The following is a 72,089-nucleotide window of genomic DNA, read 5'->3' as shown; positions in this document are numbered from 1 at the left end:
TCTGATCTTCATAAATCTATTTATGGCATATTGTGGTTTTCCAAGGCAAGTATAACAAACAGGCAAAAGGTCTAAATAAATTAATTTTTTTTAGCTCCCTTCACCAATATGAAACTGTTAGAAACTCTGTTTATATAAAGCACCACACAGAGCAAATAAAGAGTACTGTCACCATGTGCTTTACTGCTCAATTATATTACTGTAACAAGAAACAGGAAACTCTACTCAGAACAAAACAGCATAGAGCAGGGGTGTCAAACTCACAATATCACATGATGTGTCGTGACATATCATGTCTTTTTTTCCATTTCCGGCAATGGAGTGGGCACAGTTTCAGCATGACGCATCCGGCCTGTGGGCCAGCAGTTTGACACCCTTGGCATAGAGTATATACCATAGATCCAAATTTGTAAATATTGCCATCTATTGGCTGAATACTATTGTAGTTGTTTCATAGAATACATTCCAACAATGAATTCCAACAGAAACTGTTGAGCTATAAGAAAGAGTTCACAGAATTGTCTTTAAGAACTTGTGAGCTAGAAGAATAGGAAGAATGCTTCAGCTTTCAGAAATGGGCAAGATCCTTCCTAAATTTGTAGTCTCAATATGCTTTGTAACTCCTTTGGCAATGCAGGGTGGACATTCTGGGAGTTGCAATTCCAACACATGTTGGGGGAGGAGATGGATTAGAATTTAACCAAAGTTTGATTTTACATTGTTAAGCAAATCTTTATGTAGCAATTAAAAAAGGTAAAGCATTTTCAAATGAAGCTCAGCTTCTGGCATTGGTATCCCTGCAATTTACTTGACAGTATGACAGAATTGGTTTCTTCTTCTTCTGGGATGTTTTTAAAGTTCCCAGTTTTGCAATTTAGGGAACCTTGGGGATTTGTTCAGGCAGTCTCTGAGAATCAAATACAATTGAATGGAAGAAAAAATAGCACTAGTCTATTAAAAAATTAATTGATCCACAATTAATTATTATACCTAGCAAATATTTCCCATACACATTCTATGAATGAATAAGGGGCAAGCTGGGCCCCAGAGGAAAGTCTCATCATGAATAAAGGGAAAATGAAATTCTAATCCCTACATCAGCTGCTTTGATTGGGCCTCCTCTTCAGTATTTGTGTATGCATTGCAATCTGCTGTCACATATACTGTAGTCCTCTGTGCATCCAGTTTATGCTCAAAGACCCCAGGATTCTAGCTGCAAAGTATCTACTGTGTAGATATTTGTATATAGAATAAAACTGTATGTCGCTACCCTCCCCCCAACACTGATTGATTGTGCAAGTCAAACAACTGCATGAGGAGATCTTGGATCCATCAATCAAGTCTCTCATTGATGTCAGGTGAAAATCCCAGCCTCCCAAAGCAACAGGGAGGACAAAACAGAATATACTAGTTTGCTCAGGCTTCTGACAGTCTACAGTAAATACTTCAGAGGTTGAAAGGGTTAGGGTTGAAAGAATAACTCTTTTGACAGTTGAAATAAAAAATATATATTTCTCTGTGCACTATGGTGAATCCCACAAAATATGCATATGGATGTGTACACTTGCTGACTTTGCACAATACTCTAGTCCAGGGGTGTCAAACTGCCGGCCCACGTGCCGGATGCATCATAGCAAAACCGCGCCCACCCCATTGCCGGCAATGGCAAAAAGTCATGATACGTCACGACACGTCACGTGACATTGCGAGTTTGACACCCCCGCTCTAGACTAAGCTAAAATGGAGATGGATAGTTCAAAATGTTGAATGTTACAAGAACCAAGTTCTCACATTAAAATTTAAAAGGGATTACTTGTTTGAGCAAAGGATGGTATGCATGTAAACCTAGCTATTGTGTTTTCTTAAACCAATTTTTAGGGATAAGCATGTGGTGACAACTTTACTACTACCCTGTTTCCGGTTAGGTCTTATTTTTGGGAAAATACGATGCTAAATGCGTCTATCTGACTGATGATCTTAACTGGGGTTTATTTTGGGGGTGGGACTTATATTACAAGCATCCTGAAAAATCATGCTATGGCTTATTTTCCAATTGGGTCTTATTTTCTGGGAAACATGATATTTGCTATTAAATGCACAGGTGTTTTTAGTGGCAACTCCTTATCAATGCAGAAATCTAGTAGGGTGGGAGGAAAATAAGTACAGTATTCTTTGTCTCATCCCCCTTTTGGAACAAAGATTCTTGTATTACAAGTTTGCTGTTTGACTTTGGCTGAATCCCTGAATGGGAAATGAGGATCTGAGATACCCCAACATTTTACTGTAATCCCAATCTTCTCATTACATAGCCAAAGGTATGCCAGGCATGGGTGAGGGAGATTCTTTCCCCACCCCCAAATTTTCCTTGTGTTCTTTCCTCCCACCACCTTTTACTGCCATTTAATGCTGTGACTTTATTACAGTTCATTGACTGCAGCTGAGATCTTGGCTGTGTGGGGGCAACATAAGATGAACTGACCCAGCTTTTTAAATGAACTCAGCCAAGTGAAGATATCGGTTTTCTCTCCTGACATTTTCAACTACTTAGATGCTTAATTATCTGTTACCAGAATGTCTCCCTGAAAGCACCAGCAATTTCACCCATTAGCAATTAGCTACCGAACTTAGTGCAATTGAATAAATATATAAACACCCTTATCACTTGCATGTGATCAAAAAGAACGTTTCAAAGATATCAAGGGGTCACACTCACAAAGAATTACTATGATGCCATTTCTATACTTTCTCTATCCTGCCCATATTTTAGGTAGAAATCCAACTGGCCTACCTAATAAATTTCTGCCCTGCCCATATTTCTGCTATCAATCGAATGGTATATTTATTTATTTTCCTATTACTGTATTGTCAGCAAAATCTTTAAGCGATGTTGGGGGAGAGAAATCAGCTTATTATGAATGACTGAGTTTACAGTTTAACTTGTTTTACAATTTTCTCTTGAAAATCTAACTGGCCTTGATCTTATAAGCCCCACTGGTAAGCAATTATTCTTGTTTCTCTCTTTCCTTTTAGGATGTGCTAAAGGTCCTCCCACAGGCTTTGATCAAAAACTCACAAAGTGCTGTGGCTGAACATCTTGAAAGAACTATCTTTCAACAGCTATAGCAAAATTTGGGGAGGACAATCATACAGGGAAAACTGTACAACATTCAGAGAGAGTTTTTTCACTATTTTTTCTAGGTGTTTAAAGGAATAGCTTATAATCTTTTAGCATGTTATAAGCTTACAGAGTTCCAAGCTGACTAAATTTTTCCTGAAAATGTTCATTGCCTGTACTTTCATTACTGCACTTGTTCATTCATTCCCTTACTTAACTCTTGCAGCCAAGCATCTGTTCAAGAGCATGGGGTTCCTCTACCCAGAAAGAGGGGCTCCATTGAGATCTTTTGTTTCAGGTCTTATCAGGTGCAAGGAACCAAGAATGACACATAGAATTACTGCAGAATAGTTTCTTTACTGTTGCTCTCCCTTAGACAGAAAGCACAAATCCGCATAACTACTAGATATATCCTGTGAAAGGTTAGGAGGGTCCACACTGATTCTCTTCCTGCATACAGGTAGTCCTCAACTTATGACCACAAGTGAGCCCAGAATTTATGTTGCTAAGTGAGAAATGTGTTAAGTGAGTTTTGTCCCATTTTATGACTTTTCTTGCCTCATTTGTTAAGTGAATCACTGCAGTTGTTAAATTAGTAACATGCTTGTTAAGTAAATCTGGCTTCCCCATTGACTTGGCTTGTCAGAAGACAGTCACATGATCTTGGCACACAGCAACCGTCAGAAATATGAACTAGTTGTCAAGCATCGGAATGTAAATCACGTGACCATGGGGATGCTGCAACGGTCATAAGTGTGAACAATAGTCATAAGTTACTTTTTTCAGTGCTGTTGTAACTTCAAATGGTCACTAAACAAACTGTTGTAAGTCGAGCCTACCTGTACTAAATATTCCAAGCTGAACTGCCTCTTTACTCCTCGGGAAAGACCCCCTCGTTCCCACAATTCTGTACCACATTCCATACCAGTATTTTATAATTGGCCAATTGTTAATCTAACTTCTTTGCACAGCATTGGTTTACAAGATATCATTTTGATATTTATTTCCTAGCCCATTCTTCCAGAATATGCTTCTTGTTTCTCCCTATCTGTATGCCAGGTATCCGATAAGCTCATATTCCCTTTCCACTTTCAGATAATATTGTTTTGGGCTGACTCCTCCTATATTAAAGTTGGCTCTAATTCTTTTGCAGAGATTAACAATCCTTATTTTTATGACAAGTTATAGATTCAGGCCTGCACTTTTATATTTCATTCTCAAGAATAATAAGTTCCCAAAGGTCATGGCAGCACATTATGGATAAGATGCTTAGTAAAAACAACAACAACAACAACAACAACAACACCATGATGAATAGTTAGAACTATAAAAAATAGAAGCTACCTGCTGATGACTAATACCATCCATAAGCCGAATGCGGTGTATTTCTTTTGTGGAGATTTCTGATGGAGTTACATCACTTCTTCTATAATTCTTTTGCGGAAAAAAAGGGATTTGAGATTGTTCACAAGTGCTTCAAACAGATGGCCCTTGTAAGGATGCTGAAAGACAGTAGTCTTTGACAGATTCAGAATTCTTGGAGATGAGAGAATAGCCATATTGCTCAAAACATGGTCAGCATCTTCAAAAGGACACTGGGTAGTTCTCGACCTATAACAGTTCATTTAGTGTCTGTTCAAAGTTACAACAGCACTGAAAAAATTGGCCATTTTTCACACTTACGACAGTTGCAGCATCCCCATGATCATGTGATCAAAATTCAGAGGCTTGGCAATTGACTCATATTTGCTTTACATGACCCCGGGACATAGTTGCAATGTCCCGGGGTCATGTAATCACCTTTTGCAACCTTCTTACAAGCAAAGTCAATGGGGAAGCCAGATTCACTTAACAACTGTATTACTAACTTAACAATTGCAATGATTCACTTAATAACTAGGACAAGAAATGTCGTAAAATGGAGCAAAATTCACTTAACAAATGTTTGCTTAGCAACAAAAAATTGTGGTTCAATTATAGTCGTAAGTCAAGGAATACCTATACTTTCTTTTCTAATCATTTTCAGAAATTGCTTACTAACTGCTTTTTAACCATTAGAAACCTTTGCATCAACAAGTCTCAAATTTTAGCTAAGTAAGTTTTAAATGCAAGTTTAAGGATTTTTTATAAATTAACAAACGGCAAAAGAGTAAGTAGAATTTTAATTATGGAAAATTACAAACTAAGTGTATTAGTTTTTATCTTTTATCTTTTATACTATTTAAATATTAAATAGTAATATTTAATAAAATTACTATTCAAAAAAAAGATTTTTCTTTAAAGGAAACATCTTTTAGACAGAAGAAACTTGAAGTAAAATGAATTGCAAATTGCAGTTTTCTTGCTTACAGTTTTTCTGTAAAAAATAATAATAATAATAAGCAGCCAGGTTAAGCATGGTATTTTAAAAGCCATTTTATTGCCTTATATAGTTTGGCCCTCAAGCTATTGGATTTCCCACATCCTATATTATAATTGCATTCATTAAAATTTTATATAGATGAAGTATTTTTATCCATCCTGAATCTACTGCAGATCAATTGTATTGATAAATCAATCAACTCCATGATTATGAGTATATATAAAAGAAAATCACAAGAGCTTTTGTTTTGTTTGTTTTCATTTTTAAATTATGTCATCAATTTTAAATCAAGTGTTCTTCAGCCTAACTGTATTTTCTTGTCATGCAGCTTGTTTGTAATGTCACAAAATCTCTATAATCATTTTCTCAGAAATGGAGTTTCAGATTTTTCTGAACTGAGAAAACATTGTACTCTAGGGTACTTTTCTATAAAACCACATGCCCTTGTTCTACAATTGCTTCCTTGTTAACGAAGCAGATGCCTTTGCTATTTAGTGTCTCCCCCTCCACCACTGCCACACACAGAGAAGCAAACTTGTGACCATGATTAAGGCCAAAAGGGAAAAAAAGGGCCATCTTAATTGTTTATACTAGGAATTGTAAAAGGGAAGCCAGTTACAATCCCTCTGAGTCAAAATGCTGAAGAGTATCAGCTGGAGAGTTCAAACCAGGAAACAAGGTAGATAGTATTAAATTGTTTGTAGCACTGGCTATAATGTACTCTGAGCTACCTTAGCATACAACGTTTGCACATGTAAAGCAGGCCTATGCATGTCTGGAACCTGTATTATGCTAAATGTTGAATTATGTTTAATCCATTTGCTGCCAGACACTGGAGGCTATGTTTCTAAGCACAGTGTGTGCTGTCATATCGCCAACACATAATTTATATCTGTATAATTGCTACATGCACTTAATTACAATGCGTAAATGGAGAGGGGAGGGGGGAAAGGGAATGTTGCAACTTCACTGATGCTTACAAGTAGAGTTGCTGTTTTTTAAAGGGACAGTGGGACAAAACAAGTAGGGCCCTGAGCATTTCATTGGGAACATATTGAGGTCTTCTTATGTCATTTTAATTGCTTTGCATAGAGGTAATCTCAACTTACAACAGTTCATTTAGTGACAGTTCGAAGTTACAACAGTACTGAAAAAGTGACTTATGACTATTTTTTTACACTCATAACCATTGCAACATCCCCATGATCACGTGATCAAAATTCAGACTCTTGGGAACTGACTCACATTTATGACCATTGCAGTCATGTAATCCCCTTTTGCAACCTTCTGACAAGCAAAATCAATGGGGAAGCCAGATTCACTTAACAACTGTGTTCCTCAATTAATAACTGTGGAGATTCACTTAACTACTGTAGCAAGAAAGGTCATAAAATGGGGCAAAATTCACTTAACAAATGTCTCATTTAGCAATAAAAATTTTGGACTCAATTGTGGTCGTAAGTCGAGGACTACTTGTATTTGGTGAAAAGTTAAAAAGAAAGGTCCTAATGGCCATTACAACCACTTCTATGTATACATGGCAAAATTTTCTCCTGATGTTGCTCGTCCATCATTTCTACCCTTATTCTCTATAAATCTATCTGTTACCCTTTTCAAGCCATGTATCTTGTGGCATCAGATCTCATCAGTGAAAAAGGATTCCTTTCCTCTGTTCTGAATCTCCTACCAGTCAATGTCATTAGTTTAGCATTAGGAACAAGAGAGACAAATTCATCACTTTCTCACAGGATGTCTAACTTTATAAACTTCATAGTATTACTCATTGTTACCCTTTCTGGAACCTAAAAACCATTTTGAATACTCAGAGACACAATACCTAAAATAATTTAATTCTGGCACATGGCACTGTAAGACAATGATCTCACCAGGCTTTGGAGATGAAAATTTCCAGGGTTCCCTCTGCCACTAATTAACTTACTTTGACTAGCAGCAAGCATAATCTCCTTCTCTTTGTCATCTCTGCCCACCTTTAAGCCACTATGAATTAAATATAAATGTAATGTTTAAAAAAACTCCAAAGTTGATTGATATTGAAATTGCACACTACTTGCATTGTAAAGTGTTGTCCCATATTCACTGTTGGCTAAATTGAGCCTATATTGTTTCTCGCAGTATATGGCAATAGAAGGGTAAGGTTCTTCTGCTCTATTTTCTCAACAACTCCATATAGCTAAAGCCAATATCTGATTTGTACAGCTCAGTGAAAATTTAGGAAAATCCTAAATGATTGGAAGAATGCTTTGGACATGCAATACCTCTTTTCTATTTATTAATAGATTTTTTTACAAGCTGGAAAAAGGTGCTTTTGCTTTATGAATTTAATTAACTTTACTTGTAGATTTATCAAAGCATAAGGTTGAGGAGGGGGGGCAAGCTTAGATGGTAGCTTGAAAAAATACCCATACACTTTCATAAATAACAGAGAGATACCATGCTTGCTCTCATACAAGTTCCACAGCACATTTTCAAAATTATTTCCAAAGTATGCACAGAAAATACTTCATGACAGAGCATTACAGCCTTCTCCAGACAGCAGTTTCTTGGATACAGCAACTGACAGTATCTGGGACCATTTCTGCTTTGCCACCATTTTGACTTCCCAAGCCTTCAGAAGCAATTCAAAAGTGGTCCATTATTATTAATTTTTTTTCACTTCTGCCAACTTGAAATGTTGAGAGCCAGAAGTCGAAATCTATGCTTTCCTTCCAAGCTTTCTCAGTTGCTGCACCTAAGAAATACCCTTACCTCCACCCCACACGAAAGAGAAGAAAAGAAAAACCTCAGATACAGAGAAAAGAAAAGAAATCTAGACAATTTCACCCTGGGGTGTGTTGGGGGTGTGGTGATGTTGTGTGTACTATTGAGCTGGAGGTCAAAAACTGTCAGGTTAATATCATTATAGGATATGAATTTCAAGACTCAGGACAAGAGCTAATCGAATATCCTCTCCATGGGGGAAAAAAATATATCAGAATCACTGAAACAAGTTCCTGGTTTTAACTGTATCACTTTCCAACATTGCTACAAAGGCCACCACTGCTTTCAAATTGACTCAGAATCCAAGTTGCCCTGTGAAGCCACTTGGGAACCCTCCTAAATAATGTTCTGTTAATGGCTATTAGTCATAATGGCTGGATAATGACTCCAAACTCAATAGCAGCAGCAGCCCTCCGAATATCATTTCGGGGAAGAACATCAATGACAGAGGAATATGGAGTTTGTGTCCTATTAGTGGACTTTCCATGGGTGACTTAACTTGCTACTCTCCACTTCACCAAAACGGATTCTGGACTATGTGTACCTTATGCTTTCATAAGTGCTTATGATAATTAGTTCTATCTAGTTTCTCTCATGTTGGCCAATTTGGGGATGACATCTTTTTTTTTTCAAGTAGGAATACTACTGTAGTGAAACACATCCCTACGGTAATTAAAGAGGGAAATGTATGCATTTTCCTAGATATCAAAGTCTCAGGGAAATAAATTATTCTTATCCTTAGTATATTTATTCAAAAGCAGATTCTGTGGATTAAAATGAGCTTAATTGAAGTATCTCGAGGATTACATTATTAATTCACTTACAATAGATAAATTAAAATTTTATCCATACAGTCTTTACAAATAGAGAATTGTTAAAAGAATTAACAAAAACTGATACTGAGAACCAAAAATAACCTTCTCTATGGTACTATCAAATAGAGCAGTGGTTCTCAACCTGTGAGTCGGGACCCCATTTGGGGTCGAACGACCATTTCACGGGGGTCGCCAAACAACGCAGTCCACCATTTTTCCCCCCCTTTTCCTTAGCTGTGCTACTCCCTTTTATTCTATTGGCTTTTGAAAGCCAACAGAATAGACTCTCTTGAATAGAGTCCAATTCTATTGGCTTTCAAAAGGCTGTCCAGGCTGTCTCTGCCCTGCTGAGCCCGCCAAAAGTCCCATTCTGCAAAAGGTGCTGTACCAGTTGAGTAGTTCTTGACTTACGACCGGTTGAGTAGTCCTCGATTTATGACCGGTTGGGGGTCACAGCATTAAAGAGGTTGAGAACCACTGAAATAGAGTATATTGATGGTTCTTAAATGGGGGGGTAATTACCTCCAAGAGGATAGTTTGGGTATATCCTGGGGGTAATAGAGCAATTTGTCATTTCTTGTGTGTGAGTCAAGGATCCAGTATGGGACTGCTGCTGCCAAGATACTTGTGTAAAATAACAGAGTCTGGGTTGTGTGTGTGTGTGTGTGTGTGTAGATAATTATATTATTTGAGATCATAAAAGGAGAAATTGGGTCAAACAGTTTAAGAATATCTTTATTTGTTGAACTGTGTTGCTCTGATTTGTGAGCATGCCATCATTTTAAATGATTTTTTTTTATTTAAAATTTCTTCCCTCTACCTTCACCCCCTGGCAACATCACCCATTCAAGCTAGCAAGGGGGAAAATACATTCCAAATGAGACACTGCAGAAAATTGAGCAGGAGGAATTTTTTCAGCCAACACTCCCCAACATCCCATTTTAGCATCTGTCAAATAAAAATAATGGGAAGTATGAAAAAGTACCAGGGCAGAAATAGTCCCAGGGAGGAGAGCCAGATCCCCCATGACTGTACAACTAGCTCAGTTCTATAGAGTGGAATGAGAAATTGATTAGTTGCTTGGCAAGCAGGTCTCTTACTCTGCAGGGAAGGGGAAGTGATTGAAAGTGGCAACCATAGGGAAACTGGCCAATAAATAACAATGAGTTCAACTTCCCTCATCCTTTTCTGGACAATGCAGTGAGAAAAAGCAGGGCTGCTGCACCTAAAGATAACAATACAATTCAGAATCTTGTTACAGCAGAATAGTGCAAACATGACCCCTTTCTCCTAATAAAATAGTGGAGGTCTAGCTATTTCAAAATGTTATTAAAGAGGAATAGTGCTAAGACAACTCCTCTTCTTCCCCAAATCAAAGAGATGAGCTCTGCTCGGAACTTCTCTCCAGATCATATTGAAAGCATGGAAAGAAATCGGTTTCAAAAATAAGGAAAGGAGGAAGGTGACAGGCATGAGCAGGCATCTGCAAGGGCTGCCAATGACCAAGTGTGAACTGGGACATCAGAACAAAAAGCCCCTAACTTGCTTGCTTGCTTGCATGCAACATTTTGATACAAGTACAACTTATCACCATTTTTGTGTGTCATTGCAATTCATATTGGACATCTGAACATCTCAGGAAAAAAAGGGGGATAGAGGGAAGGGAGTGTTGACACACCCAAATCCCAGAGCAATTCTTTGATCACATCATAACAGCTCAGTCTTCAGAATAACAGATGGCAAATCTTTACAGATTTTCTATTCTTTGCAGCTGCAGAGGGATAATATCCCTTGAAGATGGAAGAGGCTACTTTAAAACTGGTAAATTTAATGGTAATCTCAGACTGCCTTTCTTCATGAGGTAAGGATAAGTAAAGACAATATCATGGAGTTAAGGCAGAAAGCAAAAGTTGTAAGAGTAATATGTGACATATTAAAGGGCAATTGGGGACAACACCTATAATAAAAAAGGCACTTTTTGATATATGCTTGATAATTCTGCTATTATTTCTTGCCAATTATGCTAACCTTCCTACTCTCTCTGCTTTCTCAGAGCATCTGTCGTTGTTTTTCAAATAAGTTATTTTCCCCTTGCATTGAAACATGTAAGGTCATGTATTAGAATTATTCACATGCACTGGAAATAAAGACTTTTTGAGGAACACAACACTGGATGGTAAAGAATACAAATGAACTGGAGCCCAATAGGGAGTAGAAGTAAGGCTGCAGCCTTATTCATACTTATGTTCACTTACACACAAGATAAAAACAGCAAAATGGCAATTGCAAATTGTATTGTCCAATAAAAAAAACCTAATCATGCTTGATTTTAACCATCTTACACTTTACATGGAGAAGCCCAAATAACCTTCTGTAATGGAGATATCATAACCACATAGAAACTCTTGGCAATGACAGGAAGGATCTTCAAGAAGGCAATCACTATGCCTAAATCCAGATAATGTGTTTTTCTCAATCTTTTGATAATAATATGGAATGAGAAACATATTACAGGCTTCATCCTGTTTCCCAAAACACTTGCAACTGGATTTGCCATAAATAAAGACAGCTATAACCAAGTAGCCTTTATATTAGATATGGAGCTACTTATGCTTAAAGCTAAGCACATTTGCCCTGAAATGAAACATAGTTTGGGGATATCATTGATCTTGGAGGAGGAAGAGAATTATTTGCATAATGTTTATCTGAGCAGATTACTGAACTAGTCTACTTTCCTTTCACTCAGCTTCTGTCCATTAATAGGATTTTCTGCAGTTTACAAAAGCCCAATACTGTAGAGGAAAAATGAAGGAAGATAAAATAAAATAATGGAGATATTGAGTGAACCAAATCTGAATATTCTGTAGTGAATATATATAATGGAAACATTCCAACTGAGCCCATGATTAAGAGGGCATTTGGACTGTTATCCACAATTCAACAACCTCCCAGGGTTTAATATTGAAATCATAAGAGTGTTTTCCAATCTAAAAAAAGGGGGGAAATAAGAGGTTAGCATAATAATTACTTAATTAGGACCCAGCATTTGATTTACCTATTGTAATATATATTTCTTCAAGATCATTTTTCCTACTCATCCTTAGCAGTTCAGCAATATTTTAAGGCAGATTATTGGATTTTGCAGGACTATATTTTACAGGCAGCATATTAAAGTCCCTCCTGTTGTTTTGAAAATGGTCGCATTTCTCGGAATCTAGCTGCAAGAACTAAGAGAAATTGCAGACAATCTCAGCAGTAATAACCCTTGCCTTGTTTATTCTTTGTAGAATGTTTCTAATCTTGGCAAATATAACATTTTATCTGATTTTTTTCCCCAAGCAAGACTGCACTATGCCAAGAGTTAATGGCTCTGGCATGACTCTTCATTTCTTTAATGCATATAAGTTTGGGCCTGCCCTAGTTTGTTTTCTAGTCCAAAACATGCTGTTCTCCTACCACACTGGGGAAAAAGTGATTTTCAGTTGTGTCTAGTCATTTGCCACTTTATTCATGTGCAGCTGCTTACTCTTACTGACAACATTCTCAACAAAGAAACAGTCCATTATAAGATTGAGTCCAAGAGGAGCCAATAGAATAGTTATTCTTCTACTACAATTGTGTATTTATTTTTCTATCTGCTTATTATATGTTCCCAACACACATTTGAATTTTCTTCTAGGTTGGCAAGATTCTATGTTAATGTAGCCTTATGATAAAGTAGAATTAGGTCATCTGGTCTTTTTTCCTGTCTGGTTACTTGAGAAGCCTGACATCAATCTGGCAAAGTCTGAAAGTAAAAAAAAAAATCTCCCCCTCCCATCTCCTTTCCTGCCAGGAAATGGGGGGGGGGAGGTTGGGTCTCTTCTGAGCTGCTTGCTATGCCCACTATCTATCTGTGGCCTATACCTTCTCTTATCTGACTTTCTAGGCAGTATTTCTCCACTCCAACTCCCAAAATCTTTTCCCATACATCATTACAGATATTAGAAGCTATAGTTTAGTAAGCTCTTAAGAAACAAACTGTTAAATCCTGCTCCTCTAAAGCTCCCTTCTCCGAGTTGCAAAAATATATATGATCACTGGATGGCCATAAAGAGCAAACACTTTCTGCTTCTCTCTTTTTACCATTCTAATAGTCTCTGGATTTTTACAGCCCAAATAGGAAAGCCTTATTCTGTTCTGCAGCTCCATACAACATAAAAGCTGTTCTTAAAATCAGGCCCTGCCACTGTTTATTGCTAGGCATAAAATAGATCAAATAAAGGTAAGGAGACAGTTAAAAAGCAATCTGGTACTGTATACTTATTACTGCCATTACTGTTCTGCCAGTGTAGCCAGGGTATTTTACATTTTAAAAGAATGGAATATTGTCTAATTTGCATGAGCAAATCTTATAGGAATAGTACAAAAGGAAAATAGAAAAGGTGAAAGAAAAGGACTATCAGCCAATTCACATACTAATTCTGTCAGGAACAAAATGACAGCTGGTCCTAGCTGAGGTACTGAAGAAATCTGTTTCCTTCTCCCTTTTCCTTTTATCTTCCATCTGGACAAAATCCCAGACACCGTCAGCTTCCATCACACTTGACAATTCAAGCTGACCTTGGCCTCAAAATAATTAGAAGTCTGATATATTTGTCATACATGCCAATATTTAAGAGAAACTCTGAGAAACCTACATGACCCATAACAGTGACTAGCTGGAGAAGACACATTTTCACTATGGTGGTGGTAATAATAATGTTATGAACTAATTGCATTAATCACTTCCAGTTGTAGCATAGACATTATAAAGTCATTATAGTTCTACAGAAATGGACAACCTGGGCTCTTTTAACCGGGCTAGAGCAAAGAGATATCACCAGACCAGGCACTCTAATAGGGAAGCATTAATTATACAGTGCATTCAGAAAATATTCAGACCATGTTTACTTCTGTCAATTTTGCTATGCAGCAGCCTGATGCTACAGTTGTTGAAATTTATTTTTTACTCATTAATCTACACTCAGTACCCCATAATGACAAAGTGAAAACAGAATTTTAGAAAAGTGAAGGGGGTCTGAATGCTTTCTGAATGCACTGTATATGCATTTGAACAAAGGGGTTGACCTACAAACTCATCAAAGAAAATGAGTAATGGAGGTTTCACATTTAGAGATAGTGCTCCATCATAACTACTTGAAAAGAATATGGGGATGAAGAGAGATATGTTTAGCTAATGAAGCAACAGTAGAAGGAAAAGAAGGACAGAGGGATGAAGCAACTTCCTAAACAAGTAGTCAGTTTTATCACACCTTGTCTCCCTTTGCTGAATCTCTGTATGATAGTCATTCATTTTAATAAATGCATAAACTACCATGCAAGATGAATAACATATATCTTGCAAAGAGCCTCAAGGTGGAAAAACGCCTCTTTAAAATACTGTAAAATATAATGATGTTGAAAGCAATTAAAAATCAGCAACAACTATAAAAGATGTAAAGAGACAATAAAACACAATTGAAAAAATCTGTGGTACCATCTACAACACCACAAATGAATAGGATAGGTTTTCCTAAATCCTACAAGATGTCAGGAAAATATATCTAAGAAATAAATTCCGAATTTCTTTCTTTGCTAATTACCTATCTAAACTCAAAGTGCACCCAGGAAAAAGTTTCCAAAGATCTCTGCAAATTGATAGGCAGATTTATGTAGAAGAAAGTGACTCTTGTAACAGACTTCCCCACCCTATGCTGAACACCTGAATAAGAAATAGCCTCAAGCTGCATGGTTATTAGACAAGTGGTAGCGTGATCCAAGGTAAACTAGTATATAGAGTTGTGCTAAGTCTCAGTCAAAGAATTCCTTCATGTCTGCTCTAATCTACAAAGTAGGACCCAATATCCAGGGGTTCAGCATGGTTGAATGATATCAAAGCAGGCACTTTGCTGGCCTTTTACCATCTTTAGGTCAAACCAGCAGTAAGATCCCATCTTGGTATCTTTGGTTTGTTTGGATTTGGTTAGCCAATGTACTTAATCAGAATAGAACTGGAAGGCCCTTGGAGGTCTTCTAGTCCAAGCCCCTGCTTAAGCTATACCATTTCAGACAAGTGACTGTCCGGTCTCTTCTTAAAAACCTCCAGTAACAAAGCACCATAACTTCTGACAGCAAGCTGTTCCACCAGTTAATTGTTCTCACTGTTAGGAAGTTTCTCCTTAATTCCAGGTTGCTTCTCTCTTTAATTAGTTTCCATCCATTGTTTCTTGCCCTGTCTTCTGGTGCTTTGGAAAATATGCTGAACCCCTCCTCTTTGTGGCAGCTTTTCAAATACAAGAATACTGCTATCATGTCCCCCCTAGTCCTTCTTTTCTCTAGACTAGCCATTCCCAAATCCTGCAACCATTCTTCATATGTTTTAGTCTCCAGGCCTTCAGTCATTCTTCTTAGTTATTCTTCTTTGCACTTTTTCCAAAGTCTCAACATCTTTTTTTTAATGTGGTAACCAAAACTGGATGCAGTATTCCAGGTATGGCCTTACTAAGACTTTATAAAGTGGTACTAATACTTCACATGATTTTGATTCTATGCTCTGATTATACAACCAAGGATTATATTAGTTTTTTTGGCTGCTGCTGTACACTGCTGGCTCATGTTTAAGTGATCATCCACTAGGACTCCAAGGTCCCTCTCATAGTTACTGTTTTTGAGCCAGGTTTCACCTAATCTATATCCGTACCTTTGGATTTTTTTCCCTGCCTAAGTGTAAAACCTTGCTTTTCTCCACATTAAATTTCATTTTGTTGGATAGGGCCCAATGTTTAAGTCAGTCAAGATTTTTTTGGATCCTGAGATTGTCTTCTGGGGTGTTGGCTATTCCTGCCCAGCTTGGTGTCATTTGCAAATTTGATGAATTCCCCTTCATTTATGAAAATATTGAAGAGTACTGGGCCTTGTGATACCCCACTGCTTACTTTCCTCCATGTAGATGTAGTACCAATAAAGACCAGTTACAGTTTGTCAGCCAGTTACAAATACATCTGGTGGTGATGCTATCTATCCCATCTATTTCAAAAATTGCAGTTCAAAGAAACTGATGTTCTCCCTCAGACCAAGAATCAGTGATAAAGTATTTTTGTAGCATAAGATTTAAAATTCCCAGCATTTTCTCCATTAACAAGTATTTGGTTATTGAATTATTTTTTTTTAACCTGAGATTTTGGATGGCTGCTTCCTATTCACAATAAACAGTGCCTGGTTGAGGTGGAAAAATAGCTTCTTCAGATAAAGAACTATCTCCCTCCTTCCTCATTCTCCGTATCATTCCAAACTGACAGATATTGCTACTACTACAAAAAGGGGTGATGCATTTGGAATCAAGAGAACAGTTCTAATAAATAGATTTATCAATATTATATTGGGCATAAAATCTATGACAGGAATCTGAAATTCCCAGGCTTCCCAAGGTAATCAAAATGTTGATTCAAAAAAAGCAGAATTACCCCTTGTGAAGTCCTGAGAAAAGGAATTTATCAGAGTCATCTGTTCCATATGCAGGCCTGAACCATGGCAACCTCCTCAGAATTGTCACCTTTGATTTATATTATGATGTATCCCATTTTCTTTTCTTTTCCTTTCTTTCTTTCTTTCTTTCTTTCTTTCTTTCTTTCTTTCTTTCTTTCTTTCTTTCTTTCTTTCTTTCTTGTTGTCTCAGCATATAAGTTAGGATGGCAGAATAACCACAGAGTTGAGTTAAGTAAAAAAAAAGTAAAAAAAAAAAAGATGCCATTTGTTAAGAGCTAAAAAGTGTAGCCATTGCTCTGGTATCCAGTGCCCATTCTGCTTTTTGACATATCTGTTTATGGAGTTATCTGCAGTAGTGCTTTGTTTATGCAAATTTATTTTGATCTAATCAGCACCATTCAATTTGCATGAGACAAGGTCAGAGTTGGTAATTTGAAATCTGAGAAAAAATACCCCCTTCATTGAAAAAATAAAATTGTATGCCTTTGAAGTAATTCAATGGAATTCCCACAGGAAAAATATTGCACTATAGCAATGTTTCGTATTTTTCATTTATCTCTTTCCATCTTTCTCTTTTTCTCTCACATATGCTTATCTCCTTCCATGTATTTTCTACAACTGAAAAAAAATCCTATAATTTTCTCTGGTCCCAGGGATTTTCTTCTTTTTTTTTTTCTTTTTTCTTTCTTTCTTTCTTACACATTTTCTAACAATCAGCAGTCAAAATATGCAGTTTCATACTATTCTTAGACCTTTAAAATAATCAAGGAGATTTAAGAGCAATAAACAAAGAAGAAAATCTTGTTAGCAGGATAGGTTGAAACCTAGAAGGTTTTATGTACATTAGATGCAGGAAGTACATAATGAAAAGCAAATATACTGTAAATCCTGGAATAATAAAAGGAAATTTGTAGCACAATCTCAGCAGTAGGTTGGAAAGCTGAGGAATGTTATTGTTACATGAAGCACGAATTATCTGTGGCCCGATCCAACATGTTTTTCCTTATATCCTTATATGATCAAATAACAAATAACCAAGCTTTCTCTCTTGTGCAAAGCAAGAGACAGTCATATCATTCAATGGCTATTTGGGCTTATAATCTACTATGCATTTACAGTGTACTTATATGTACAAAGTTTGCCAATTATGGTGAAAGCAGGACAAGATATATACATTGCTTCTCATAATAATGATGGAGAAATCCTTTTATCCAGGAGCTGTTCTGGTTAGGCTTACTTTCCTTAACTGCGGCTCTCAATTTGTCAAATCATATTGGAAGAAGAATCAAAGTTGGGTAGGAGGCTAAATGCATGCATGAGAAAGAGAAAAAGTAAACATTCTATTCCACAGAAAGCCTTTGTAGCATGCCTAACTAAATAACTTGAATGCTAATGTTAGAGGAATTAAGTATAAGATATAAAGTTTTCCATTAGCCCAGAGAATATTATATTAGCACTAGTTACAGAATGCAATTAGCCTTTTATAGTATCTTTTGTTTGTTTGTTTGTTTGTGCTCAAGGTACTTTACACAGTGTTTTGGCATCACAGCATTTGACATAGATTCAGCAGCAACCAGGCCCCATTGTAATGAGTATTCATAAAAGCACAGCTATCAGCAATTATTCTAAACTGCATGCCCTGCCCTTCACACTGCATCTTCCATAAAGAAACAATTAGTAATCCCCGTCCAAATTCTTAGGCTCAGTATGGCCTAAAGGCTGCCTTCTCCCTTGCATTATATTGCCATCTCTCTAGTCCACAAACCGCATCATTGAGGCACTAGGCTCAGTCAGCAGAGGATAGAGAAACACATGCTCAGCGTTATGAAATTGCCTCCAGTCCCTCAGGAAAGTTCCTAAAATTCAAGTACTTTTTTTAAAAGGCTGAAAGATAGCTAAAATCTACCTGTTTGTGTTGATTCTTGAGGCTCAGCATTAGGCCAGAAAAGCAGGCAGACATATGTGATGGTGGTGGCGGTAGCGGTGATGATGAACATGATTCAAGGTGGCCATGGAGCAACTACCTTATGCAATTAAGGAGAGTCCCAAGATATACAATCCATCTGAGGATCAAGAAAATAAATGTTGCTGTACTGTGCTAGTCTACACGCACACACAAACACACAGAGCACAAGTGGAGTAAGTGTGCTTATTTCAACCAACCAACCCCGCAGTCATTCTCCAGGTCCCAACTCCATGTATGGAGTTTTTTAAAGTCTGCTCCAAGCATCCTGAACAGAATGAAGGCAACGGAAGCAAAATGTACTGTAGTTTTTTCTGCGTCGGTAGCCCAGGAATGACACCAGCCCCATAGGTAGCCTAGCAGAATAACAGACCCACAACACTCTGGGTTCAAGGTGCAGCAATAGCAAATGTGGTTTCAATGGGTTCAAGGCACAATGAAGGCAACACAATTCCAGTATTTTCTCAAGACAACTTGACTTCAGTGAGTGCAAGGCATGATGATACAGTAGCAACATAGTCTCACCAAGTTCAAGACAATGGGTCAAGGACATCCAAAAATCAACCGATTATGAACGGTTTTCTCTGACAACCACCAGGTTCCAAACACCAAGTTAAATAAGTGCTGACCAGTGTGCCTCATTGGGGGGGGGCAAGGCTGCCTCCTCATGAGTAATCTTGCTGACCTCCATTGCACCTCCCTCCACTCAGCCCTGTGCAAGTTGGTATCCAGCACAGGCAGTAACTCCTCATCTGTGCTGACCAGCTGCAGCTGTGGCTCTCCTCTGGCCTGCACAACCATCTGTTCATCTGGACATTCTCTCTCAGATTCTCCTGATGTTCTTGGTACAGCTTCATCTTGATCATTCAATTCTGCCACAGAGCCTTCCATGTCACCCTGGTGCTCCCCAACATTCCTCTCAGATGTCCCCGGAGCAGGCTCTTTCTCATCGTCCGAGCCTTTGCCAAAGGGAGCCATCATACTTGCCTTCTGTGTTGAAGTCATTCTATTTTTGCTATTTTTTAAAAGAAAATAATTCAAGCCAGATAACCTCAACTGATCAAGCTGACTATGTTTCCTAATACAAGATCAATTGGAATAAAATGCAATCCATATTTGGGAATGGGAGCAATAGAATGCTATGTGGAAATGAACTTGGGAGAGAGGAGGAAGAGATGCTGCCTGGGAAACAGTCACATAAGGGAACTCATAGCCCATAGCTGCATATAGGTAGAACAAATGGCTCCAAAGGAACCCTCCTTACCTTCTTAGGCAGTAGGTGACAACTGGAGAATTGTACTTTCAGTTTTGTGAGATTCTATTAATGTAGCTTTGCAGTAGAGTTAATTTATTTGGTTGTGTCTCCTGTCCTGTCTTCCTGACATCGATCTTACAACTCTTGCAGTTTCTCAACCACCACCATCCTATACCCAATACATACAGTTGCCATAATTTATCATAAAAGTTGACCAAATGCAACACTGCTACCAGTATTAGTTACAGAAACTGAAATATAACAGAAATTTCATGTTTTAACAGCTGATGCTTTAAGGATTCTGTCATGTATCTTCCCCTTAGACTGTCTCAGGAGTTTTTGCAAAAGAACCACTAAATGTACACAACAATATGTTCAGAATTAATCTTAAGAAAGTTCCAACTCATTTGAGAAGGAGAGGGCTGGTGATGTGGAAGGACTTTTGGCTGTCTTTCAGTGTTTTCTTCTCCAACTACACTTTTTTTTCTTCAGGCTTGGACTTTAGTTCTTTCTTCCTCTTCCTTTTTTCTAATCTACTGTTTCTTCCTTGTTACCTTAGTCAACCTTATTTTATAGTACATTATTCCTTCTTTCCACCTCTTACTTCCTACTAACTTCTATTGTTATCTTATGATTATATTACTTTATTGTTTATATGTATGAGAGCTTATGCACCGGAGACAAATTCCTTGTGCGTGCAATCACACTTGGCCAATAAAGCTATTCTATTCTATTCTATTCTATTCTATTCTATTCTATTCTATTCTATTCTATTCTATTCTCCTTTTTCCCTAACCACTCCAACTGTAATTATCTGTTGCTGTGAGATTCATCAGAATATTTATGTTTAGTTCTGGTGTATTTAAATCAGGCTGTTGATTCTCCTACATTGTCTTCTAACTGTATGATGGGTGACCAATATGGCAAGCCTTGATAACTTTCTTAGAGAGAGAGATTATTGCTGTATCTTTTAGTTGGTTGATTACCTATAAACCATTTGGTTTATATAGTTAGACATTTTTGTCAACAATATGCCAGAGACATATTAATATTCTGATTAATTTTCTGTAACGCAGAGTAGGCCCATTGGTCAAGTTTACTTATGGGTTATAGAGTTACAGTGACATTTTAAAAACTATTGTACTTTATTACTTTGTATCCTAAAGGGCTTTCCATCACTATGCTAACCAATTTTCACATAGTGCCATTTTAAAAAGGAAGTGGGGCAGAGCATAGAGGAAGACTTCAGCAACTGATGCTAACAGATTAAAGAAAATTTCTTCAAAGAGCTGTTCTACATTCACTCCATTGCCATCATCTAACCCCCCACCTCAACTCTCACCAACAAGTCTGAAACTGATCTTTGATCATATTTCCTCCTGGCCTTGAAACACCAAGAAGCATAGTATAGCATAACTCAACTGTTTTCCCTTGTTAAAACCAATGTGAGAGTTCAAAGGCTTGGACTGAATGACTGCAGCTCCTGGAGTAACAACAATCAACATATGTACAATGCGCTGCTCTCTAGCATCCCATTCCCCATCAATATTTTCAGTGCATGTTACAGTATATGCCCAAGTAGTTATTGGAAGACGATTCTCTGCTGTGAACACATCTTGATTATAAAAAAGGTAGTGCAGCTGTAATACTGACAGGATAGCATGGTGGCAATTTGCACAGTATAGCCTTGATTTGTAGTGAAGAAGGAACAGGACAGTTCCCCACTAGTGACATATACAGCCCTTACCCAGCCCCTGTCAAAGAGATATAAAATCTGTCCTCATTAGGGCTGTTTTGGCACCACAGTCAGATCACTCTATGGGATGCTATCAGTTACTACAGAAATGACCTGTCATGGTTTGTTGAGGCCAGAAGCTGAGAGATGGGGGTAAGGAAAAGTTCAATTAGAGAAGAAGAGAAAATCAAACCTGACAGGGTTTTAAAAGGGAGAAAGGATGAATTGTGAAACTGTCTAGAAGAATTAAACTCAGATTCAATGATATGATGATGATGATGATGATGATGATGATGATGATGATGATGACAGCAGCAGCAATATTACTATTATCTTTGTGCTACCAAATCTTCAATTGTCCTTGTGGTAGATTAAAACATATTAAAAATTTGGGAGAGTGTAGTACAGTAGATGCTGAAAAAGAACTTGTTTACAGCCAGCCATTGGGAGACATAGTGAAGCACTTTCAAAGTCAATGAAAAAAAAACAGAGTATTCCCAAATCCCAGTGTTGTTTAAAAGTAAAAAAAAATTCCAAACTTCAAATAATCCAAAAATATTTAAATGAGCCAAGGTTATGGAGTAAGTAGGTCTGTATGAGGCCCATCTGTCACAGTGCCCGCTGTCTGGAACACCATAAACCCCAGATTAGATTGGCCCTCACCTGCCGGCCTTCTATAAAATATTGAACAGTATATGCTCCAGAGCCTGGAGATCAGATTGCCCACTCATAGGTTTTGGACAATTTTTTGTTTAGTGTGCTGCTTTAGGTTTTTACCTTTTGTTAATATTGTTCTTCCAAATGGCTTCGTGTGTTGTTAGCCATTCAGTCACATTCAAAAGATAGGTTGCTATATAAATTGATGCAATAAAGGTATAAATAAACATACAGAGGAAGCAAACTCTTCAGCTGGCTTAGGAATGCTAGGATTCTGTGAATAGCATTGCTTCTCACAGAGAAGTGGAGAAAGAGATACATAACTAAGCTGAATCTCTTCCAAGTCCCGAATATGTTACTTTGAAAGTTTGGTAATGGATGACAACTATAATACTTACCTCCATGTATGTTCTGCTTTGGAAACAAACCACACAGAAACAGTTTAATCTCAGTGGAACTAAGGCCGAATAGCACTACTAGTGAATTTATTTAGCTGAATAGCACTACTAGTGAATTTATTTAAACAGAAGAAAGCAGACCCACCAATGTGTGCACATGTGCACATACACATACACAACCCAAAGTTGCAGTTTTTGTCATTTTGCCATTTCATTCCTTTTAGTTGGGTTCAGAAAAAAAACAATTAACAAAAAAGGCTACAAAAGGATTGCATGTTAAAGACCTTTCAAGGGTACAAAATTAAATGATACCCAAGTGTCATAATTCTGAATTCAAGATAACAACTACCCTCCTTCAGATATACTGATTGCATTATCTACAGTTACTTGGGATCAGAATGGTTCGCATTCAAGATATCTAGAAGTCACCTGGCTGAAGAAAATTTCACTATAATGTTTCTTACCTTCTTGCCTGATCTTCATGTTATACCCCTTTCATTTGTGCAGATGTGCAGGAGATCTCCTCCTCCTGTAGTATTTCCAGTGGAATCCTAGCAATGCTGATGGGATTCTCATTATTTTATTCCAGTATCATTAGTTACAGTATCCCAGTACCATTAGTTACAGCCAATGAATTGGGATATGATTTGTGGTAAATAATTCCACGCTTAGTGGGAAATGTCTAGTGGCTAGCTAGCAAGCACAGCCCAAAAAAAACCCCCAGAAAATTAACCAAATATCAGATTGATCCCAACAAAATAGACTTATTTTAGATGGCCTTAGACTCAAGTTGTTAATGAATTGCAAGGTTTGGAATCTTATTCAAACCAAAACTTAGTGCAAAATAAAAATTAATCAGGTTATCAGACAGGGATATCTTAACCCAGAGGTTCTGCTAAAAAAGTCTATTTCATGCCACACAAAACTCTGAATCTTTGGAATGAACGGGTTGGTTGCATCCATCCACTTTATTTCCACAACTTTCCTTTTTTGTTTTTAATTCATTTCCATTTCCCCAATAGTTTGAGGAATTCTTGTTCAGTTTGCACAAATCTACCATTTTTTCCCAATAGATGACTTTGAGAAATCTAGAACCTGCTCATGTTTACTAGCACATGTGATGTACACAGGCACATTGTTTCTGATTTTGGAGATAAATTGCTGCCCATCTGACAAGGGAAAAACCCATTTGCAAACTGCTATGTCTTCCTGTCTACATACACTTTTTTTTCCTTCACCCTTCAGTTTTTATCACCTTGGCCTTACCAGCTAAGCATGCCATTTTTTTTCTTAGTGCTTTTCCTGAGTTGCAAATTGTTTCAAGGATCAGTGGAGGCATAGGCTGGGTCATTCCAACAAAATAAATATATGAACCAAGGGCAATGACATTTAAGAGGAAAAAAAGCAATTCAACAATCCAAAATAATTTAGAAAATTATGTTTGGAGTACTGACAACAGATAACGGCATTTTTTCCTCTTACATAATTTTGCAAGAACATATGCTCATCCAAAGAAACTGATTAGGTTTGAGGAAAGAATCTCTTCCCTGCTACATAGCTGCCACCGATTGAGCTGATCTTTCAGAAGATAACTTTAAAAAGCATGGTATCATGTGAATGTACAGACTAGAGCAGGGGTGTCAAACTGCCAGCCCGCAGGCTGGTTTCATCATTCCAGAGCCGCGGCCCACCCCATTGCCGGCAATGGCGAAAAAGCTCCAATACATTGCGCAACGTCATGTGACGTCATGAGTTTGACATGTCTGGACTAGAGGATAAGGCTATCATAAGCTGCTAAGGTATAGAGGATAAGGCATGAAGATCTGATTTTGTCATCAGGCCTGGGGCCGTGGACATGTAGAGAAACCTGTTACATGATTATATTAATTGGAGGTTTAGCTGGCTTTTCTTTTTCCAAGCTCCTATATAATTTAATTATATTGCATTTATTCTGTTTGTAGCCATTCAGAGTCATTCATTTGAAATGGGTGCCCATATAAATTTAATAAATAAATAAATAATCTTGATAGCTATATGCCACCTCCTGTGCCAAAACAACATGCCAATGAATGTCAAGAAAGGCATTTTCTTATTGCTTATAATCCATCTTGTGGGTTTCTCAAAGGCATTTGACCATCCATTAACCTTTTCTAAATACAGCTCTTCTTATAAGTAATGCTATGTGTAATTATGCATAACATATATCTACTGCCTTTGCAAATTCTGTTTGATAGCATCTGTTGTTACAGTGCTTTTTGTGGGGAAAGTGAGAAATCCATAATTTTTAATGATGTGCTTCTACATTAATTACTTTGTTCTTATGGAAGAGCTTTATCTCCTAGGAATGTTATCAAAATAACAAAGAGCTCTCCCTTGCTGCTAGAGAAGAAACTGCAGCAACATCCCTCATTCTTCTGTAGCATATTTAAAACCACTAAAATAAAAAAAAAATCTATGCAAAGCTGTAGAAGAAGGGCAGAAGATCGTAAAAATCTGGCACAGATCCACTCAGCTAGAAGTTGTATCTCAACAGATCTGGGAGGCACCGAAAAAGAAATATAAATGTATCATAATGTTAATGCCAGCCTTAGAAAAATGTTTTCTTCACTGCTTCAGACCAATCAAAAAACCTTTCAAAGATATATTCCTGAACTTCACTCCACACATTCTTTCCATTTGTCATGATAACTAAAATTCCTTTTTTGAGGCCTATAATTATAGCTACAATAAAATGCCAAAATTACCATTAGATATATTGCTGCCATATCAGATAGATTAATAATGGATTTTTTTGGGAACCTCCCCCAACCCTACTAGAAAGCATATTGCACGCCTGCAGATGTAATCTCAGCTAGAAGGTCCACCTATGCACTGAGGGTGTGTCACATAAAGTTGTCAACAAGCTCAATGATCAGAGGAACCAAAGAAAGAGGAAGGAAACCACACACAGTCTGAACACAATGAATCAGAAAAGAGATTCTCACTGTTTCTAGCAGTGCCTCTCAATCTCCCTCCCCCTTCTGAGTTCACAGTAAGCCAATACAATATGTATAAGTTTTAAAAATGATGCTTTCAAGGCTGTCCTGTGGTGCAGTAAATTTGAAAATGCTCTTAATAATAATCAGGATCAACATGGACTGTAATGGTCTTCAAAACTCATTGGGTAATTTTATTAGCTATCCAACACAGACGCAAGCAAGGATGATGTCACACTTTTCTTCCCTGCTCTGAAATCTGAGTCAGGCGCCAGGGAAAGAAACCAATTGTGTTGCATCTGATCAGATTAAAGCTTCTGGCAGCTGGTGATCAATAAGACAGCAGTTGGACTAATCCAAAATCACTGAAAAGAGATCAAAGGAGCCCTTTTTGCAGTTTCTGGAAGCACAGGCGATGGGAAATGCTGGAAATCATTCAACTAGCTTAATGCCACTGACTTCCCAGTGACATATTTCTGTATAACACCGTTCTTAGACAAATAAAGAAGGAAATGTGCAGGTAATGACCAATTTGCATAAATGGATCAGTTCTTTGTGTCTTTTTTTGTAACAAATAGCTAAGCAATATTCAGCTTTAATCTCGGGATTTAAACAAAGAGATAAATTGAAAGTAAGCAGGCAGGGAATAGGTCAATACAAGCAGAGCATTGTTGGTGCAGAGTGGGATAAAAAAAGGTGGGCAAAATCCCCAAGTAGTACTCAAAATACAAATTCATAGGTGCCTAGATCCTACAGTAAAGGACAGAGAAATCCTTCTCTCCCACTCACATATTTATGCTGTCTGCTCATTTATCAAGATTGCAGCTGCCCACTTTCTAGAGATAGATGAACAAACATGTAATAGAGGGCATTTCCCATGGACAACAGAAGACAGCATTTGTAATACAAAACTCTCTAGGAAGACATGCTAAACCTTGTTTATAGGCACCACAAACACTTTGTAGCTTTTCAAAACTCTGAATCTCTGTGATTTCAAAACATTACTTCTGTTCAAGATTCAATTTATAGATCATAAACTGATTTATTTCTGACTCAGATATGGTGGTTTTAAAACTGAAGTAAAATCAGCCTTTTTCTTGAAACAATGTGGTTCTTTGGAAGTTGTGAACCACTTTTCCCCCTTTTAAAGAAATTCTTACTCAAGTCTCCATCCTGGCCATTATAACCAGTCTTTTAAGAGGAAAGACAGCTTGACAGCCTCTTGGAATTACTGTAAACAAATGCCTGCAACTTGAAGTAAAGTTAGTAAGGGCCATTTCTTTTATCATCATTTGTGGAAATGATAATAGTATGGAAGTGCCTATGAAAATACATATCATGGGCCACTTTGTTTGACCTGTTAATTTATTTTCCCTCTGTTACTGTTTTTTCCTACAAAGAGTGCACCCAATTTGGGTGTTTCAGCCTTTTTTTCTCATAATGAAGTTGTTTTTTGTTTTAGTTTTGTATTCTTTTTCAGCTCTGTATACTGATTTCCTTAGATCCATAATCAGATGTAAAACAATAAATTGTGGTCACAGTATTTGTTTCTTCAAATAGACCTTACTATAACCATATTCTTGAAACTTTGTCCTCTTGGACAAAGAATTCTGAGAGCTGTGATCACAAAACATCTGAAGGGCAATAGATTCATAAAGGGAGGTTACCACACTTCATAGCAAACCTTAGAAATTATTCATAGCTTACATTAGAACTTCTTTTAGTCAGGACTCTTTTAATCTATCAGATGCTGTTGATCTCAAATATGTGGCAGAAGACAAGTCTGAATTATAGTCTCTAAAAATAAAGCTGAGCAAGAATAGTTGAATATTAAATGTTATGCTCACCAAAACAAAAATAGCATGTCTTCTATAAGTTATTTCAATGCATAACATGTAGTGAACCTAACCTAACTGACTTTATTTTTATTACAGAATGTATCAGGGAACACTACCACTACCACTGCATTTGAGTGAATGGGCCTCCTACAGCCACACTTGAAGATTTTTTCAAAAGAAAAAGAATCTCTATTAACATGAAAGAAGGTTGGTTTTTTCCCCCCTTAAGTTCTCTGTATATGTGGGAAGAAAGGAAATTTTGAAATCAAACACATGAGAAATAAATTTATAGTAGACTGGCTATTTATGCATCCTTGTGAGCAGTCTTTCCTTCCCAGTGACATCCACCCACATGTTCACATTAAGTTGATAATGTTTTTTTCCCCTAAAAAACATGTTTTCTTCATAACATGTCGTTCTGCACTAATACTCTGTGAAATGAAAGCCCTGAGTTCTCCAGGCTTGAAAAACTGCATTGTTTTCATGCATTGTTGTGCCTGGTCCTCTGCTGAAATGAAATTAGGCAATCATCAGTATGTTAAAATAACATAGCCATGCTATTTGCAAGAAAAAAAACTTTCATCACTGGCAAAGAGGCACTAATGGAAGTGTATGTTCTGGAGGTTTAATTCCTTTAAACATCTCTCTCTCTCTCTGTTGAGTGACATTCACCAAGGCCAAGGACACCACCAAAGAAGTGATAACAAAGATTGTGGTTCTCACATCACAGAGCCTCCTCTTAAATGCTGATGTTATAGCCTCTTGTGCAGATGTGAAACAATATGTCTTTTAAAAAGTAGTATTTACTAAAGGGAAAACTTTTTTTTTTTCCAGAATTAACAACAGTGTCTTTAGGAACCCTCTGGAAAGTGGTTTACAAGACCCTTGCCTCAAGAAATCTAAATAAACTGGACAAACTTTTTCTAACATGATCATGTAGCCAAGTGCATTATTGGGTGGAAAAATACTGTGTGTAATTTATTCCTCGTTAGAGATTTTCAGTAATAATACATGGCCTGGCAACACCAATTTTCCACTCTGTTCATATAATACTAATCCTAACTTATCCCCATGTTACAATAAAAAAGCCAGTTTGGTATAGTGGTCATCAGGCTAGAAGATGGGAAATCTTGAGTTCCAATCTCACCTTAGGCACAAAGCAAACTGGGTGACCTTGGGCCAGTCTCTCTCTCTCTCAGCCCTAGGAAGCAGGCAATTGCAACCACTTCTGAAATCTTGCCAAAAAACCTGCAGAGACTAGTTCAGAGAGTCTCCAGGAGTCAGCATTGGCTTGAAGGAATTAAATTAGTAAATAATTTAAATAATTTTATCCCGGGACTTCATGTACCATGAAAAAATATGTAATATGTTTTAAGATGATATTTCTCCATTCAGGTGACCAGGCTACTCTTGAATTTCAATAGTAAATTCCTCTGCCCAAATGATGTTAACACAAGGAAGGAGCTGTATCTCAGAAACAAATGTCATTCATTAGTAAACTACTATCTTTAAACTATATATTTGCCTACCCATGTGGGCAGCACACTTAGTTAAGTTCAAAACACATAGGAAATCAACAAACTGTTACATTGGGCAGGCTTGGATTCTACTAAAATAGGCTAATACGAAGAATTCCAAAATGTAATTAGAGAACACAACATATGCAATATCAGAATTGCCACATCTTCCTCTTTGGGAGACCATGCTATGAGGTTTAGAGAAAAACTAAAACCAATCTAGTTTGTGCCTGAAGCCATGTTAAAGATTTACATATCCAATCCAATCCTATCCATTTACTCTACTCGCACTTTTTTCTTTTTTTATGAGTAATTCTACTTATTTACTCATTTTTAGAGTTATTTCCATCTGTTACAAAAATTAAGTGTGTCTGGGATGTGTTGGACAGAATTTTGATCAGAAAGGTACAAGTGGTAGTGTATAAAATTTAGAACTGTGTGTACGAATCTCCATATTTTTTATGAATGTGAAGTTAAATTGTGATAACACAAAGTATGTTGAAAGCATACGAGATTAAGAGACTGCACAATCCTGAGCTGAATGGGGGAATGGGGGAAGAGGTCTAGGATAGCCCTATCCTACAATCTCTCAGATTAGATCTAGTAGATTAGAAAGTGATAGCTTTAGTTTGACAGGCTTCTCTCCATTACACCATTAGGTGTAAGGTTTGAACTTGATTGGATTTCACTGTGTTGTCTCTAGGCTTGCATCTGACAACAGATTGCTTAATAAATGATTTAACATTGAGCATAGAATAATGTTTGGTTATTTAATGTATTTATGGATAACTATGTAATAAATGCTTGTAGTGATATTAGAGTGTTTATTGGAGGCATGATTATATAAGGATTAAATGAAATGTAATATCTCCACTTGCATAACTTTAATTTAAATAGGAAGAAATTAACAAATGAAAGAGTCAAATAATCATTGAAGCGAGCTCTTCTATTACTTGCTTTTATTCCTGCATACAATCATTTCCATTCACTTTCTGACAATAGTGAACAAGTTTCTTAAAGCTGTTACAAAAGAACTATATAGTTTGTCTCTTCAACCACATCCAGACAGTCCTTTTCACCTCTTCATTTAAATGAGACAGATAGTTATTCCTTCAATTCTAGGAAAGGTGAAAGTCACATGAAGCCAAATCTGGACTGTATGATGAATGGAATAAAATGGTGAACTCCAACTTCACGATTACTTCTTGGTTGGCTTCTGAAATATAAAGCCTAGTATTATTATCTTGCAGCAAAATCTCCATCTTGTTCTTCCAAACTCCATTTAATCTTTGTTTCAAAATATTGAAACAATATAGCACTCTGAGATGATAGTGGTGCCAGGTTCTAGGAAAGCCATGTGAATAACACCATCTGCATTCCAAAAAATAGTAAACATGAGTGGTCCTATTGAAGCTTAGGCTTTGTGTAGGTTTGTAATAATATTCCATGGCCTGATGCTTCATTTCTGAGTCATAATGATGAGACAATGTTTCATCAGCTATCGTAAAGAAATTCTTCACTTTCATTCTCATAGCTTGACAATTGCTAATAAATTTCAACTCTTGAAGCTTTCATCTCTGCCTTCAGTCATGCAAGGAAACCACCTTATGCAAACTTTCCAGGCCTGAAGAACATCAATAATGTGATCCACATGTTCCTAAGAAATGCCAATTGCTAATGCCAGTTGACAGCAATTTCTCTTGGAGATATCTCCTGATTTCCTTTAATCAGTTCATCTAACTTTCTAATGCAAAACTTGTTGGTTACTATTCCAGGTTGTCCATTTCATTCTCAATCACATAAATCAGTTCTTCCCAGTTCACCATATTTATATTTCTTTAGCACACTAAAACACAGTTCTTACATCAATGCAGCCATTTTCTGCAATGAATTTCAATTGAAGGACTTTTTGGGTAGTCAAAAATTTAGTCAAGGCATTATTGCTTAAAGTACATTGAATAATAGTAATAATAATAATACAACTTTTTTTTCACAGCAATTTCTTCCCAACTGAAGTGACAGAGAGACACTAAAGAATTTGTCAGAGCTTTTAACACATCAGTACTGCCATCTGTTGGTGACTCATTGGAGTATTACTTTTCATTCAACCCTTGAATATGGATATCTGCATGTAGATAATATAATGTTGCAGGCTGAGAGTCTGAATAAATGTTAAATGAATATGATTTGAAAAACTGTTTTATCAGAGGACAAGGTATTTATGACAAAGAAAATGAATCATTGCAAGTTAAACACAAATGATAAAAAATAGTACAATTAGATGAATTTGTATATCTTGACATAATCTTTTACTAAAGATGATGACATGTTGGTAGAAACCTTTCTATGGTCAAACCAAGAGGACAGAAAATACCATTTTTATTTCTCTAATAACACTGATGGCATTATATACTAGAAAAAATATAGCAAGCATGTCTAATTGGGGAGATAACCCCAGTTTACAGGAAAAATGGGATGCCTCCAATGGTCTCTTTATTAATACCTTTTACACAGTAATTCTGTTAGCAATGTGGAAGAATGATATTAGAAAGGATCCAAAACTGACCTTATTTTCAACTCTTATTTTCAGGTTTTCTCTGTTATGTTGCTGATTGCTGGATATTGGTAAAGCAATCACAGAATTATCAGAGCAGAATTACCCAATTATTTTACCAAGACCACAAACACATTCTAGGCCATGTAGTGCAATAGGCATTCATTTTTTTTAACAAGCTTATTCTAACCCAGGGGTGTCAAACTGCTGGCCCACAGACCAGATGCATCATGCAGAAGCTGCGCCCACCCCAGCTCCAGCAAAAAGTTGTGATACATCATGACACATCATGTGACGCGGCAAGTTTGACACCCCTGTTCAAATCTATCTTGGTAGTTTCTTTGAAGGAGACTTTTTATCCCATTCCGTTGTTAATTCAGTTGAATCTGCAAAGAGTCAATGTTTTATTTTTCCATTCACAAGTGACATGGTTCTTGAGTGAAAGAACGTGTTGGGGTGAAGAAATGAGGAACTATAGAAGACATTATTATTTAAGCATACATTTATCACATTTTATTTAGAAATAGATATTCCATACATTCAGTTTAATCAAGTAAATTTAAATGCTATATACACTATATGTAGAACAGAACAGAACAGAACAGAACAGAACAGAACAGAATAGAATAGAATAGAATTCTTTATTGGCCACACAAGGAATTTGTAGTATAAGCTCTCACTATACTACAAGCAACAAGTGATAAATCATGATCATAATCATAAAATACATTCACCATAAATCATAAGATACAACACTCACTGATAGTCATAGGATACTAAATTAGCAATCAACATAAATCATACTAGGATACTAAATAAAACAATCAATATAAATCATAACATACTATTATAGTCATAAGAAGATAAACAAATAGGAAATAGGAAAGATGGGCAAGATAATATTCATACCCTACTTGGTAGTTCAATAGTGTTGTGGGAATTAGTTGTAGCAGAGTGATGGCATGAGGGGGAAATGTCCTTGTGTCTCGTTGTTTTGGCATGCAATGCCTACATCTTGAGGGAAGAAGTTGAAACAGTTTATGTCCATGATGTGAGGGGTCTGTAGATATTTTCACAATCCTCTTTGTGGCTCATGCAGTATACAGATCCTCAATGGACAGCAGGATGATAGCAGTTGTTTTTTCTTCAGTTCTAACTATTACTACCAGCCTGTCTTCCATTGAGGACCTGTGTACTGCCTGAGCCACAGTTTTATGGTTTTTATCTTTTGTCTATAAGCAGGTATAAGTGACTCATACAATGATCAGAGTGTTCCACAGCTGCTCATGGTAAAGACCGATAGGCATCTTTTAATGTTGTGTAGCAGTGGCCTAAAGTATTCTTGCCTCTAGTAAGACAGTTGACATGCTGAAAGTATCTTGCTAGCTCTTGGCTTAAGTTAGCACTGTTGAAATCTCCTAACACAATGAGAAGCAAGTCTGGATATTTCTGTTCATCCCACAGAATCTGGTCAGCTTGAATTGTAATGCGTTATTTATGCAAGCTTGTGGAGGAATGTACATTGCAAATAGAAAAATTGTGGAAAACTCTCATGGAGAATAAAATGGTTTGCAATTGATAATTAATGTTGTTAAGTCCACATCACAGAATTTCTTTAGTGTAGTTACATTTTTACACCATCGGTTGTTGATATAAAAGCAGAGGCCCCCTCCCTTCTTTTTACCGGATGTTTCCACAATTCTATCTGCTCTCTTTATCCGAAACCCTGGGATGTCCAAGCTGCTACCATCAATCGATTCATTTAGCCAGGATTCAGTGAAGCAGAGGGCTGCTGAGTTGCATCTGTTTAAAAGAAGTATTTCAACCATCTTACTAGCGAATGAACATAAATTACTCGAAAAGAGTGAGGGAAGAGGGGTTTTTATTCCATTTTTCCTTATTCTATTCAAAATCCCTGCTTGCTTGCCCCTTCTTTGTTGCCATCGTCTCCACCATTTGTTTTTGTTTTTCCATTGTTCACAGAGAGCAGACAGAGATTCCCCAGAATCTCCTCAGCATTTGTAAAAAATGAGGGGGAGGATAGTCTAGAAAGCTTCCCATTTAAAAAAAATGTTGCTTGATGCTTAACAATTGGTCTCTTGAATATGAAATATGAAGTGAATCACAGAGAATAAAAAAAACAACAAAACTATCAGAAAGCATTTCACTGAGGCTGCCGTTGGCAGCACCATCTTGTGAATTTGAAATTTGTGAAATTGAATTGTGAAATTGAGAAGCAATTTGATGTTAAAGACATTGGGCTAGAAACCAGGGGGCCAAGTTTCTGGTTTGTAATGGGTTCCTGGCTTGTAAGATTTGTAATGGAATGTGAGAATGACCTTGGAAGATGGGGGAAGAGATGCTACCTAGGGAACAATCAGATAAGGGGGAGGAACCTGCAACTAAGTAATGAGCAGAGAAAGAAATTTAGAAAGGATCTCTTCTAACTTATCAGGTGATAAAAAGAGACAGCAGGAAACTTATACTCTCAGACTTGCAAGATTCTGTAAACGTAGTCTTACAATACAGTATATTAGTTCATCTTATGTTTCCCATCTGGTTTACTTGGGAGATTGACATGATTGGCTTAAAAGCAGAAATACACTCTATATGCACTATAAATATATATTCATTGATATTAATTATTGCATATTACAATAGTAGCTTAGTTTTTTATGATATAATTAATTGTATAACTAAGCATGACTGAACTTATTCCCTTGGAGACCAGATACCTCAAAGATGATTGAATGACTTATATATCATTATCAAATCCTCCCTAACAAAATATAAACAATGTACAGGTAGTCCTTGACTTACAACAGTAATTATGGACTTAAGTCACAGCAGTAGTAAGCAGATCACCACATGACCATGCCTGATTTTACATCCTTTTTTGCAGTGGTGGAAACCGGAAGTATACAACAAAACCAGCAAAATCACAAAACCCTGGTAACATGATTGCGGCTCACTCCAGCCATAAATGCTAACTACTGTGTTTCTCCGAAAGTAAGCCCTCTCTCAAAAGTAAGCCCCAGCTGATTTTCAGGGGGTGGGCCTTCACGATCCGCTGCTGCCGCCGCTGCCACATACAAAAAAGCAAAAGAATTTTGTGGGGGGAAAGAAAAGTCAACCAATCAACTCCCACTTTGCAAAATCTTTTTTTTTAATTGGGAGAAGTTGGAATTGATTGATTGACCTTTTCCCCCCCACACACAAATTTCTTTTGTTTCCCTGCATGCAGCAATGGAGGATGGTGAAGGAGAAACAGGATGGGGCTGGAAGTCAGATAAGCAAAAACATGCAATTCCTGGGGGAAGCAAAGGTAGCTGGCATGGGTGCTGACAGCAGGATGCCCGCTCATTTCAGCACCCTCCCTGCCAAGGCTCTGGCATCCACCTGCCGCTTGGTCCTGGGCTGCCGCCTCCCCGCTCACCTCTCAGGTGAGCCCGGCAAGACCAGGAAAGTGGCCTTCCCAGATCCCCAGGGCAAAATCTCCCCGCTCTGGCCAGAGGAGCATTGACCTGGCCGCTCCTTCCCACCACCGCCCAGCACAGCCACCCTGGGGCTGCAGGAGCTGACCTGGCATAGGAAGGGCACACATCCCACCTGCCCTCCTGTATCACCATGGTCTCACCGCCGCATTGCATCTCAACCCCATGTGCACAGACACTTGCAGCCTGCTGGTACTGGCAAAAAGTAAGCCCTACCTGAAAGTAAGTCCTAGTGCTTACTTCAGAGCCCAAAAGAAAGCAAGACCAGGTCTTACTTTTGGGGAAATACAGTGGTTGCCAAACACTCCAAATGTGATACATGACTGTAGGTGGTACAGCCATTGGAACTCCAGAACTAGGTTGTAAGTAGCTCTGGGCAAGTCCATCATAACTTTGAAAAGTCCTTGAGCAACTGGTTACTAAGCAAGGACTACCTGTATACCAAAGCATTTCCTTATAATGTCTTCACAGTCAGAATTTTTATCTCATAATCATTACCAAGCACTAGCCAAAACATAACAGATGTACCCTACATCATTGCCTTACAGTATTACCGCATGTGTCATGTATACTACATGGGCATAACCTATATATACTCATATTAACCTCATAAGCCCCATACCAACATTCCTCCAGATAAGTTCTGATGAATGTCAGGAGAAATATAGAAACTGAACCCAGTGGTCATGAGGTGTTGAAAAGGATACATAAAAAAGAAGAGATGGGGTCAGAAATAAATGATTGTTGAATTAACATACTGTAGATTGAATACAGAGTGATATAATCAGTAGTAAAGAAATACCAGTTGACCTGGTTTTCAAGAATGAATGAGAATTGAACAAGGATGTTGTCTAGCCATTCCAATTCTTCAGATTCTTCCTTCCTTCCTTCCTTCCTTCCTTCCTTCCTTCCTTCCTTCCTTCCTTCCTTCCTCAGTTAAATCAGCTGGAGGACATTTGGTGGGAATGAGGCTTTACTTGCAAAGGCAAAGCTAGAATCCCAACCTAGAAGAAGCTCTGTGTTTTTTGGACAGACAGCTTGTCTAGGCAGAATAGAAAAATTATATCTTAGCTCAAATTGTAGTGAAAATACTGAGGCGTGAGCATATAATGAAGAATTTAACTTCTATTGATTCCTTTTTAATAGCACCAGATGTGCAGAGTTCTGGTTTATAAATGACATTTTTCCCAAATTTTAATGTATTTATAAGTCTTTTAGTTCAAAGGATTCTTGGGACAAAACTATATTAATACCAACACAGTTTTAAGCGGAATGATGCCTTCTAACTAATAAAACTTTAAAATTATTAAACAAATTTAAAATATTAAAGAGAAGAGTTAAATAAGGAGTAAAATATTTATTCCTTCACTGTCCACACGCAAGAGGGATGTCAAACTATTTCTCCTTATATGGTCACTTCCTTAAGTAAACCAACTAGGGCTAGATCTGTTATTATCACCTCATGTTCTCCAACTCAAAAGGAATTCTTTACACGGAAGATGTAAACATTAGCTAGCTTGCACTATTTAGAGCAGATTCCCGAATTTATGACATAAAAGTGATGAGAAATATCAATCCTATATGAAAGCCTAGTGGTACCACAAAGTCTGAGAAACTTTGTCTCATTTGCTTGGTTGTGCCTTGGTGTGCTTTTATTTTTGTAATATTTGTTATGGTTGATTAAATAATATAGGATTTTAGGAAAATATACTCACACATCCTGATTATTAACTACATTGATATTTCTCATTATGAAATATTAACATAACTTATTTTTGGAACCAGTTGATGCCTGAGTTTAACAGTACTCTGAAATCAAGTTGCAAAAGAAATGTATGAAGAGCGTTGCTTGAGAGGAAGGGAAACAGCAAGAAAACTGTGGTCAGAAAGAGTTCTTGAGATCTTGAAAAAAAAAACCTCAAGTCAAAACCATAGGTGAATGGTACGTTGATATGGTGAAAACAAGGATGATTCGCAAAGATGGAAAGATATGGTGAACCATGGGTGAATGGTACGTTGATATGGTGAAAACAAGGATGATTCACAAAGATGGAAAAATATGGTGATGGACAGCAATTAATGTTGGTGCAAATTAGTTTTTGCTGTTTCTGTTTCTTTTCCTTGTCTCCTGTCTTTTTTTTTAGTTCATTATTTCTTATTTCCTTTTTGTGCTTTGCTAATATTGTGTATTCTGAAAGGTAACACCATGAAGAGTATCTGTACAAAGCCAATCCTTCATTTTCAGCTTCCTTCTAAGCCTTCTTTTCAACATTGTGTTATCTTTAGTTATAGTCAAAGATGAAAAGATTTCCTTTCAACATTTTCACCATAACCAATTTGAAATCAATGTACATCATCTGAAAATGAAATGGCAAATTAATTACACAAGCTCCATTTATTGTTATTTATTAAATTTAATGCTATAAGATTAATGGTAGCTTATAAGACCTCATACAATACAATAAAGCATCCGGTTTACAAAAATCCTACAATATACAAAAAAACCCTACAAATGCACATCATTAACAGTATCAATAAATAGCAGTATAGCATTTATCAATAAATAACAAGATTAACAATAAACCAATTTCAAAATTGCTCCATGGTCATAGATCCAGGCTCTAGAGTCTTGGAAAAGGCCTCCGGAACCCAGATCGGACCACAGGGGTCACAAAATCGTTCCATGGCCATGGATCTGGGCTCCAGAGGCTTGGAAAAGGCCTCCGGAGCCCAGATTGGCCGTGGGGGGTGTGTGCAAAATCACTCTGCAGCCATAGATCCAGATGGCATGCTCGCAGCATGTAAAATGCTTTCCCCTCCCTTTTTTTTCAGTGCACCAATCGACAATGGTTGGTGATCTCTGCTCTACCACCTCTATTTGAGCTTGCTGGTCAGCTGCTTCGCCTCCTTTGTGCTGGGCGGGGCTCCCGCTCTGGGCAGCGGTGGCAGCCTGATGGATCTGCTGCTGGCGGCGATGGTGTGTGTTCCAACAGAGAGGACTCTGAGTGCTGCCTCTGGCACGCATGCCATAGGTTTGCCACCACTGTCCTAACTCATTGCCCAAAAAGCTTGCAATCCCTAAGATAGCATGATAATCTTCAAACTAGATTAGCAAAGTGTAACAAGATATTTGGCTGTATTTTAACATTAGGGATAAGTTACAGGCAAAAGATTCTTTTTCTTGAGATCAGTTTGTTCCTAATTTACAGCCCCTCACTTCTAATATACACTACTAACTAATTTATGGCCAAGCTAATAAAACCATTCAAAATCCAAAGGTGTTCATTATAAATTATTACTTCCTGCATAGTTTGATAAATGAACCATCCTTCTGTGACTCTATGATATTGAGAAAATGGAAATTCAAACATTCACATTGTTTGCCAAATAACTATTGTTCATTAAAACTTAAATATATGCTCCATATAAGAACAAGATAAAGATTAGTAGCAGCACTTTTCAAAGTTTTTTTCTTTTTGCAGACCACTATAACATCACCTACAGCTTTTGTGGACTGCCACAAAATCAAACTATATTTACAACTAAAACACAGTCTATGACTAAAGGATATTGAAGTGATATATCAAGGTGTATTTAAAATGTAGCTATGTCTAATAATTTATGTTCACTCATTAATATATTTGATTTGTCAGCAGTTGGCCAAGCAGTAGGACTTAACAAATGAGAAGATTGATTATATCACTATTACATTATCTCCTGTCCTTCCGTGTACTGCCTTCTAATGGACCTGCACACCACAGGCTAAGGGCCATGATTTGCAGCTATAGAAATACTACACATCTTTCCCCAAAACCCTTTATGACTTCAACTACTCACTGTTTATATTTGCTTTTATATTAGCAGGTTAAATATTTAATTGAAAGTATTTTTCAGTAGAATAACAGAAGTAGCTATATAACAAGCATCCTTTTTTGCAAAAGTCAGACAACTATTACCTTGAATCTATTCTAGAACATAAACTAGTAGAAATGGAAAACTGGATGTTTTTATGATTGCAAAAATCTATGTAAACCAGATTATACCTCATGGGAAACTTTCAAAATGCATTTATATCTTCTCCATTTCTTAGACAAAGTTTCAGTTCAGACTTTTGTGTCCTTTTCTCTTCATAGACAATATGTTAAGAAGCAAAAGGCAAAATAGCTGTGTATTATATTTTAATAAACTCTACCATTTTTGGAGAGTTCTATGAGTCCTTCATCTGTATGAAACTATCTAGATTCAAAGTATAAAATCAATCTACCTGTTCTTATATTTTTAATCTATCCCTGTGAAGAAAAAACTTTATAGTTGCTGACCTGAGCTCTAGTTCCTCCTAATACTTGCATATTCATCTCCTATTCTTTCCTGACTCATTGCTAATTCTGCCTTGACATTCATGAAGGCTAGCCAAGATAGTCACAGTTCAAATCTTCTTCTATTTGGACACACATTTTTCAAGAGGAAAGAATGTTCCTTCAAACTCAGGCCCACTTTTCTCAGTCTATCCTATGTCAACATATTTTTTTCTACATCATTTGTTGTCCATTGAAGTCAGTGACTCAGAAAGCATGGCTTGTTGGAAAGTCCAAAATATTGAAATAACTTTGGAACAATCAGGATTGGCCTAATTATTCCTCCCCACCAAAGCCACACACACACACACACACACACACATTTATACATATATTTATACATACATACACTTATACATATACATATACATACACATACACATACACATACATACATATACATATACATACATATACACATACATATATACACATATACACATATCTCAATTCCTCAATAACCTTGGCTTCCTAGAAGCCAACATTTACAGTCTAATGCAGCTGAAAACCTCTCTAGGTTCTATGTATTTCTAGACCCTCTTGGACTTTTCTCTTCTGAAATCAAATTTTTGCACAACAAAACAGTTTTTGATATTGCAAAGTTTCTAAATCATCCCCCAAACCCTGTTAGGAGATGACAGATTCATTCATGCAATAAAAAAATCTATACCAAAGCCATTGAAGAGAAAACAGTTTGAAGACAGTTTTGTGGGGCATTGATAATTCTTTTTCTACTCTTTTTTCTGTTCTTAACATTATCAAGCTTTGGGGTGGTTTTTTTTTTTTTTTTTTTTGCAAAGAATAGGGACAGGAAACCAGCAAGGAAATGGTGTCAAGATATTTTCAAGGAGGTGATTATTTGCAAAATAAACAAGGGCAGAAAGTCAACTTGATTTAATTTCATTTTTTTTAATGTGTCTAGAGACTAGAACAGAACTGTATTGGCCCTTCTGGGAACAATTAAGAGAATATTGTCCATTGCTTTTATAACTGATTGAGTCATATTCTAACTTGAATATTCATGCATGAGGCATTACATCTCATTGTATTTCTTCTTCTAAAGACAGATTCATTACTGATGCAGGGTATACAGAGCAATTTTTTTCTTACACAATCAAAAACCTGAATAGCTGGAAGATAGGTTGCCATTTACAACCAAACAAATTCAACCAAAATCATCAGACCCTTTTATTCCTTTTCTTAGCACAACTTACCTTTGCTTATAGAAAACACTCACAGACAACCTAACCATCTAAGATGAGTCATTTTGAACAAATTTATTAACAAGAAGAGAGATGTTGTGTGCTACCTCCATTTCTTTCAACTAGTCTTCTAGATAACTTCCTAGATAACCAGAAAACACAACTTCACACATGCACCTACTGTAGATATCATTGACATGCATGATTATGGACAAGATGCAGATAATTTGACTACAAGCACCTGAAGAATCACATTACAAGATATTTCAAAATTTATATTCTTCCATTCTCTGATGAAAAATTAAGGACATGTATCTTTCTATCTAAGGAAAATGACAAACCAGATATGACATGACGGACATCCAACAAGACTCCAGAGGACTTTTTTTCCTTCTGCCAATTCGTTAATAAAAAGGCTCCTTGCCTCAATATGTATTGAGGACAAGATCTTCTATACTAGCCCCAATTGGAGTTCCCTTTCCATTTGAAATAATAGCTTTGGGAAAATGATAATGAATTCTCTCCAGATTATAGGCAAAAGAAAATGTTAAATAAACATTTTTAAATGCATTCATATAGTAAATACTGTATATAGGAACCCAAGGAATAGAATAGAATAGAATAGAATAGAATAGAATAGAATAGAATAGAATAGAATAGAATAGAATAGAATAGAATAGAATAGAGTTGGAAGGAACCTTGGAAGTCTCCAACCCCCTGCTTAAACAGACAAATGGTTGTCCAATCTCTGCTTTAAAACTTCCAGTGTTGGAGCATTCACAACTTCTGGAGGCAGGTTGTTCCACTAATTAATTGTTCTAACTATCAGGAAATTTCTTCTTAGTTCTAAGTTGCTTCTCTCTTAGGTTAGTTTCCATCTGTTGCTTCTTGTCCTGCCTTCAGGTGCTTTGGAGAATAGCTTGACTCCCTCTTCTTTGTGGCAGCCCCTGGGATATTGGAACAGTGCTATCATGTCCCCCGTCTTCCTTCTTTTCATTAAACTAGACATACCCAATTCCAGCAACCGTCCCTTATATGTTTTAGCTTCCAATCTCCTAATCATCTTCTCTGTACTCTTTGTAGAGTCTCAACATCTTTTTTTACATCCTGGAGACCAAAACTGGATGCAGTATTCCAAGTGTGGCCTTATCAAGGCATTATAAAGTGATATTAACATTTAGAATGATCTCAAACGCAGCACCCCATAATCAAAAGATGTGCTCCTGATTCATTACTCTCTTTTTCTTTCAGGAGACAGCAGGAATATTCACAAAAGAGTTTAAAAACTAAGAAGTCAAGATGATGGTTATACCATGTAGTGCTCAACTTATGACCACAGTTGGGACCAGAATATCTGTTATTAAGCAAGGCAGTTCTTAAGTGAGTCACTTAATGCCCAATTTTATGGCCTTTTGTTTTTAAGTGAATCACTGCAGTTATTAAGTAACTCCAGCTTTCCCCATTGACTGCGTGTTGGAAGCCATTTGGGAAGATTGGTGGTGACACTGCAACAATCGTAAATACGTGTTAATTGGAAAATGCCCAAGTTTTGGTCACATGACTGTGGGAATGCTGCAATGGTCGTAAGTGTGAGAATCAGTTGTAAGTCACTTTTTTCAATGTCAATGTAACATTGAATGGCTGCTAAATATATGGCTGTAAGTCAAGGACTACCTGTAATTGCACAATCAGAGCCCTGGACCCTTTTTACATGCTATGCTAGTCAGGGCAACGACTTAAAAAAAAAAAAATCTCCCCTGCAGACATTCCTGAGTGTCAAAAAGAGAAACAGCCTGGGAATGTTGGGGGGATTTGGAAGTAAATAGGGGCAGCTCCAGGACTATATGTACATATAAGACCCCAGAAGGCATTGTGCCTAGCATTTCCTCAACCAAGGCAGAACCAAAGTTAAGCAACAGATCTGGCTGTTGTAGGATTATAAGGAAAGCCTAGATATACTTAACTTTCCAAACATCTCATCCCAAGGTGTCTTCAGAAGTAGCACGCCTAAGATTTTAGTCCTCTTAAGTTCAGAGCCAGAGCTGAGATTTCATTTTGTATATTATAGATGATAGTGCTTGTGTGGGATCAAACAAAAAAAAAAAAGCTTTCTGTTAAGAATTCTTCCATGCAGATCATCAGAGTAAGTAATATTTTACTCTGCACTTGTGAATACCTAATCCATTGTCATTAAATTTTTCAGATCATTGTAGTGACGTGTGGATTTACATTTGTTGTTCTGACTAGTTTTGGGACAATTTAGCAGATTTTTCTTTTTGTTTCAAACTAATAATCCATACAACCTGAACAAACTGGAAAGAGATTGAATATTTCAGCAACATGGTAATTTTGAAACATATCTCCAAATAGCACAAAAAGTCTATACAGAAAAAAATAAAAACTTTGGAATGATCTTCCCATTCCCAATGTTTGAATATATTAATGAAAATCTGTGAGGAGATCTCAAACATACCTGAGAATGTATTTCAGCCATATCCAGCAAGAGTAGAGAAAGATGCCAAATGAAAGAAAAGGTAGCCACTTTACAGGAAATGTATACAAGCTGTGATTTTTGCCAGAGGAGTTGCTACAAAGCACAGACTGAAAGACTACCCAAACCTTTGCATCTGTTACATTTACACTTTTTTTTAATCTGCAAACAAATTCACAGAAATAGTAAACATGTATACAAATCTGGAAAAAAATGCAGTATTTAAGTTTGTAATATGTAGAGGTTATGTCACCGTTTATGTTCATTAAGGGATTCACTCAAAGTTACCATTTGACTTTGGGACCTAAACCTTTGCATACAAATTCTGTCTCCAGAATTTGACATCGGTCAACAAATCAAGGCTTGAGAATGTTTCATGCCTAGACTAACTCAAAGAATTAGTATATTCTTTGAAATACTGCAAGGATAAATCTATACCTAATTTGCAGTAATAGATTCTTGATAGAAGTTGTTTGCCAATATTTGAGTTTGTCTTTTGGAGGGTTTTTTTTTTTCAATCCATGGGCAAAAAAAAAGTTTTGAACAATCTGGCTATATTTTTGTTATTCTTCATAATAAAATTATCCAGGTATTTTTTTCCTTTTTAAATGTAACATTATATCACATTATTACATAGTCATATGCATATACGTCCTTTATTATCTTAATGTAGTTGTATTTATTGATATCATAATGTTATTTTTAAAAAAAAATCCAATCCCACTGGATATTTCTGTCATATTATTTTTAGGTTTCCCCAAAACACTGAAAGTGCAGTGGCATGCTGATTTGTGTCCTTTATTTACTAGAAGGTTTTCAATTACTGCAAATTATTTGCCAATAAAGATGGCTTACAGCTATGAGATCTGCAAACATCCATACAACCAGTAGACGGTAGCCAAGGTCAAAGTTGATAGTGTCTCTTTACTGCCGTTAGGGAAATCCAGATTTTTACAGCCCAACTCTAATAGTTCTACTTCATTCTAAATATTGAAGCTCAGTGCTGCAACATAAAATTGCTGGAGTCAAAATTACCATTTAGGAACAGATGGTTTGTTGATGAGAATGAATGAGGATTACGCAAAGTCATTAAAAGTTGTACTTCTTATTATGAAAGCATGCCCATGTGGAACAGATTTGGCTTGAATGGAAGTAGTAATAACTCCCCCTTAGGCTTTTTAAAGTGACCCTGTTTCCACTGTATAGTGATAATCCTTTTTAATGGTAACTTATTTCACCAATCATAAACTGTTTCTGGAAACATAGGTCTCATTTTTCTTATTCAGAAATTATATGCATGGCAATTGTCACTGGCAAAATTTTTAATAAAAATATCAAATGTTTTTGTTTCCAGTTCAGTTCCAGCTCACCCACTGATTGAACATTGGCAGCTGTAGAAGAGGTTAAAAGAATCAAGATGGCAGTTGTAACTGCACAAATTCCCACCACTTTTTATCCATGACAGCAACAGACTCACAAATAAACCCTCTTCTTAGCTGAAAGCTTGAGGGAATTCTAGATCTTCAAGGCCTTCTGAAAGCTAAAAGATAAGGGATTTTAGGTAGGAGGCAGTTCCAATATAGTGGAATGTGGGAATGACCTTGGAAGATGTGGGGGAGAAAGATGTTACCTAGAGACTGATCAGATAGGGAAGACACCTTGCAGCTGCACAACAGATAGTGAAAGAAACTCAGAAAGGATCCTCAGAAAGGAACACAACTGGATGACTTAATTCTATCTTATTGTAAGGCTACATTAACAGGATCTTGCAAATTAGAAGACCAAAACTTCTCACTGATGGTTTTAACCTTTTGACCAATTAGGGTGAGTCTTTCTTAAGTTTCTTATTATGACTGTTAATCCATTGGGGGGTCCAGTTTCTCTTGTCTGATTGTTCCTAGGCAGCATCTCTGCCCCTCATTCTCCAAGGTCATTCACATAATCCATTACAATTTCTGAACCAGCTGCAGCTTCTGAAGGGTCTCCAAGGGAAGCCCGATGTATAGCATATAGCAGTAATTCAAACAGATGATGATGATTAAGTCATGGGTAACTGTGAGAAAAGTCTCTGAGTCCAGCAATGGGAGCAATTGGCATACAAGATAAATTTGTGCAAAGCCAACCCCCTTCTTTCCCAGCTCCCAGCTCCAGCTGTTACCTGCTCTTCCAAGAGAAGCCATTCATCCAAAACAGGCATGTCAAACTCGTGATGTCACGTGACTTTTTCACCATTGCCGGCAATGGGATGGGCGCAATTTCAGTATGATGCATCTGGCCCACGGCTCGGCACTTTGACATGCCTGGTCCAAGAGGTCCCCCCCCCATTGCATACCAAATCTGTACATGGGAGTGTTACCTCATCTCAATTCAGAGAGGTCAACTCTCCTGACCCTGAGGGGACAAAAACCAGCAACCATTCTGTCTTGCTAGGCTTGAGTTGCAGCTGGTTTCTCCATATGCAGCCCTTATGGTTTCCAGGCACTGTAACTAAATAAATGGGACACATAAATATTTGATTTTATCATCTTTGGTTGATATGTGTTTATTATTTCACAATGTGAAAAGTTAGCTGTTACATTTGCAGTTTTCTAATCCATGTTACTGAATGGAGCCAATCCTTCTGCTGTAATTTTTTTTTTCATTTTTCAATCCCCATCTGGAAGCTGGGAAGAGAAGCTGCTTCTGTGGTTTGGTAATGATGACTAACATAGAGAAAGGTTGTTTACAGCAGATCTCATACCTGGTCGACTAAAAAAGATCATAAATTAAAAGCCCGTTTTTATAATTACCGGTAGGCAATTACAGAAACCAAAACTGTTTGCTCTTTTTCTGTGTTGTGGTATAAATTATTCTTGGAGATTTGAATTCAGCAAATTCTTGGACAATGTGCTCCTGAACATATGCAGAGTGTTAAAAGAATACCAAGTAAGTAAGTAGCAGAAAGTCCCATTAGAAGGGGGTGTGTGTCACAATATAGTTGCCTTAGAAGCAGAGTATGGCCTTCATTCAGCTATGAATAAATGCTAGTAGGAATTCTTTATGCATGAAGTGGATTAGGAAATATATTGCATACAGAATCTTCGTATCTAAACTACATCATGAGAAGACAAAAGGGAAGCACAAGAGTGAAAGAGGAAGTTCCCTTTGTTTTTTAAACAGAGATACTCCTTTAATGAACATAAGGACAGAAGAGACACAGAATAGAGATACTGGCACAAGGTATGAGGCAGCTCACAGATACAAGGAGATGATGCAATCACCTATGATTATTAATCATCTTTGTTCCAGCAAGAGAATCTTTCTGTTCCTGAATTTGCCAAGACAATGCAAAGGACTTGCCATCAGAGCCTGATCTTTCTAAGAGGACCAACCTGGGCCTCTCAGGAGGTGCGGGGGGGGGGATGCATTGATGACATATTCTATAACCTACACAGCCTTCAACCAAATGTCTAATGCAAGCACAAATCATGGTATCTGGACATATCTTTCCACGCTGCTTTGAAGTTGCCAGATGTTAATGTGACTTCGGCTGTTAGCAACCTAGGGACCAGCCATATTTCTATGGCCGGTCCTTTTGTCTGTCAGTTTGGAGGAAATGTCAGATCTCACAGGAAAGTTGCTGCTCTCCTGTGATCCAGCAGAAGCCCCTCCTTGCTGGTCACCACTCTGGGGTGATTTTCGGCCCTTTTCAGGGCCCCCCCAGTGATGCAAAACTGAATGGGGGAGAAAGAACAGATCTCCCAGCTGTCCATGGTGGCTGCGTGACGAAACTGGAAGCCTGGACATATCATCATATACATCATCTTTAAGCATCACAGGAACTTGTTACAGATGGCACTGACTATAATGTCTTGCATCCACTGCAGAGAAAAGTTTCAGCTTTCATATCTGTATGATTATTTGGACCTGAGTTTATCCTAATAAACCTGCTGAGTTTATTGGGAGGCATTGGCTGGTTTTATGTACATCAGGAAGCCAATTTTTTTTAATGTTGACTTGTAAAAAAAAAAAGGTGCAGGGACCTGATCTGGCCATAATATACTACACCTGAATTGATAAGTTCATACACTCCCTCTAAAATCAAGTATTTATACTGTGTTTGAAATATGATTCAGTACGGTAGTTAATATGCCCGATCCTTAGGAGATCCTGGTTGAGATCCAACTCTCAGCTACGAGTGGATGTCTTTGGGCTTGTTCCTATTTTTTATAGGGACCCTCACAGGGCATTAGCAATTTTCAGTAACCAAATTCTCAGAATTGAATCTGTGCAAAACAGTTGTACATTTTGAAGTGTGAACATTTCCCTTTAAAATGCACAAGTGAAAGCCCTGGGGGAAATTACTATACTGTAAATACTATGGAAAACTAGGGTGGTAATATGCATGCATTAAAAGCATAACCTGTCTCTAATTTGTCTGCCACACATCCATCCAGCACAGCCTGTCTTCTCTCTTTACAATTGTAATGAGAAATTGTATTGAATGCTTGATGAAAGTGACTAGCTAATGTTTGACTTCTAGCAGCAGAGGCATTTTAACAAATCCCTTGAAGAATGATTATGGCACAGATCCAGGTTACTTCTTAGTAGTTACATAACCTTTGCATGAACTGTAAAAGTTGAATAAAACAATAGTGAATTAATGCTACAGTGGGTGATTTTGAACATTATGCAACCCCCCCTTGACATCTTTTCTTTTGTTATTATTTTTTCAAAGCTCTTAAAAATAGAATATACAAATCACAATTCCCTGATCTATGGTTTTAATTTGTTTTGGACAAGGCAGAGAAAAGCAACTGTATTCATTGCAAAAAAAAAAAAAGTTTAAAAACAGATATTATCATTTTTATGTATGTATACTGAAACTGAAAAACAAAGCCTGTGAAGCTGCTTGTCAATTATTAACTGGTCGCGCATGAACTGGTGATCACAATGCCCCCCCACTACCTATGATGGTCTTGTTTGCTTCTTGGGTGGAAGCTCTGCGCACTCCATTAAACTGCCTGCCCCACAGTCTGCGAGAAGAAAAAACAGCTGTTGGTCTTGAGTCACCATCAAGGTGGGAGGAAGCCTTCTTTGTCCTGTGATGTTGCACGGCTGCTGATGAATGATGAGCCCCATCAGCAAATAGGTCACATGGTGGTAAACACACATACAACCTCCCTGCAAAACATAAACCAGTGAAAAATAAACAGGGTCTTACACTTCCACTTCCCCAAAGTGTTTTTTTTTTCCTTTCTAGTTGACTTTGGGGATTAATTAATAAAGGTTGCTGGAGGTAATTTGTGGTAGAGAAGTTACAAATATTGCCATGAGGTTTTGCAAATTTTCTGTAAAGTTTAAACCAAGCTTAGGAAAATTTGGTTTCCTTCTTAAAGAAAATTGAAGGTCAAATTATAACTGAATAAAGTTGTGGGTGTGTGGACCAGCTTGTGTATTATACATTATGTATTCCTAATGTCTAGCTTCTATGACAGGCTGGCAGAAACTAGTTTTTGTTACCTGAGGGAGAAAATCTAAATGAAGCATCCCACATTATGGAAAATGTGAAGATCAACTACCTGACATGGAAGACAAATTGATCCCTCACACTTCACTTAAAGGAGCTGATTGAACTCACAGCTGAATTATTTCAGTGCTGGTGACAGGAAAGCATCCTTAATCATAACTGGAAACAGGCATAAGGTAGGTTCATGGCACATACAGCTCTTGCTGCTAACATCACTGGCCTGCACTTCACCAGGCTCTAGATCCCCAGCAAAGGTTGCAATAGTATGTGTTGTGTGACCAGGGCAATCTTGATTTCCTGAGATTTATGAATTATACTAATGCATAAATCACCACCCCTGCCACCATTATTATATTACTCCAAGTTGCCAAAGTAAGCCTATATTCTTCAACCATTATTGTAATAACCAGAAATCAGCATTTCTACAACATTACACTTCCCAATCTTTCATTAAATAACCTTTGCTATGTGAGCTACCACTGAGCTTCTTTCTTTCTTTCTTTCTTTCTTTCTTTCTTTCTTTCTTTCTTTCTTTCTTTCTTTCTTTCTTTCTTTCTTTCTTTCCCTTTCTTTATTTCCTTTCCTCCTTCCTCTCCATTCAGAAACATAAAATAGCAAAGAAGAAAAAAAAGAAATGTATAAACTATATAAAATGGAGTAAAAATTTGAAGTAACATTAGGTTAGTGCTGCATAAACAAATGAGCAAAATCACTTTTACAAGTTAATGTTCAATCATTAACAAGGGCAGTCATTATAATAATAACAAGAGTTTCTATCTGACAAAATGTTCTCCTCTTTAACAACTCAGGCAAAAACTAATACATTAAATCCTTATGTTCGTGAAAGATTCCAAGCTTAATTAAATTTTATATCTGACTTATTTTTAAAACAAAGTTATTTTTTACATTCATGTATATACCTAAGTTTGTTTGCTATGCTTCTAAAAGGGAAATCTTTGTGATTTCCAATAAAAGACATAAAGTACAGCTGTTACCATATACATATAGCATCACCTCTATATACTTTGTAGGAATGTAAGTTTTAGTAATTGAAACAAAGCTTCCAGGAAAAAGATTTCCCACTTTTAAGATTTGTTGCATTCTACAATAAATCATCTTCCAGAATTTCTGAACTTTATAACATTGCCCACCAAATATGTAAGAAGGATGAGACATAATCACTGCATTTACTACACTTTGAGATAATGAATTATCTACTTTGACAACCTGCACTGGAGTAATGTGAGTTTCCAGATTCAATTCAAAGTGCTGCTTATCATCTACCATCACTATCCCGTAGCCTGGATGTTTCAAGGACTGTCTTTCTCCATTTTTTTTTCTATCCATCTTTTAAGATCCAAGGAATAGCATGATCCATGACCTGCCTGCTAAGTAGTACATCTTATGGGATACAGGAGCCTCCTTTGTTGCTACATTTGCCCTCTGGAACACCATTGTCCCTGAGATCAGGACAACTTTGAACTTTCTATCCTTCAGGAGAGCTTTGAAGACCAGGCTTCTTCTCCAGGATCTGCACTAGGATGTCATCTGTATCCATTATAGGGGATGAATTATATTGTTGTGTGATGTTATTATGTAATGGATTTACTTTTCTTCCTTCACAACATGACTAGGCTTTTTTCCTTGTGTTTTTTCCTTGTGTTTTTAACATAAAGCTTGTATGCTGCTCAGAAACATTAGAAAGTGGGCAGTTCTAGAAAGTTAAATAAATAAACAGTTGGCAGCTGACCTGCAATTGTCTTCACTTTTGCTAACATAAGAATGTGGCAAATAGGCAGGGAACACAAGTCAAACAATGCTTGGACTTCCCATGAACAAAAGTCTCCTTGATCCCTATGCAAAAGTGAAATAACATTAACTGCTAGCACTCCCTATCTCTGCAATTCCAAAACTTATTGTACTTATTTGGTTACCTGCAAATAAGAACAGTTGCTAAAGAGAAACCACTGAAACCTCTCTGAACCACTCTGAAACCAGCAAGCCACCCTTCCTTTGTTGCATTTAAAAAGTTCTTGCTAGCTGGGTTGACAAAACATTAATGCCCCAGTAATTTACAACTCATTGCTTTCCCAGTAGCTACAGCCTTAGTTTTATGTTGGTAAGATCCCTGGGGCAGAGCAAGGGGAAAATACATTCTAATAATAATAATGCCTTCAGACATGAACCAGAAAAAGAAATCCACTTGCTAAAACATGGCAAACTGAAACAGTTCTAGAGAAACAATCTTATCTTTTACTCTAAACCAGTGGTTCTCAACCTGTGGCTCGGGACCCCATTTGGGGTCGAACGGGGGGTCGCCAAACAATGCAGTCCGCCATTTTTTCCCACTTTTCCTTAGCTGTGCTACTCCCTTTTATTCTATTGGCTTTTGAAAGCCAATAGAATAGACTCTCTTGAATAGAGTCTAATTCTATTGGCTTTCAAAAGCCAATAGGAATTGTCCAGGCTGTCTCTGCCCTGCTGAGCCCGCCAAAAGTCCCATTCTGCAAACGGTGCTGCACCAGTTGAGTAGTCCTCGACTTACGACTGGTTGGGGATCACGGCATTAAAAAGGTTGAGAACCACTGCTTTAAACAGACAAGAAACAAAAATTGCTAGAACTCTTCTCCCAATCCATAAGGCAATTGCTCAAAACAATTCCAGCCAGCCTATGCTTTGCATGATGGCTGATATTCTACTAAATATATTCTACTACTATTCTATTAAAAATAAAGTGTAAGCAGATACAACCTTTTTGCCTAATCTAAAAGTTTTCAAAATCTGAGTAACTGCTTTCAGATGTGTCACCATATCTTCAAAATGTGGGTAATTTCTAGTTTGGTTTGTATGTACCCCACCCACTGTTTGCCCCTATACCTGAATCAGAGCATGCCAACACATCACTCACTTCAGCTAGCAAAAAATATCACTTGATGTTTATTTATAAGGATAGAAGCACATGAGAAACATCAAAGTATTTACATTGTCCATATATCTATTTATAGCTACCAAAAGGGCCACAACTTTCCAAGCCTGCTGGAAACAATATTGTGAGTAGTTAGTGTGAACAGTGACTTTGGTTGTTTTGGTTTAGCTCTTTTATTTATTTAACAGCAGCAGAATAGAAATAAAAGTACCAATAAAGGAGAATATTTGTAGCTCAGGATTGAAATGAGAGATCCTTGGTGTTCTCTGAGCTTGCTTGTTTTCTTGCAGATATTTCATTACCCAAACTAGATAACCTCAACCACACTGAAGCTGTTACCTACTTTGGGTAATGAAACATCTGCAAGAAAACAAGCAAGCTCAGAGAGCACCAAGGACCCCTCAGAAATTAAAGTAGGATATGAGGTGATCAGTCCTCTATTCTGTACCATAAAGGGAACAATTTAATAAATAGGGATTGGTTGGTGATTGATTAAATGTTTATGCCACCTTTATTTTTCAACACAAACACTTTATTTGTCAATTCCAGGTGAGCATATATATTTAATGCTCCTGCCTCCTATTTTCCCCACAACAACCCTGTGAAGTGGATTGGCTTGAGAGAGATTGACTGGGCAATAGTTACCCATCAGCTTTCATGTCTAGAATTCATGACCTTCTGGTTTTAGATCATGTATTCAACACAAAGTAGGTTGCAAGAAGCTGCTGGTATTACAGGAAGAACAAATATCCAGAGATTCTCAACATTTCAATCCTCTGTGAGCAGGATGAACTGCAGGGCTAGGCAACCAACTTCTGCTTTTGTGGCACAAGAAGGGGGGGGTTGCAGGGGAGTCTCTGAACATGCAGTGCTCTGCTAATGACACAAAACAATGCCGTGGTGCTATGGGGCCAGCCCCTGCTCAGCAGTTAAAAAGCCCTGGGGAAATCATTTGCAATGAGCTTCCCTATGACGCCAAGAGGCAGTGGATTTTTGTATTGGGGCATGCAGATGGGATCTGGCCTCACAGTCTGGTACAGGTAATCCTCAACTTACAGCCATTCATTTAGTGACTGTCCCAAGTTACAACAAGTCTGAAAAAAAGGTGACCTACAAAGTCCTTGCACTTACAACCATCACAGTCACATGATCAAAATGTGGGCGCTTGGCAACCGGCATGTACTTATGACGGTTGCAGCATTCTGGGGTCATGTGATTACCAACTGTAGCTTTCTAACAAGCAGTGTTGGTGGGCAAAGACAGATTCACTAAATGATCATATAATTCACTTAACAACTATGGCAAAAAAAGAGAAAAGTTATAAAATCTTTTTAGGCAAACAAAATTGCATAAAAGCTGATGCAACTCATTTAACAAGTGCCTTGCTTAGCAATGGAAATTCTGGCCCCAATTATGCCTGTAAGTCAAGGACTAACTGTACAGCAGGCACTAAGGACTTGAGGGGATGATTGACAAAAAAAAGGTGAAGGCACTAAGGGTTTGTCCTCTGGACAAGGGAAAGAACAGAGAGTTGGCCCTTTGGGAGATGTGGGGCGGAGGTGAGAACTTCAACCATACACTTGCCTGCAATCAGCAAAGTCTCAGAATTCTGAGCAGCAGGCAGAACAATAACTCATTCCAGAACACTGCCGGGTAACAGGGTTTCTAAGACAACAAAGAGGGCAGGTGAAAAGAGATACTGCTGTGTCTTCCTGTGTGAACCTGATTGGAAGGAAAACATGAGGACCAAGCTGTCACAACTTTACAGTATCACCATAAAAAAGTGGGTGTTTTTCTCTGATGAATTGCCTGAGTAAATGAATATAATTTAACTGCACATTCCAATAAGATTTGCAACTGTCATTTTAGTAACATGGTAAACTATTTGGTGAAAGTAGGTTCCCTGACAAAAATATGAAAAATATTTATCCAAGGCTGTTATGTATATGGGAATAAGTTGCAAGAATCTGCCAATATCTAAACAGGCTGACAATCTTTTATGTACTTGAAAAAGGAGCCCACGGGATTTATTTATTTTATTTTATTTATGAGACTTATATACCGCTTTAAGTGCAAGCACTCTCTAAGCGGTGTACACCAGTAAGCAATGTATATATATATATACATTGCCCCCAACAATCTGGGTCCTCATTTTACCTACCCCGGAAGGATGGAAGGCTGAGTCAACCTTGAGCCGGTGAGATTTGAACCGCTGACCTGCTGAACACAGTCAGCTAAAGTGGCCTGCAGTACTGCATTCTAACTGCTGAGCCACCTCGGGATGATGGGCATTTGTCCAATCATCTGCAAAATATCTATGAGTAGCCTGAAGTGAGGTGCATTTGTACTGTAAAGCCATCAAGCCACCCTTTTCCTTTCAAGCAAAATGCTATAGCCCAGAAGGAGAAGGAAGCAAGAGTTCCCATAGCCCTCTCACAGGTTCTGCAAATTTTCATTATTACAAACAGAAAAACTGCTTTTGGAGCAATTTTGTACACTGCAGCTGGGCCAGGTTAAGTGAGGGTGACCACTAGATGATAGCAAAAAGAATTTTCTGTTCCTCTTTTGTGCTACTTGGTGACAATCTAGATTTTTGCAGCTCAAATCTTATAGTTCTAGACCCAATGCTTGGTAGTATCATTTTAATATATTGTAAGTTTCAATATCCATGCCAGATTTCATTTATGTTTCTTTCCTTTACCAACAGGAAGAATCTCGACAGACTTGAGGACATTGGGCCTTATCCAACAAAATGCAATTCAGTTTTTATTGCACTTAGGCAAGAAAAAACAAGTGCACACAATATTGATTGTAAAGTTTGTGTGTCAGTGTGTATTTAAACATTACTAAATAATTAATTAATGGTGGTTGGTGAGTACATGGGTTGGTTTTGGATCAACATAACTTAACGGTTATGGGAAAAAGTACCTGAAAATTGGTTTTAGTCTTTTATGAAAACAGTCTAAAGAATTACACTTGAAATATTGATTAAGTTGAATATCCCATATATCATTTCTAAGTTCATCACTTTGAAATACATAATTAATTACCAAGCTATTTGATCTAGGATAGTTTTCATACTCAGAGCTATTTGGAAAAGAAGGGATTTATTTATTTATTTATTTATTTATTTATTTATGAGACTTATATACCGCTTTAAGTGCAAGCACTCTCTAAGCGGTGTACACCAGTAAGCAATGTATATATATATTTACATTGCCCCCAACAATCTGGGTCCTCATTTTACCTACCCCGGAAGGATGGAAGGCTGAGTCAACCTTGAGCCGGTGAGATTTGAACCGCTGACCTGCTGAACACAGTCAGCTAAAGTGGCCTGCAGTACTGCACTCTAACTGCTGCGCCACCTCGGCTCATTTAAGAGATTATCAGACAAATTATACATGCACTGGGAATTAGGACATTTCCAACACTGTCATCAATTTCACCCCTCAAAATCTTACTTTTTCAAATATTCAAATCTAGGTATATACACAACATGGCATCTGAACATACATACATACACACCCACACCCACCCTTTTGTAATTTAAATAGATACAATTCAGTGGCAACTTTCAGAAGTGATCTGGAAGATAATCAAAGTTACAGAATGACCATATTTGACCAGAGGCGCCTGTAGTAAACCCTAGTTCTTATCATCGGGACTGTTTATCTTATCATCAAGACTGTTTATTACACAAATAATTCTTGCTGATTAGCAGAGAATGGAGACAGATAATTTTCTATCTCTTTTATCCTATAAAAAAGTTTAGTTCCACTATTACATCTATGCTTACTGGAGGGACAGATGCCTAAGGAATACATGGATAAAAGCTGCTAAGGCAAATGTTATTTTAACTGTCACTTAAGTTTGTTTCCATATATAGTGTACCCACCCACCCACATATGGATTTAATATAAGAAGTATTAAAATTCTTGTAAATTATTGCAACTTAGCATTAAACACTAAAAATGTCTAGGAGTTCCATATCAATATCATTCTATCATCCTTTCTATGTATTAGATAAACAGTTATAGAAATTGAAAAAGCAAATGACCTCCCAGCTACCCTCCCCCATTCTTTTTAAACTGGCAAGGAGAGAGAATGTCTCCCAAGTCAACTCCACATTGTTTGAAATTTATAATAGGAAGATAACATACAGTTTTATGGAAGTACAGAGGTTGCTCAATTCATAGGGTGTCCGTGTGTTCAGATTTAAAGAATATTGCCTCATAATGATTCCATTTGAATGACTGGCCAGTCTAAGTCCACTTTAAAGATGTTTTAAGGAGAAGCATTCTGTCTGAACATGAGCGTTTCTAAGAATGGGAATTTAACCTGAGCAATAATGAGTTAAGCAGATTGTAAAGCTATAACAGAAAGATTTATTTGAAGAATATTACAGGGATAGGCAATACTTTGTGATATTCTACTGGCTGAAAGCACATGTCCAAATAACGAGTCATTGAGCACCCCAATCCCTTTTTCACATATAGTGATGGCATGTGGAAATGACCTAGGGTGATCTTGTGAGACAACAAGATGTAGCTAAGGCAGTGGTTCTCAACCTTTTTAATGCCGCGACCCCCAACCAGTCGTAAGTTGAGGACTACCCAAGCGGTCGTAAGTCGAGGACTTTCCCTGCCCAGGAGTGCCACACATGCGTGGTGCCGCCCCCTGTGCTGGCCGAGGCGTAGCTGGCAAGCGGCAGAGACGGAGCAGGCCGACCACCGGCTGGGGCACCAGCTGGCCCAGCCCAAGGGAGGTAAGGCACCCACCGGGCCCCACGCATGCCAGCAACCCTCCCTGCACCCGCCGGCCTCCCACCTCCCACCCCTGGCCCTCTTTTACTTATATTTTTAGTAGTTGCTCAGCAGGGAGGGGTGGAAGCTTCTAGACAGCTCGCCTTTGCTGTAGACAACTTGCAGCACCATTTGCAGAATGGGACTTTTGGCGGACTCAGCAGGGCAGAGACAGCCTGGACAATTCCTATTGGCTTTTGAAAGCCAATAAATTAGACTTTATTCAAGAGAGTCTATTCTATTGGCTTTCAAAAGCCAATAGAATAAAAGGGAGTAGCACAGCTAAGGAAAAGGGGGGAAAATTGGCGACCCCCGTGAAATGGTCGTTCGACCACAAATGGGGTCCCGACCCACAGGTTGAGAACCACTGAGCTAATGGAACAGTGGGAAATATGCTAGCTAAGCCCACAACAGAATGTGGGAGGAGCCAGAAGCTCAGAAGAGACACACACACCCAGGAGAACAGGGGAAGAGAAATCCTTCCAGATTTTCAAGATTCTGTTAATGTAATCTTAAAATAAAGTTTCCTGTCTGATCTACCTAATACATATTCTATAAACATTAAGACTAATACATATTCTATAAACATTATACAAACAAGGGATGGATTTTTTCTCTGTATTTATTGTTTAAGTACAAAAAAACAAAAAAGAATACAAATGTATAAAAGGGGGGAGCTGAAAAAAATATACAACAGATAAGATAGGAGAATGGAGTTGGGTGAGGGGCTACCAGAATGTCCTCTTTATAATTTGATAATTTTCATTTTTTTCACTATGTTTAATTATGTATATTTTACTTTTACCTATTTTGGGCGGCTTGTATGTTTTACTTAACCAATAAAGAAAGAGAGGTTCAAATAACTCCAAAACTTTCTATAGATTTTTAAGTGATATCCTTTTCAACATGAAATATTTTTGAAATGAATTCATTGCATTTATGTGGTTGGAGATGCAATGAAATTAACACTTAATTTAAATCTATTGTTCTATTTCAATAAGAAGCAATTACACGTATTAACTCTTCTTTGAGATTTAATATTTGCTATCACATGGAAGTTGACTTCTGGACAAAAAACATGAACTTACAGTCAAAAGACTTATTGTACAGTACTGGAAAAACAAACATATGGCTCCAATTATTCAACGGTTTGCAGGATTGATTTATGTAGATAATTATGATTTCAGTTTATTGATATCTGTGTGATAAGGAGTGGGCCTTTGATTGCCTGGTTGCACCCAACATTTTTATATCATTAATCACCCTTGCTGTCAGCCCTTCAAGGTTTTTCAGATTAGGAAACAGACTCCATAAAAAAACTAGAACGATACTTTATTGAGTCAGTATAATAACAGAATCCTGCAAGTCTGCATTTTCCCTTCCTCTCGTCTTAAACCCAGGGAGTCAGGGAGGAGCCAGTCTGAATCCCTTCCAAATACTTTGTTTTTCTCCAGGGCTCAAGGATGCATCTCCATCTTATGTTCTTGTAACAGTTTCTGAATATTTTCTCCAAAATCATCTCCAGGATTCCTGATACCCACAGGCACCTGGAAAGCACTAGATGAATTTGTGTCTGAGAAGTGATCTAAGATTAGCAGTCTCTTAGACCAACAGCAAGTAGTGACAGACAAAGAGATGACATAGAATAACTTCAGGGAAGCAAGGAAGCAAAAATAGGGAGAAGGACATATTTATCCCTGTCTTGCCTTCCCACCCGAAGGCAGGACAAGAAGCAATGGATTGAAACTAATCAAGGAGAGAACCAACCTAGAACAAAAGAGAAATTTCCTGACAGCTGGAGTGACTTGCCTACAGAAATTGTGGGTGCTCCAACACTGGAGATTTTAAAGAAGAGATTGAACAATCATTTGTCTGAAAAGTTATAGGTTTTCCTGCTTGAGCAGGTAGTGTACTAGAAGACCTGCAAGGTCCCTTCCGTTATACTGTTATTCTGTTTAAGGAACTTTGGGTGATGGATGCAACACCAGCTTTGAAGACTAGTACACCCAGCTCTAAATTAATATAACAGATGAATTCCTAAAATTGAGATGGAAGAAGACACTATGATATGAAATGTCTAATATTATCAAGAGTGGCTCACTCCTCTCATCCAGATTTCTAAAGGCGTCATCTACAGGAACAACCAATATTATTTCCATCCCATATCCAAGCCTGAATCCTAACTAGAAAAGATCCAGATAATGCTCTTCATCTCTGATCCTCTGTAGATGATGCCCCTCCACATTCTGTAGAATCTTTCTCTGAAAGAGAGGATTGGGAATTGGACAGAAGTTCATCAGGTTCCACAAGATCAAAACAATCCCAGATTACAGTAGAAGGCACAGTCCTTATCAAATAACCTAATTGCCCAATTGAGGCCCAGACCCAAGTGAATATGAGTGAAAACATACAATCGTCACAGCAGCCTGCAAACATGATGGCTCATCTGACCTTCCCTAAAAGTTTCCTGATAACCCTATACAGGAGAGGTAGATAAGAATTCTTACATGCCATAAGTACAGAAAAAGAAGATATTTTCCACTCTGAGAAATCTGGGTAGGCTTTCAAGATTCGGTGGTTATATTGTACAATAATATAGTATTCTTACATCCTTGTGGTGTCTATTTCCTGACCTGACCTACATTAAAGTGCTGATAAAAACACCATCTTGGTAGTGATAAGTAAAACCAAGCACTAAGTAACTTACTGGTGATAAGTAACTGGGATAAGAATCACAATAATGTATCCCTGGGATTACTTCATCTCTGGATGAAATAATGGTCAGTTAAATCACCAGCAGGTAACCAAAGGCCTCCTGTCCCAGAGGGACATCCTATCTCGTAGCCTCTAGGGAGATTGGGTTAAAGTGCAAATGTAAATGGACTTTTCCCCCATTTGCTTGTAAATATATTGGACTTAGAGGCAAACTGACTTTGTCCTCGTGCAAAAAAACCCACAGTTCCATAGGCTTTCACTTTTATAGTATGTAACTCCAAGAATAGAGGGATTCTGATCCATTAACAAAGGTATATTTAATCTAAGGAAGAAATTGCAGTAAAGGTAACACATACACAATCAAGCGTGAAAATGACTTTCAGCTGCTTCCACTACAAGCTGGAATGAGATACAGCCAATGTCCTAAGGATGTGTCATATATGACAGTAAAATATTCATACTGCAGTTAGGGGAATAACAACAGCATTTACACTTATATACCATTTCATAGTGCTTTACAGACCTTTCTAAGCAGTGTACACAATCAGCATATTGTCCCCAACAATCTGTGTCCTAATTTTACAACCTCAGAAGGATGGAAGGCTGCATATGAAGATGAGGTCACGGTCTTCCCAACTATGGGAAGCGGTATTTCTATTTAAATGAAAACAACCATTCCCAATTTCCATACAAATTTTTGAAAACTTTTTGGGTAATATATAAATTGCAATAAGAAGTAGACATGTAATCAACTTTTTCTTGATGGAGAATCAGCTTCTGAGCACCCTGCATGAGCCTACACTACCGTGAGAATGCTGAATGATATCTATTAAAGTGGTATCCCTCTTTTTTGGAAACTTCTCATAACCACAAAATATTTAGCTTGTTATTTCAAAAGAACTTTGCCAATCCTGCTTTTCTAACAACCCAACTTACTTTTGGAAAGTGGTAATTGAAACAGATTCCATTCTTAGGATTCCTGCATTATAATATCATGAAAAAGTAATTTTTCCTTAATTACCCCATCCTCTGTAGACCTGAAAGGGATTAGAAAAAGATTACAATGTGCTATTCCAACTGAATTACAAAAAGCATTGCACATAGCTATTCTATTAACTTCAGAATGCCAATGTATTGTAAAATGCAAAAAAGTAGGCAGTAATTTGTTTACAAATATGTTAATGTGGTAAATATCATACTGTTTCTTGTAATCAGTGAAATTGCTGATTGCAAAATGTACCTCACAGCATAGATTTCAGAGGGCAAAATTGCAGCTAATATACTACTTTTATCTTGTGTTTTACTGCTTTCCAGCATAAATTGTTAATAACCAATTTTCCTTGATGATATTGGCAGTGCACACATGTAAATGAGATTTTTGTGTTTGTTTATTTGTTTAGTTAGGTGCTAGAGTAGGATACAGTTAACTTACTACAGAAATTCAAAGACTTGAAAAATATCCAAAGACTTAGTGAACTATTATAATGCAAGAATATTATGAAAACTGTTTTGCTAATACAGGTATTCCTCGACTTAACAATAGTTCATTTAGTGACCATTCGAAGTTACAAAGGCACTGAAAAAAGTGATTTATGACCATTTTTCACACTTATGACTGTTGCAGCATCCCTATGGTCATGTTATTTACATTCAGATGTTTGACAACTGGTTCATATTTATGATGGTTGCAGTGCCCCAGGGTCATGTGATCATCTTTTGCAACCTGACAAGCAAAGTCAATGGGGAAGCCAGATTCATTAACAACCATGTAACTAATTTAACAGTAATACACTTAACAAATGTGGCAAGAAAAGTCATAAAATAGGGTAAAACTCACTTAACATATTTGTCACTTAATGTGATGTCTCCCTTGAACGATTCCCCAGATACCTCCTCAGATGTCAGCTCAGGGGAGGATGAATGAATTCCTGGCATATCAGGAACTGAGTTGATTGATGGCTCTGAACAGTCATCCGGAAAGAATTTGGCTGAGGCTCCAGCTGGGGAAAGCTTGTAGTAGCAGGAGTCCAGCAAAGATGAGGAGGAACAGCCTTCTGCACCTGATCCAAAAACACGTAGGGCAGAAAAATGGCAGGGGCAGAGAAGGTCAGACAAACTACTCAAGAGGAGAGGACCCAACTGGTCTTGATGGGCTGCACCAGAAGCTATTTATCATAGCAGATAGATGGAGGCATTGCTGGGAACAATGTGTCTGTTTTCTAGCTATGTGTTTGGTCATCATGTTTCCTACTTCACTCTGGATTATCATTGTGTTTGGAATTGAATCATGCCTTGGAAACTCCAAACTTTTCTTGCCCCATGAGCTCTCTGTGTGTGGACTTAAGTTCTGCCTGGTGGATTTAAGTTTGTCTGGTATAGTTAGTTTGTTTGAGCAGCTTTCAAGTGCCTTGTGGACTATTGGGCCATTGCTCTGTGGGCTAACCTTGATTTGCTCATGGCTGGACTTGTTTGGGGCAAGTTGAAGGGACTTGCTGGAGAATATTAATAAACTCACTAAATCACATGTGTGTGTGTGTGTGTGTGTGAGTGAGTGAGCAGGGTAGCACATTTAGCAACATAAATTCTGGCCCCAATTGTGGTTGTAAGTCAAGGACTACCTATATAGACAATCTTCTTAGACTCCAATGGAGCAACTGGAATTATTATTACTAGATGTGTTTATGCTGAAAGAGCCCTTTCTTGGTTAATTTTGCATGTGATATAATCATGTACAACTCCAACTTGCTTTTCTAGATATCATCAATGCAGCTCTATGTAGTTCATTGAAATTATCAGGAAAATTATTTCATTGGATGCTAATTGAGGGCATCAAACGAGGCCCTAAAACTAATGTTTTCATCAAGTTTTTTTATCTGCCACGTTTCCTGTAACTTCTAGTATCAGAAAGAACTAGGTGATTTTTAATCAGAGAGTTGTCCAGTGTTCAATGGATGGTTCAACCTTGGAAATACCAAGTTATAGCATTGTGGGCAGATAGATCCCCAGTGAAAGAGAACTTAGAACCACGAAGACATAGCTGCATTGTTAATCTAGTTTTATTTTTAGGAAATGTTTGATCAAAAATATTTGATATTTTATTAGTTTTTTTAATTGATAGATTGCTTTGATACAAACTTTTAATAATATTTAAAATATATGCTATATTAAATTAAAATATGCACATGACATTCTCAGTATGGAGGCAAATAGTCCAGTTTAGCTTTCAGCCTAGAAAATGAGGATTTTGGTGTCATTGTCTCTCTTTTGAAATATTTTTGAATATAAATGGACACGTCTTTCTAAGTCATCAACCTATCCTTATCTTAATGTTCCAGTAGTTCAGTGGCAGACCTCTTAATTGTATAAAAGATCCTAAATTGTATTCTACTTTGTGTCCAATAAATCATCCTTCCTCAAGTTGCGTAAGAATGACAATGTTTAGAATTCCCTAGCAGCAGAGGAACTCTTTTGAAATGACTGTTTAAGAAATACACAGTAGTGGTGATAGGGCAAGGTAGTATTTTAGATTTGAAGGAGAAAGGATACTGTGAAATACAGCAATGTATTTCATCTTAAATGTAACCTATATTAAAATCTTAAAATAAACCATTATTTTTCCTGGGATTGCTCTGTAACTTGGATGACATACAGTTGCTTTAATGAATTTTCCCATATGCCCCCAGGTATATTTTCTCTTTTAATCTAAATCATTGTACAACTCTGAGAATTATATTTTGACTGATTAGAGGAATGTGCTGTTATTTTACATGCTGATTAGCTTTGTGTATTATAAAAAACTATTTTTCTTAACTGTGGTTTATTAAATACTGTAAGCCTCAGTTGGCTGGATTCATGCAATATACTACACCAATGCCAAACAAATCAAATATATGAACCATCTACATCTTATGATTCCCAAAAGTGAATTTTTAAAAATTGTACCCATAGGATAAAAGATTATCAAGAGGAAAACCTTGTACCTTGTGATTCCCTGAAGATGGTTATATTGAGCAATGAATTAAATATTCCTCAGAATTCAGCAGTAACCATAGTTACAAACCTTGCACACAGGATTGTTAGAATGAGACATTCCACCTCAGAATTTGACTTTTTCATTTTTAGAAATAATTGGGGTGCTACCAAATGAGACATTTATGGGGCCCCATCCTCCCACATCAATTTCAGTGCATTTCTCACAGTGTAATGCCCCCAATGTTTGCAAAATGCCAGTAACAGACTAATGCTAATCAATGTTAAGATCCATGAAACGCATGGGTCCTTTCAACCCATATAAAACTAAATTTTACAGAAGATAAACATTCAAGAATGAATGATTCAAGAATGGATGGATTGCCTTTCCACCCAGCATTGAGTAAAAGGCCTGTGTTATCCTGAATTGTCATCATTAAGTCATCTGTTATATGATTTTCTGGAAAGAAAAATTCAGAGGACTTGCTGCTAACCTACCATAGAGAACAGAAGACATTTTATCCTGCTCTGCATTTTTTTTAATTGAAATTTTTTAAGATTTTACAATAACAAAAACAAAACAATTTTCCCCATCCCTCCCCAACCCTCCCCCTCCCTCCCCCGACTATTCCAGAGCTGCATATAGGCTTAATTAAAATTTCTTCAAAAAGTCTTAAGAAAAATATAAAATATAAGTAAATCTAGATACATTACTTAAACAAATTACAAAATAATTAACAACAATATATATATAACAAAAAAAAAACATAAATACCAGAAAAAAAGGAAAAAAAAAAGAAATACATGAAAAACATAAGAAAGAGATTAACTTTTCAATATAAGTTATAAAACTGCAAACAAATCTAAATACATTACTTAAACAAATTATAAAATAATTAAGAGTAAAATATATATAAAAAAAGATAAGTACAAAAAAAGGAAAAAAAATAGAAAAAGGGAAAGAAGAAAAAAAATAAGAAAGAAAAAAATTTGGCTTTTCAATATAAATTATTAAAAAGCTAAATAATATTTTTTAATATCCATCTTATGTTGTATAAGGTCTATCCATTTCCTCCATACCACAACATACTTCTCTTGTGATTGATCCTTCAGGAAGGCCGAAATCTTTGCATTTCCGCCAAATAAGAAACTTTAAAAAGCCACTCTTGCAAAGTAGGCAAAGATTCCTTCTTCCAAATTGTGCTACTAACAACCTTGCAGCTGTAATTAAGTTTAACATCAATGTAATATCTTTAGTATCACAATCAGTAACAATACCTAATAAAAACAATTGTGGGGTAAATTTTACCCTCCTTCTAAAAATTCTTTGAATATTCCACCATATCTTAATCCAAAAAACTTTTATATTTTTACACGACCACCAGATATGATAGTATGTAGCATCCAAACATCCGCATCTCCAACATTTAGGCTGTAGATCGGGATACATACGAGACATTTTTTGTGGATCAAGGTGCCATCTATAAAACATTTTATAAAAATTCTCCCTTAAATTTTGGGCTTGCGTAAATTTAACGTTCCTCACCCAAATAGTTTCCCAGGTATCTAGTAGAACCGGTTCACCAAAGTTTTGTGCCCATTTGATCATACATTCTTTGACTAACTCTGCTTCTGAGTTCAATTCTACTAGGACCCCATAAATTCTCTTAATGTGAGTTCGTCTTTGATATTTTATTTGTTTAAACAAATTCTCATCTTCTCTAAGCAAACCCACCTTCCGATCTATCTTCCACCTATCCACTATTTGTCTATACTGAAACCATGAATATATAATATTTTCCTGTGCTAAATCTTCCATAGATTTTAAGTGCCAATTTTTACCATCCCATCTAAGTAATTGTGCATAAGAAACGCTATCCATCCTAACCCCTCTCCTTATCCCTTCTATCGCATGCCATGGAATAGCCCATAATTGAATTTTAAAATCATTTCTATAATATTTCCTCCAAACCCAAAGTAAAGAAGTCCTCATAATATGAGATTTAAAAGCCCTATCAACCTTTTTATTAAAAATTAGATAGGCATGCCATCCAAAAAGTAAATCCCAACCCTCCAAGAGGAGTATTTCCACATTTGTTAAATTAACCCAATCACTTATTAATGTTAAAACCACAGCATCATAATACAACCTCAAATTCGGTACCTTGAGTCCACCTCTCTCACGAATATCTTGTATAATTTTAAGTTTTACTCTAGGTTTCCTCCCTGCCCAGATAAATTTATTAATACCTTTCTGCCATTCATCTAAGTTAACCTCATTCTTTAAAATGGGTATCATTTGAAATAAAAAAAGAAACTTTGGCAACACATTCATTTTAATCGCTGCAATTCTTCCCAAAAGAGATAATTGCAACTTTTCCCAATTTTTCATGTCTCTTTGTATATTGACCCACAGCCTTTCATAATTATTTTTGTACAGTTTTGCATTAGAAACAGATAAAGTAACCCCCAGGTACTTTACCTTATTAACAACCTCAAAATCTGTCAGATTAACCAACATCTGCTTATCCAGATTAGTCATATTTTTAGGCAATATTTTAGTCTTATTATTATTAATTTTGAAACCCGAAACTCGTCCATATTGATATATCAATTGTAATAACTCTATTACAGAATAAGTAGGTTGAGATAAGGTAACCACCAAATCATCTGCAAAAGCCCTTAGTTTATATTCTTTTTTATTAACTTCTATTCCTTTTATTTGCTGTGAATCTCGAATTTTAATCAGCAATATTTCCAAAGTTAAAACAAACAGCAACGGTGACAGTGGACAACCCTGTCTAGTCCCCTTCTCTATTGTAAACACCTCTGACAAACCCCCATTGATTATAAGTTGTGCCGTTTGTTTTTGATAAATAACACCGAGCCTGCTCTGCATTTTTTAATAGTTTCAGAAACAAATATTCCTGTGCAACTGGGTCCCACACGGGGAATATTTTGCAGCTCACTAGGCAAATGTGCAGAAATCTGAAGTAATAAGTACATGGATTGAAAAGGAAACGCTGGAAATTCTTGCTTCTTGTATAATATTTGGGACATAAAAAAGTTAAATCAAGGAACACTGGAAGGTCCCAACAGCTGGTGGGAGAAATTAGCAATCCATAAATTAAAAGCAGAAAAAATGACTGCTGATTGGGTACTCTACTTACTTACTATCCATTTCTATGAACAAACCCTTGCTTAAAATGCAAGCCATTGGGTGAGATATGGGAAAACAGCCATTATGAATGTCTTTAAAATGGCACAGTGCTTAGACAAAGATGGAGAGTGTCAGTATATAATAAGGCTCGGTGTTAAAATATTGCACTAAAAATATTGAATTTATAGAGACCCAGACAATGTTATCTTCCATTTGTTTAGTTGACAGCTACCAGATCTGTAAGAATATAAACCAGAGGGTAATCAGTCAAGTGGTGCATGACTTCAGGAGGATTAATGGTAAGTTTGAGATAACTACCAAAGTTACCAACTGATGAACTGTATAATACAAAAAAGTAGGATGTTCTTGCTACTAATATTCTTTCTTCCTTCATTTCCTTGAAGATTAGAAAGCTTAGAATTATTCTCTATTAGCAAGTAACCTGGTCTGTGGGTTGTTATTTATTTTAAAGCATTTGGGTTCATCTTATGTCTTTGTAGTGCCTCTGGCTATCTGTAATCATAAATGGGTTAATATGCTGGATGTGGCATTAGGAGATTGCAATACTTCTGTAAACTGAATCAAGATTTTTTTTAAAAAAAAAAAGTATGGTAAAACAACTGAACTTTCACCTATTTTTTATCTTGATGTCAACAATTTTGGGTCCCTGTAATTCCCAGACATTAGAGACAATTCTGATTCCTTCTTAAAACTATATAGAAGATGAACAGGACCAAAACTATTTTTAATTTTGCAGGCTAAACAGGAATTTATATTATGCAGAAAAAAGAAGATGAATGCAAACTCTTAAGACTGTTTGCCCAGGTTTTATTGCATAGTGCACAACTGCACATAGGTTTTGTCTGTTGCTAGAGATAGAACTGCTAATGACTCTCATCCCTTCAATGTCCAGATAAACCCAAATTAAGTGCATGGTAGCCCAGGCTATATCAGTGCAGAACTTTTTAAAAATTAAACATAAAGTCAAATCTAAAACCACTTTGTCTTTTAAAAAAACCTCCAAACTCTGAAGTTTTACACCAGAGATGAACTGAGTCAATCAGAAAAAGTGGCAACAATAATTAAACTCATATACATACCATAATCTAGTGAGGAAATTCACTTTCTTTTTAAAATGCCATTATTATTGCTCCCTTCTCCCCACAGACTGATGGTTATTTTTATATATTAAATGCATAGATGAAAATATTTCATTCCACTTTTAAATCAAATTTTAAGCAAGAAAATCATTGAAACACACTAAAAACACAAACCCCTAAAATGAAGAAGGCAAAAAAAAAATAAATAAATAAAACCTAACAAAATGAGAGAAGGGCTAATAGCAGCATTTTGAATCATTATACTATGCCATACTGTGGCATGAATTTGATTTAGCATTTGCAAATCATGCTAGGGTTTTAGATTAGTATTTTTAATGGATGTCACTGTAGTGAACTAATCAATAAAAGTGTATGTAATAGAATGGAGTAAATAATAATGGGGAAAGAAAGTCTGATAAATTATGTTTTTAAAAAACTGTAAAAAAAAACCCTTTTATCGTATTTCTGGGAAAGTCCTCAAATATTGACATGTTAACAGTCCCTTGCTGCAAGGTATCTCTACTTACAGAATTATGTTCGATCATTAATTTAGTTACAGTTGTAGCATCTCAAGAAGAATCTTAGAAATTGAAATTTGGTGAAGAGGGAAGTTCCTTCTGAAACAGTAGCTTCAGTTAAGAAGAGAGGAGTCACTACAATATTATAAAAATGATCATGGTTTAAGATTCCCAAGTAGTTAAGTTGTATTTTCTAGGAATAGAACAATGTTTACCAGAGGGAGGGAGGGAGGGAGGGATAGGTATTTATATGCATGTGCATGTATTAATGCAAAATTGATATGTTATTGACTAGCAGTAATAGCACATTTTTACACCATTATTGTTTTTGGGGGCTTCAGCTCCAAAACTATATCATTTAGCATACTTTGCAGAATTTCTAAAAAAGTTTGGAGATTTGTCAAACAAGGAATAAGGAAAAGTATAGCAGCAAATCTGTTAGGACACATATTAATTTAGCATATCCACGTAGAGCATATAGCCATGTTTAGTTTAGATAATTCATTGTAATGATTCATTGTAACAGGTAGAAATGGCCACCATGTACAAAGCTAATATATTCCTAAAAAGCAGGCACTAGGAACAGTAAAAGAGAATTATAGCCTTTATGTCTTTCAGGTGAATTTTCAGAGGACTCTGACCAACCATTGTGAGAATCAGAATGCTAGATGAAAAAGACTAGCCATCCATTACTTGAGACTCCAGGATGTTTCAGAAACAACAATGCTGTCTGGAGATGAGGGGAATGGTAATATAATATCAGAATGACCTGTAATAAAAATCACTGGAGAGACCCAGGGTGAGAAGCCTGGGATAACCTTTGCCCTGAACAAGATATATTTGGTGCTAAATATTTTATATTAAAATGTTTTCCTAGACAGGTTAGTAACTTAAGAATAAAAAAATGTGTAACAGAACATAAGTTTAGCATATAGAGAGAGTATGATTCATTACAAGGCCTTTAAAATGGCTGGTGTGATGTGAATATAGATTTTTATTAGCTTGGGGCTGAATGAGCAAGCATTGAATGTTGCCAGGGTCAACATAATTCAAGGTTTTTTAACATCCAGGAGTGCCAATTTAATGTTGACCCACCACTTTATACGTCACCTTTGTAAAGAATGCTGGGCAAGCATAATATGATCATGATAGCACAAATCAATGAGGAAGTGTGCCAAGTACTCCAAAAACAGCTGCCAGCAACAGGACAGCCCTATCAAAAGCCTTGTGATCAATGAGACGATTAATCAAGCAAGTGTTCACAAGGATATACGTTGCTCTTGCAAGGTCAGCGCAGGACATGTTAAAAAAAAATACAGACAGCACATAATGCACAATTATATCAAGCTGCGTATTCTCCACCATGGAAAATGTTCTATCCTAAATGCCCCATGGTTCTGACCCTGTTCATTTTCATGGAACAAGTTCCTTCCACTGCGGTAACCACATGTTCTAAAGCAGAAATTGGCATCATAATGGTCATCATTCTGGCAAATCTATACATTAAACATTATAACAGTTTAAATTTGTCCAATTTTGTAATGTTCAAAAGATCTTTCCTGAAGTCTAATAGGAATCCCAAACTTCCATAAAAGAGGTCAGATGATTTTTGGCATTCTTGGATAAGATGCAGTGAGATTTCAAGTGATTAAAGGGGGAGAAGAAATTATCTGTATCTCCAGCTGATAACCTAGTCATAAATATCAAAAGAGTATGATAAGCATGATTTCTGTTGATCTGTGGAGGATATGCGAAATAAGAAACAACTTCACTGCTTAAGTCAAGAGTATATACAACAATTGGAACCCTCCAGATTCTAAATTGCTTAGAATTGAAAATACTTGGAGGACAAGAGAACTGACTTAAGCTTTCTTCAGATCAAATTTAGCAATGAAAGATAATCATGTTAGTTTGAAATATGAGACAATGTTATCTAAATCATGTTTCAAATGTGAATTTGAATACAAAGTGAATACACACATGGCTGTTTCAAGTTGTGATACCTTATTTCCAACAAAAATGTTTACATTACAAAAAGGTATGCTCGATCACATATATTGGGGAAAACAGTAGAAAAAAATGGACATGATGTATTTATTTATTTATTTTATTTGGCACTCATCTCACCACAAGGTGACTCTGGGTGATTTACAAAGTTAAAAGCAATAAAACAATATAAATATATACAATATAGTAATAAAATAATAAGACAATATAAAGATGGAGAGGGAGGGAACAAGGTGTGCAGGCAGTGAGATGGGATCTGCTATTGGCCTATCAAAACCACCTTCAGGGTGGCGCTCCCTCATTGGGGTCCCAAGCCAAGGGACAGAGCCAGGCTTTCAGGTCTTTATGGTAGCTCAGAAGGAACAGATCTCACTCTGGAGGGGTAAGATGTCCAAAGAGCAGGAGCCACGGCAGAGAAGGCTCTTCTTCATGAAAAGGGTGTAGCCATAGAATCCAGTACATAGCCATATGTATTGTAAGAGAAACAAGTACTAACTTTCATGCATTTTCTCTCTCTGTGTCTCTCCCCTCTGTCATCTCAGTTAATAAGATTATGCTTCCTAGCAGAAAAATGAAATATATCACATATGAAGCAATCTATACGCTCTAGCTTATGCTCTTAAGGTTTCAAAGAAAGAATTGTAATGTATGTCCTGCTAAGATTCTTTAAAGTAACCATACAGGTAACCCTCAATGTATGACCACAATTGAGCCCAATATTTCTGTTGTTAAGTGAGACATTTAGTAAGTGAGGTATGACCTTTCTTGCCACATTCGTTAAGTGAATCACATAAGTTTAATTACCAACATGGTTGTTAAGTGAAACTCCCTTCCCCATTTGCTTGTCAGATGGTCACAAGAGGTAATCACATGACCCCAAGACACTGCAACCATCATAAATATGAGTTGCCAAGTCTCTGAATTTTGTTCACATGACCATACGGATGATGCAACAGTCATAAGTGTGAAAAATGGTCATGTCTTTTTTTCCATGCCATTGTAACTTTGAATGATCATTAAACCAAGTGTTGTAAGTTATAAGGAACTAGAATCATGCTGGAGGCATCATTCATGTGCTCTACTGGGAAGTGATGGCTTCTCCTAGAATTCAACATTTAAAGCATCTTTTCCATAATTCTTTCATTTTTTTATTTAAGGATTGATATGCCACTTTCAAAACAGATGTTTTTTGCAGAACAATTTACAGAAAATGCACAAAACCTCAACTCTAAACTTATTCCTTTCAATCAGCATTCTTTTGGAAATGTTATGCGTTGAATTTTAATCCGCTACCTTGTTTTGCACAGGAATTATCTGTATTTTGGGTTTTTGTTTTGTTTTTCCTAAAAAGCTTATCTTTTTTCAAGCCTCCCCCAGCATATTTTGCCTTAACTTAGTTCATGCAGTCCTTCCCCCGCTTGATTATTTATATTTCTGTTACCTATCTATACTTCTAAATTACTGGAAATGATACTTCCTCTTACAAGTCATATTTAAGGACATAATATTCAGTTTGTCCTAGAATCCTAAAATCAGTTTTTGTTTATCTGTGATAGGTCATAATGGTTTGGATCCAAAGCACTGATTTGAAGGAGAGATTCTGAAGATCCACAAAATCCTATCAATCCAAAGTGACACTGTTCACTTCAAAGAGGGAGGGATATGAAATCTGCAACCCATCCATTTATCTCTCAACATGCCTTCTATGTAAGCAATGCAGTCTTTGGATTGATCCAGCATTTTTAGGAGCTTCTGCCTTATCATGTGATTCAGCATTTTCCAAATAAATTGACATTGGGAAGGTTGGCTTGTCTGGGAATTAAGAAGTTTTGACTCCTCATTTTTGGGCAATAAAGCTCAGGCTAGGGCACTACATTACAGTCAGGAGTAAGAAAAATATATATTTAAAATATCCCTCTGCCTAACTCAGAAGAGTTAACCAATGGAAAGAGCATTTAACTGAGAATTGAAGCAGCTCAGTTTGTATTATTCCAACAGTAGCCAAGATCAATCCAGTTCATAATTCTAATATCTACAATAGAGCAAGTGGCCTGGAATATTATATTGTGGATCAATACAACTTACCATATGACTTTCAAATTGATTAAAACACCACAAGACTACGCATGCTACCATATAATTTCCACATTAATTAAAATAATCACAGTTCAAGTATTATTCTTAACGAGTTTATCCTAATCTTGACAGCAACTGCAAATAAAGCCATCTGACTACTACATAAATATTATGAACTGATAGCACACCACTAATTATTTCACTGGGTATCTTAGCATACTTTTTCCTAATCAATGGGAGGGGAAAAATTCTTTCTGGACTAGAATGCAAGTTATAAAATAAAGCACAACTGAACTC

General features: G+C 36.9%; 1 long non-coding RNA gene across 2 annotated transcripts; it reads left to right on the top strand.

The window, feature by feature from the left end:
• The first annotated feature begins 53,130 nt into the window (after positions 1-53,130).
• On the top strand, positions 53,131-71,491 carry LOC120303865. Of its 2 annotated transcripts, none has more exons than XR_005555548.1 (4): positions 53,131-53,228; positions 66,313-66,390; positions 68,328-68,457; positions 71,273-71,491. It is a non-coding gene; the product is annotated as an uncharacterized LOC120303865 (long non-coding RNA). The 2 variants fall into 2 exon arrangements; XR_005555549.1 differs by having other exon boundaries at positions 68,328-68,508.
• Positions 71,492-72,089: the final 598 nt, after the last annotated feature.

Source organism: Crotalus tigris, unplaced genomic scaffold, assembly GCF_016545835.1.
Source record: "Crotalus tigris isolate CLP2741 ecotype Arizona unplaced genomic scaffold, ASM1654583v1 scf7180000024506.7606697, whole genome shotgun sequence".
Classification (NCBI taxonomy): Eukaryota; Metazoa; Chordata; class Lepidosauria; order Squamata; family Viperidae; genus Crotalus; species Crotalus tigris.
The sequence above is the reverse complement of the archived record's forward strand: the minus strand, read 5'-3'. Positions and strand labels throughout refer to the sequence as shown.